This window comes from Halictus rubicundus, chromosome 9 (genome assembly GCF_050948215.1).
Source record: "Halictus rubicundus isolate RS-2024b chromosome 9, iyHalRubi1_principal, whole genome shotgun sequence".
NCBI classification, from domain to species: domain Eukaryota; kingdom Metazoa; phylum Arthropoda; class Insecta; order Hymenoptera; family Halictidae; genus Halictus; species Halictus rubicundus.
In genome coordinates, this window is record NC_135157.1 from 12887499 (window position 1) to 12956476 (window position 68978).

Genomic DNA, 68978 nt, shown 5'->3' on the forward strand with positions numbered 1-68978 from the left:
AATTCTGACGAAGGTTACTTCAACGTCGTGTTTTTATCCTTTCCAAGGACAGCGGCCTGCACGTGTACAATAAATTTACAAATAATTTTGAGACTCGAATACATTTGTAAATATTTTCCTTCTCTAATTTGTTCAGTTTCGATGTACACGAAGGCCACGGAGGATTACAAATTGCGGATTGGAATGGATTGTTTTAAAAAATTTGTCATTGAGAAAGATAACAAAAAATAACGTTCACAGCCGTTTGTCAAATAGAGTTAGAATTCGGCACACGGAAGTACAATCCCGGAAGAAATATTACCCCGCCACTATATTTAGCGGCTTATCGGAATGAGAGTAACGTCGGGGAAGGTGCAAGCCGCGGCACCGCCCCTCGAATCAATGATCCTTAATGATGTTTGAAAATTAAGCTGACGTTAAAGCGTCGGACACCGAGCGAATTAATTTTCCTAAGGAATTGGGTCGCGGCCTTGAAACCGCCTCGTAAAAGCTCGAAGAATGTCCGTTAACTATATTCGGTCGATCGATCCTTCTTTAACGATCAGATAGGCTCCTAGCGATACCGCGAACCGTTTCTACAGGGTGGTTTGTTTGCGCCGAGAAAGCACGAAAAAGCTCGACAAAAATTCGTCGAAAATTCAAATAAGAACGACAATATGAAAAACCAGAAGTAATCGAAATGGAACAATCCCACAAGGATGACAACTCTGTTCTGTCACCAGAAGGCTAACAATACTGTTTGCAGAAACGATAAAGCGTCTCCAAGAATTCTTGACCTTTTCTTGCGATCCAACGTAAATATTATTTAAACGAGTCAATAGAAATAGCGAAGCTGGACGAGTCTTGGCAAATCTGGGTCACGATTGACCCTGCAACGTGGAATTAAGCTCAAGAACGTCTTAGAAAAACATTCCCATTGAACTGCGGATCCCCGCACAATTATTGCAAACGTTGCCCCGTGCAAAGTGCAACAAAATAAAAATCTTGACAAACTCGACCCGATGTTCCTCGAGGCGGGAACATTCGCCAGCGAGAACGTTTACGGTATTCCCGTTTCCATCAATCGGAGCCCGAAAAACAGAAATTTGCATAAAGACCCGCTCATTAGGGCCCGGAGAAAGGGCAACGTGTGCGTGGCTAATGAACGACTGGAACTGTCTGTCGAATCGATTGCCATGTTCAAGGAGCCTATTAGGGGAAATAAGATGCTTCCATGGCGTGTCGCGGGCTCGTAAACTGAAAAATTATGCCGGCGGATCGGTCACCGTGCAGAATCGGGACCAGCTCGAGGACTGCCAGCCGGTTCAACGCGCATGGTTGAACAAATCGAACGTTTCCGCGATGCTAAACATTTTAACACCCTCGGGCAAGCCGCGCATGCGTCCCGCGGGGGCGGATTGCGATTCTTATGTGCGGTACTTTCGGCAAAGCCTTCAGATGTTCCGCCGTTTGCGAGGGCGCCACGAGTTAGGAGACGCAATTTGGCGATACGGGAGATACGTTGCGGAGCCGTCCAATTAAAACGCTGCTAATTCCTCGCCTATTTAGCTTAACCATCCGTTGGCAACCTGGCTCGTTTATGTCCGCCGCGAAATTTCACTCTTGGGAATCTCTCTTTCCAATATTTGTTTCTTACCATTAACACTAGAACTACCGATCCAGTCAAAATGACTGGTTCCTAATTTTTTCTTTCACAATTACAAAAATTATAAAAATGTTTTCATCAGAAATTTTTTAATGAACTTCTTTATTGGAGCACACGTTAGAATAAACATGGTATGAGGTTTGAATAGAGAAGTAGTCTTGTCATTGTTACAAAGCAATATACATCAGTCGTATTTATGACTTGGTAGTTCTAGTGTTAATGCTTTAACATTTAACGGGTCGACGATTAAAATAGGGACTTCCAGAATTTTTTGGAGATTTTTTGAAAGCCCAGAACGGTAATCCTTTGCACTCGAAGATATGAAGGGCTATTTTATTGTTTTCATTAGCCCTTTTTAACATTCCTTGAGTTTATTGCATTTCACAGAATTTTGGCTTCGTCCCTCATTGTCCAATGTTTATCGACTTAGACCATTTTTGCATCAAACATGGTAAACAGTTTAGACTTTGTTACTGTACTGATATGTAATATCGGGGTTGTATAAAATAAATATTATTTTATTTAAGTTTATTATCGCCCTCGTTCGCAATTATTGCACCTCCCTCGTGCAATTAGATTATTAAAAAATTGATTGTAATTTCTGGATTGAGAACAGCAAATTTTGAGTAACGTCATTGTTTCGGCGACCGAGCCACATGTGGACTACTTTTCGTAGCCGGATGCAGTCACCGTTCTCGGAACGGAGGAAGAAGAAGAAAAAGAGACGAAGACAAAGAGAGAAAAGTGAAAGAATAGAGAAAACGAGATGAAAGAAAAAAAACAGAGAGAGAGAGAGAGACAATGAGTCGTTTAAACGCGTTGCATTTGCATTTGCAAATACAATGCAATTATGCAACCGCGCCGCATGCAATTATATGTGTACCCAATAAATCAGTAATGACGAAATAATGATTACCAACCCCCCCTCGAAAATTCGAGACGGGACAATACAGTATATATTTATCAGCAACGACTTTAACATAAATTATACTTTTAAACCGAGCCGTATGCTCATTCATCGATCGCGAAAATTGTAAATCTTTTTCTTCGTTGGTAAACATAATCGCATCGGCGACTCCACGAATGTTTGCTAGAAACTCTGTTTATTACAAATTCTGTCGGCAGAATTTGCTTACCCTGTTTTTGTGTCTAGCGTTTACAGACCCTCAGCGCCTGACCTGCCTAGTACAATCCGACCCTTAACCTTTCCCAGTCATGCACACAATTACTCGCCAGAACCAAAGAATTTGGAAGGTTTAAAGATTAACCAGTTAACGGTGTTTGACGAGTACACTCGTCATGAAGAAATGGCAATATTTTGTGTCATGACGAGTATACTCGTCAAAAAAGCTATAATTCAAACAGCGGTTAATTTTTGCGACGCAACTTAGGTGCACATTTTTCAAAGAGGTCGCAACAGCTACCTGGTTAAATAAAATGCCGCGAGCGCGAGGGCGGTTGCAAAAACGATCGGTGGCGAAAGTTCGCAAAACCCGAATGAAAATGATCGGGTTACGCGGCAGCGCTGCCGAAAATGGCAGTCGGCGGTGTCGCATCGCCGCGCCATTAGGATTGCGACAGGGGGTGAAAGGCGTCGCGAACGCGCAGGGGGATGAAACATTGCAACTGATAAATTGGCCGACGTATCTACACCGGGTGGCGCAGCCTGCTGGGAACGTGGAATAATAATTATTGTTGTTGGCCGGGCTTGGTGTTATTGAGTTATTCCAATGCGAGTTTATCAAAGTGGGTCAAGCGATTCAATAGCGACCGCCGTCGAGGAGAAACGACCCATCGTCTTAGCATGGCGTGGGAGTGCACGTACAAATGGTCGAGCCACGTACACACGACGTCACCGATTCGGTACGGACACACGCATACAAAACTCAGAAAAAAAGAAGGAAACCAAAGAAAGGAAATATAACAAACGCCGCCAACCGTAAAAATTGCTGCTACCGAGCGACCGCGTTTTTTACGGTTACGACGACGTCCCTTTTATTCGTTCTCCTTGCTTCGAAACATAAAGAAAAAATTGTTGCGAATTATGCTACTCTTGCGAGATATTTTTTCCAGTTATCCACCGACTTCTCTTGAAACGATTTCTCCGCAAATTCATTCGGATACTGATTTCGTGATAATGATTTATATGTATTTTTCGAGAATTTTCGAATTTTGCTACTTTAAAAGTGCGTTCTCTTCTGACGAGGTTCGCAAGTTTGGCTTCCGAGAGGATCGAATGAACCAGATCATAGATAACGCGGCTTTTGCGTGTTTGAGTAATATCGAGTTTCGATCCAACAGACGTTAGGCGATTATCAGGGAAGATTTCGGATGGAACAAACCGAGCAATTCAGATTACATTTGACGCTTCTTAATCGCAGAAGCCTGTTTCTCGTCGAGTACCCTCTCGCCGGTGTCGAGTTGGCGTGTTCTCGGAATTCATCCCTTTCGAAGGTAACATCGCATGAAATTGCGTCTACAGCGAGCTATTTTTAAACGGTCACTCTGTTTTAAACATTCTACATCACGCTGAACGCACACCGGGCGTTTAGTTAAACGAAACTTGCAGTAAATAATGTGCCACTCCAGGCTACTCTGCAGAACGAAACCAGTAACAAATATAACAAATTTAACAAACACCTGCATTCCAAAAAATTAATTATCACTAGATTAGAACATATATTTTGGTCACATTAAAATGATTAAGTGAAGAAATAAATTGTCACGTATCTCGTATTTCTAGTGACACAGAAAATTTTTATTTCGCACAGAGATGCGGAATATAATGATCACAGGACGGTCAGATTTCGTATTAACATCGAACTGCGAATTACGCTTGCGACTCGCTGAATGAACGAAGTTAGATGGAACCTTTGAAACTCATCCGGCGGAAAAAAAACCGCATTAATTCATTCGTGCCATAAAATCGAAAAGCAACTCCGGCTCCAAAGTTCCACCGTGCGGTTACGTAACCGTTAATCTCCACTATTTGCATTCGATACACCGAGAAAGATAGCGTTGTCTCGCACAGCGACCGAAGAATCGTCGGAAGCCCCGAATAAACGTGATATCTAATTACATACATAGAATTTCAAAGAAAATAAACGTTCATTCGGAGACTCGAACGCGTCGCTCGCGAAATTAAATATACATATTTCAACAGCTCGGCCGCGCCGCTCTGCGCACCGTCAGGGTCTGCACGTTCCCTCTTTAACACCGTGGCACCGCGAACCCGTTAATTATCATAAATCTGACTGTAACCACGATGCAGAAGAGAACGGTGAGAGCAGCCCGGCACGAAGATGAATTTCCAACGATTCCTGGCCAAACACGAGACGCGGAGAACGCGATACGTGCTGAAAATCCGCTGCAATTAACATGCTACATGCTTGCCGATAATAATTGAATTACTGAACACCCGCGAAACGGCAACGGCTGAAATTTTCCTTTTGCTTTCTTCAGCTTCGCGTCTCTTTGGAAACTGCTTCAACTTTCAACGTTCGCCGCGATGCGCTCGTCTATTTAATTGGGAACATTTTTCTCGACTATTTGTAACCCTTCACGAATCTACTCACATCGAAAAGTTGTGAAAACGCAAATCAGTATTTTCCCCGCAATTCGGACCAATTTTATCAGAATTTCTTTTTCACTTCACGCAGTGAAACTAATTGCTCAAGAAAAATACAAGTCTTTCTAAAACTGTCCGAGTATTTATTACCAAATGACTTGAAGATCGTGCGAAACAATTGAATCACTCTCCCATCGCTAACAGCTAGATTTGCCGGCAGGCACGCGCGGCTTTGTCGCCGGATTTTTCGTAGGTACATAGTCCGAAAGTAATTATCCGGTTCCCATTAGTGCCGGCAACAGGTAGAACGGTTACGCGCGCGCGCGACCAGCCATAAATTCCCGTAGGAAAGCGCGCGACGGACGCCTCTCGTTCCCGGTGAGAGTTGGGACAACAGTGTCAACGGTTGCACAATGCGAACAAACGAAACGGAGAGGCTCGGCGGGCAGCTACCCTCGGCCGAACGACGGATAAACAAGGTGCACGGTTTAAATGAGTCGTCACGGGCGAGGCGAACTGTTGACGAGAAGAACACCGTGAACAGACAGAGAGAGAGAGAGAGAGAGAGAGAGAGAGAGAGAGAGAGAGAGAGAGACCTGAGGAAGAGTGGCTGAGAGAGGAGGGTCGTGTGGCCATTGTTGGACAAACTTGCTCTCCGCCGAAGTCGCCGGCCAACGGAGAAAAAGGAAAGCGAATCTCCTGGAAACGATTTCTGACGGCTTTATGTGTTTCGCGGGACCACGCTTTGCTCAGAATAATTGGAGGATTGTTCGCGGGAATCGCTTGCATCATCCTCTCGCACTTAACTACCGCCGACCATCCGCCGTAATTCGACGCACTTCGAACATTCTGCAGTTTTCAAACCGTTTTTGAAAGAAATGATAAGATTAGAATTTCCACTGCTCTCGAAAGGCTGATTAAGGAAGCCTCGGCTAGATCGCAACACCGACAGAAAGGAAAATAGTAAACGACGAAAAAGCCGGAGAAGACTTTAAATACTAACGAATTAAGTGGAGGCTTTTCAACCGCTTTCGGAAGCGATTCTTCAGCTAATCCAAAGATTTACGATCCATATTTTGTCGAGCGTACGCGATCGAGAGGAGACGCCTTTTGAGGGGACAGCAGCAGTTTCCGAAGGGGAAACGAATTGGAGCCGCGAGAAGAACGCGGGGGGAACAACGCTTTCGTGAAAGTCAATATTTACAGAGTTGCCTAACATCTAATTGTGTACCTTGCCGTGGGGTACGAGCCCGAGGACCTCTCGCTCCCGGGCGCACCTGTGCGTTTGGGTCTCTCGGGAAGGGCCCCGGCGTCGTGCCCCCGTCCGAGCGGATAATCGTGATTTACCGTGCGCAAACTGCTCTCGCCGATCCCCTGGTCGGCAACAAGTGCATTTCGGCGCAGCAGGTAGATGTTGACGAGTCGCCCATTGTCGAGGAGGGGTTGCGCGACAGAGCCCGAAGGGAGACCCGGGGTTTCCTCTGTCCACTCGACACGATGGACTCGAATTCGTGCCGGGCACGCGCCAGCACGCTTACGAGAGGAACGTGGAAAGCTTGTAACTCGGGAAGCTGCCCCCTTTCGCAGACTCCCCCCGGGGCTAAGAAGTAAAAGTCCCGGGCAGCTTTTACCGGGGCTAATATTTTACCGTCCCGGGCGAGGGTGAATTGCGCTGGACGGTAAACGTCGCAATATTTCCCGGGCCGAGGCCAGTCCCGGCACTATCCCCGGTGAAATACTGGCATTATAAACTGCTGGAAATTATGCCGGAGTGTACTCCGACACGATGAACGTGACGGCCATTCTGACGCGGGGGATGATCATCCTCCATCTCGCGAACTCGAAGAATCAGCCGCCGCTTGCATTCCAACGCCGTGTTTCGGAATTATTCCGCCTGTGTGCCCGATGCTATTTTCTGCCATCGTGACCCACTGCCAAGCTCGTATACATAAATAAATGAATTATAATAATAAATATCTTTATATATATATATATATATATATATATATATATATATATATATATGTGTGTGTACTTAAACCTGCCTCGACCCAGTAGGGCAATTAGCAACTGCATTGGATGTGCTATGGGTAGACGTCTTTAAATATTTTTCTGTGTCCATTGCTTGAAATTATAACCCATTTTTGTCACAAATGCATTAAAGTATAGTTATCAGCAACTTCTAAAGGACGAGACACGGACATCGCGCGATAGATCCTACAGTGCGCTAAAGCTGATGCTCCAAGATTGAAAAAGTAACTAACGCGAGCAAACTTCTCAGACATTGTTCCATCGAATTGCTTTGATGTCACCTAATTATCTTGAGTCGGCGGTTCACGTTTCAAGGGGGCGGAACGTCACGCGGAAGTCGCGCGGAGTAATCGTTTATCAGTTTATCAAACAGAATTTCGATCTCCTTCCTCTTCCGATCTTCAGGAATGACACAATCAGCTGTAACCCGACGCACGATAGTGCGAAATTACCGGTGCACCAGATAACATAGGAAACGGCGCGGAATTATCAGCCGGAAGTATCGTTCCGACTCGTTTGCGGTGATTTGATAGCGTAACTTGTCGAATCGCGGCGTTTTTCGCGACCGGCCGCGGAACGATCGCGATCGAGGGGAGTGTGGGACATCGGTCGCTTCTCTCTCTCTCTCTCTCTCTTTCTCTTTGTTTCTCTCGCTCTCTTTGTGCAGGGAAGTAGGAGCGAGTCGCGTGCTCGACTCGGCCTCCTCCCCCGAGTTTATCGAGCCCGATGCGATAATCGGCGCCGTTCGAGAACAGGTTGGCGACGACGGGGGAAAAAATGGGTCTATGTTACGGAGTCGCGAAACAAGCGGTTACATCACCGCGGCTCTCCCGGAGACATCGGCCACGGTGAAAGCACATCCCGGCGTGCCTCGCGACAAGGCTCTGGAAGTGCGTCCTCCTTCCACGCGCAAGTCCGCACGCTCGCAGCCGTGTGTACTTTTACTTTCATCCGGGCGGACGCGAGAGCCGAGCCCGGAGAAAATTTAGAGAACGAATGCTTCGAATAACTCCAGCCTGGCCCGAATAAGAGCAAAGCATGCCGGATTCCACCGAGACTTTTCTCGGGGTCTACCGGCGACTCGGAACGCGTTCATTCGAGGGGCTTTTCATTTTTAACCAATCATATTGCCGGCGGAGGGCTAAGTGTTGTAGAATGTGTGCGTTTGGGATTTCTTTGAATCTGTGAAGTTAAAATAGTTATAATTCCTTTGAAGAACGCAACTCCAAACGTGTTTCTCTCGAAACCATTTCTTGGTAAAAGGATTGCCATGATAGGTGTAATCGACCTAAGCTCGAATATAAGAAAATAGCCTTTTAAAAAGAAATAATATAAGCAGTCTTTTCTGGCCATGCACCGAGTAGCTTCGAACGCGTTCGAATATACACGTACGTCCATGAAAATGACGTTTCAATTTTCTTTTTCGTTCTTAATTATCAGGTACTGTGAAAACTTATTGCAAAGAAATACAATCACTTCGTTTGGAGTTTGAAATAATATTTTTACGCGGCACTTTACGGTCACCGATGGGAAACGAAACTCATTTCGAGGCCAGACAATTTCTCCCTGTACAAACACAGAGCGACGCCGCGTGTTTTAACTTCTTCTTTAAATGGAGAAATTTCGAAAATTGGACAAACCTTCGAGCGCGAAGTGGCTCGTCGACGGTTACGCACATATTGAGAATTACATTGTACGCGTTCGAGTGAAATGAGACATATGTCTCGATTAATAGATTGCTTTTTAAAGACGGCTGCACTTCCTGGCATTCTGTAGTCACGGAAATGACTTGCACATGTCCACATAATTTAGCATCTTGAATAGCAATTTAATTCCCACCAAAATTGTACATACCGGAAGCCTTCTCTTCGGAAGATACATTAATTTATGCACATCGAATTACAAATTCCAGAATCTAGAACGCGAACGGAAAAGCTACTTTCACGCGACCAGGCAGCGTAAAGCTCTGCGAGGTCTAGGATAAATCGGATAAACACAGACGTGAGAATTAATTTCATGCACACATGTTGCATAAAGCTATCAACAATGTATTCTAAAGAAATGATTAACGATCCCGACAGGAATGCAACGTTCGATCTGGTCTGCGCGCTTAATAAAACCCTAGTTGAAACGCTGTTTATCATTCAGCGTTTTCGTATTATTCGTTCCAAAATTCGGTTGAAATTAATGCATAATTGTTTTGAAATTCTTCAACACGTTGAATGCCACGTCACCCATATGTGGGTGTCGGAATTATTTGTGTATATCGTACCAAACTTGATTAGGATCTGTAATAGGCAAGAAAGTTGGAGGGCTACTCAGTACCATACATTTAATTTTTTTCGCAATTTTTATTTCATTAACACTAGATTTACGGAACCCGTCAAAATGACGGATTCTAATATTTTTAATTTAAAATTATTAAGATTCCAACGACGCATACGTGAGAAATTATTTAGCAAATCTATTTCTTTGGGTATAGATTATTGTAAAAATATTGCTAAAAATGTGGGTAGCTGGTTCTTGTTATTTTTACACAGTAATGCAAGATAGTCACTTTTAGTGCTCCGTAAACCTAGTGTTAAATAACTTACTCTGATTTTATGGAATTTTGGGGGTTTCTAGTTTGGCATTTGGCATTCCGTTTAGCATTGGATCATTGGGGAATGCAAGGGAATATAACTGACTTGTATCATTTCGTAGCAAGTTCTGCAGCGAAAGAAAGGGAACACAAAGGGTTAAAGGATCGCGAAGGGTTAAAGGGTCGAAGAAACTGGTCGCTCGGCCACGAAACCGACGAAGGCTCGAAAGCATCGCGAGTGTCCCCGTCGCCGAAAGAATCTGAACGGGGGAGAGGGTGTTCCAGTGTCTCTGCTATTCTTTCCATTCTTTTGAGCCGCGGGTCCGCTTGGTCAGAGCCCGAGCGTGTTGCGTACGAATCGCCACGCTCGAGCGGATTCGACGCCAGCTGCGAGCGAACGGGCTCGAGGAGGAGTGGCTAATTATCAGCGCGGAGGAGCGAGAGGAAACGAAAAAGTGTATTAACGTCGCTACCTAATCGCGGATCGGAGAAAATGGAGTGTGAACCGCCCTTGGGTCTCGCCGGAGAAGCGCTATCTTGTAACGAGCCCGCGTAATCGCGCAATGCCAAGCCGCGGCTAATTATCCATGGTTAATGCTGGCGAGAGCCATGAATATTCATACTTGACATCTTTATCGCGGATGGAACGGGACTGGCGGGAGGGGAGGGGGAGGAGAAATTGGAGCTCTCACACACGAGGGTTCCTTTTCGACCCGCCCGAATCGATTGCCACGTCACGGTTAAGGAAATTAAACCGCAAGCCGCTCGCTGACACACGCCCGTCTGCTCGTGAGTATCGTTTGAATAATAGATCAGTTGTCTCCGGATGCTCGTACAATCTCCCATTCTTCGCGGCTAATCTCCGCGAATCAACATTAACAAGCCGATAGCATCTACGGGAGCAAACGTCGCGAAGACAACAGTAAAATCGACGTCTATTCGATAATTAAATGTCTAATTGATGGGTTTCCCCTGAATCCGGAGGAGTCAACATTTTTAACGCAAATAGAAAATTCGTGTTTGTTCTGCATATTATTGTCATCAAACAATTTCGTTAAAGTCGTTCCAGATAAAACCAGCATGGTAACTGATAATGTAATAGGTAGGCAATATCAGTGCAATTATCTGTCGCTTACGTTATTGTGCACTAGCCGGTCAGTTCGAGCTTAGTCGCTTCTAACAGTGCACGTAGTTTTTCCACGGTGTTATTCACAACAGCCGACTTTTTACAACCATTATTCTTTCCCGGAAAGCATTCAAAAGCGATTACAAGAAGTACGTATCCGCTTTTCGCTGTGAAGCGTTTCAATTATAATGTGTGTACCTGTATTGTCGTATTGTTAAAGTGCCGAAATCAACGTTTCAATCGAAGAGCTGAGTGGGATGAACATGTTGAGTGAAATTTTTGCAAAAATTCAAATTTCCGGGTGGTAGAACATGTTTTGAATTCTGATAAATTTAAACTTGGTTTTCTCAAATTCGCTAAATTGTTACTTAACACGTTCGTCCACTGAGTTCTTAGATTGCAAAGACGAGCCGAACGCTATAAAACGAGTAATGACGCTAGAAATCATACAATTGACTGAATTTCCATGTACGTACTGACTAGAATAGAACGTGATAGTCATTGACGACAGGTCCCGTCACCAGAGCTCGTTCGCTCCAAAAAAATTTTATTTCGTTTTGACACGTCGCTCCTCTGTTCAGATCCCCTCCTAACTGGCACGGGACCAACAGCAAAGGAGAAACAAAACTATTTCTGAAGGGAACGTTACGAGCGCTTCTACCAGCTGAATGAAATTATATGCACAAAGAACATTTTCCTGCAAGAGGAACAGAAATATCATCAAACGAAGCACCTTGGACGTTTCGAAGTGTAAGTTCGTCGTCCAAGTTTAAGTGAATCCGTCTTCTTAATTATTTTATGGTTTACAACAATGATTGGACGGTGATACCCGGGTCCGTTTTGGCCCAGTAAAGCATCGCCTATTCCCGGTAAACAATTTAAATAATTCATCGATAAGAGCTGCAGTAGATTCGACACCACGGGTCACCATTGACCCAGATCGTATCGTAACATAGGGGGGAAAGAAAGACGTCGGCCACAAATAACTATGTTTCATTTCAAATTTCTTCCCACTGCCTAGGAACATCGTTGGTCTGGACAGACGTATTTCGTACGAAGTGACAGAAATAATTTTAACCAACTGGATCGGTAGATCCCAGTGCTCTTCAACCTCGCAACGAGCGATACGGAGCAACCACCGGGGACGCGCTAAGTCGTTTGCGAACCAGACAGCTGGTCCCGCGGGGCGAAAGCTACTTGTTTACCGAGTAATTAGATATTCTTATCGGGCAGAGCACTTTGACACGGATTCGTGTTCCAACCTGGGCCAGGGGATGAAGCGGGTAAGTTACCCGGCCGACGAATATTTGTTTACGAGGCGAAACCTTCGTTCGACCGGGCAACCGTTAGAAACGGGACGAAATAAAAAAGAAAGAAAGAAAAACAGCAGGTGAGGAAAGAGCTCGCGAAAAGGCAATAACCGGGCATTGTTTTAAAAGAAACCCAGAAGATAATGCAGAACAAGGCAAGGGGGCGAAGAAGTTAGGGGAACGGAGCGTCGACGACGCAAATAAAAGCAACCGTGGCTCGTTCCATCGAATCGCTATATTTTGTCCACGAAGGGTCGGTGCAACGTTCATAAAGAAACGCTCGAAGGCTATCTGTTCTAAATCTGAGGCTGCTAGCCCGTTCGCCTCTTCGCTTTGGAATTTGCGCCGAAACGCCTGTTGCGCATACCGCGTGGCGCGGCGGCGCGAACATTTGAATGGCCGCGCGGCGCTTCGCAGTCGGTCTCGATCGTCAACGAACGAATATGTATATCTCTTCGACGTAACTTATGGCTGCCGTATTCTCAGCCTTCGTGGCGATCGGCAGCGAATTTGTAGAAAAATCCCTGCGGAAATAGGGACTTAGCACGTTTATACTCGCCGTTAAAGCGTACGATCGATAGATCAGTATTACCAGCAATATTCTGTACATCTTCTTCCTAGCAGCCGCTATAAATGCCTAAACGTTTCATAATACTGCTCCGAATTCGTGCGCTATGACCCGCACGCGTGCTCCGCATTCCCGTCTTCGGTTTTTGAGGTTAGCTTTAAGGTACGCTCGACGGCGGAAGACGTCAGCATGAGACGCAGAATTCCAAGTGCCCGCTGGCGGACCATCGCCGACAATCGGAAATTCATTGCTGAAAGTTTCATCGCGAACGCTCGTGTATACGAGCTGCCACGTTAAACGTGTGTCCCATTGTTGCTGGTTGCGCGCGACCAGAGAAGATGGTACGGCTGTCATGGAGACTACGCGGTAGTCCGAATCGTTTAAAAACATCGTGCTCACACGTTGCGGCAATCAGGAAGAATGAGAGACCGCGTGTACCTGTAACTTCGGAAGTGGACCGAGGCGAAAGAGCGAGCGAGATCGGTGCCGGAGCGGCGAACGATCAAGAGAGAGGGAGAGAGAAAGAGATAGCTCGGGCTCGAGCAGGAAAGAGATGACGGGGCGAGCGTGAGAGACAGAGAGAGAGAGAGAGGGGGGTGGGGAAGAGGGGAGAGCGGTGGGGCAACGTGTAACATCAGGCGAGAGAAGGATGCGAAGAAAGGACGAAAGATTGCGGACGGGAAAAGAGAGGGAGACGGTTGAAAGCGAAAGCGAGAAAGAGAAAACGGCGAAGAGTGAGAGTGAAGCAGACAGAGCGAAGCAGAAGAAAGGAGTTTGGCAAGCGGTACGGCTACGGCAACAAAGAACTCCGGGGCATAGAAATGAGTCGTTGAGGTTACCTGCAGCATCGTTCGCTGGTGGCAGATCGGTGACCAGGCTGGCCCGTGGCCGCGGGTGCGATTGCTGCTGTTGTTGCGCCTGTTGCTGTTGATGCTGCTGCTGCTGCTGTACCTGGTGAAGACCCGGCTGTTGAGGTCCCGTCAGAGGCAGATTGGCCGGGGTCGTGTTTTCAGTCAGGATCGTCGGTACCGAGGAGGAGGAAGATGACGATGATTCCGTAAGGGCCGTCGCGGTGGTGTTCTCGAGGGCCGTGTGGCCCCCACCTTCCCCTGTCCCTGTAGCCATTCGGCCCTCGTGCATTCCAGCAGACAGACAGACGGGGGTCCCTCCTCCTGCACGTCGTTCCCGAGCGCACGCACTTCTCTCGAGGAACACCTACACTCTCTTACGTGTCCTCGGTCTCTTTCTCACCCCCGTCTATCTATCTGTCTGTCTCGTTTCCTTTCTCTCTGTCTAGCCGAGAGAAGCGCGCGGGCTCGGTCTCGGTCTTGTTCCTTCTTTCTCTTTCTCTCTCGCACCCTCTCTCCCTCTATCCCGCGGTCTCTCCCCCTCCGTCCCGCTCACTGTCGCCAATCTCGCTCTCTCTCTTTCTCTCTCTTTCCTTCTCTCCTCGTGTGCGCAAGCTCTTGCTGTCCTCCTCTCTTTTTACTACTACGCTCCCCGCGCCGGCCAGCGCCGTCTGAGCGTACCGAAACTACACCGTCTCTTTCAACGAAACATCGGTATATCACACAACAGCGACATCACACACGCCCGCGGAAAAATGAGCCCCGCGCGGATTATTAACCTCCTGTCCGGCGGCCCGAAAAAAATCGAACGTTAGACAAATGTAGGTCTGTAGGCCACTTCACTTACACTTTGCATCGGGACGGGCACTCCCTTAGTCAAGCGAGCGTCCGGCGCACCGTTGCGCTCTGACAGCACGAGTTCCAGGACCGTACTCTCGCCGGAAGGACCCGAGCGGATCGTCTTCTCTATCACTGACACGGCCCGAAATCACTTTTCTCGGTGATCGGCTTTCGATCGATGCCATCGTTCCGCCACATCTATGCGGCTGCCGATTCCACGGCCTTGCGTTCGATTGTTCGGTGCGATCCAACAGAGTTCTCCGACCGTATTGTGTGCTCTTACGCGTTATCGATGCTGTGTGCGCCGCGTTTTTGGAAAATTCGAGTCTGGTTACGGGACAGAAGCTCGAAGATTTTTCGAATTTATTTATTGCGCGACCGTTCTTCCGTCGGTCCTTACACTTGGATTGTTCACAAGTGCGAATTCATGTGAACGTAAAAATATAATCTTTCTCATTCATTGAAACTATTTCTTTGAAAATCGTATAATTAGCTTTGTAGATGTGTTAATTGTACGGCCCTCCGCATGTGATCGTAATTTTCGGTAAAAATATTACTCTCGTTGTTTCGCACGTGTATCGTGCGAATCTGTTAAAATGTGTATAGATAAAATCTTGATTCGTTAGAAATATAATGTGTAATCCACAGATCTTCTCTTTGTGGTAGTTCAAATACGTTCAATGTATAATAGATTCTACAAGATGTATGTATGTAGTTTGCACCCGTTTTAAGAGTTACAGGCACGGCAGTGGATATCGAAAGGGAAAATACTGAACGACTGTCGTAAGTGCCGCTTATCAAGGGAAAGTTTTCAAATGTATTTTATCGTTTTAAATACAGAGTCTCGAGCACTCGGAGAGCATCGTGATTGTTCGATCTTAATTATTCGATATCGTGTAAGAGAAAAAGGGAAAGTTATTTGAGAGAAGGAACGTATCGACCATAGCTTCGTATGGGTACCAGGGTCTACTAGACACGGCACTGTCTTCCAATAATGTATTACGGAAAGACGCAATTTCCGAAGGATTTCTCTGCTCTCTCGTGTTTGCAAGCATTTAGAATCTGCAAATTGAAAGGCTGTCAAATGCGTTTTTCGCGTTATAAATGTTGTCAATTTACCACTGTCTTAAATACGACGATACTGTCTAAGTAGGTCAGGTGTCACAATATCTGGACGTCCTATTATGGGGCGCTTTTACACCGAATGTTGCATAACTCGTCACGCACGACTTCACCAAATATAACCATGTAAAAACTATGGCCTGACGGACATAATGCGATGTAATCCCTTTTCATTGTACAATACACTTGACTAACGCTTTCGGACAACGTTTGCAGCGCTACCTGGCATCGAAAACCGCGAAATATGAAACATTGAACAATATCAAACGTACAACAATATTTCTGTGCAACTTTATTCAACCGTAGAAAAAGACATCATACAGAAATAATACTACTTTAAAGAGTTGTATAACATTTACTCTTAATAGAGAATGACAAATTGGTATAAAAATATATGCTGATATATTACAACAATGATAAAATACTCTCACAATGATTAACGCTTTTGAAGCCATAACCTCACAATTCTGTTATGTATACATTTTTTTAGTTACAAAATTCATTAAAAAATAAATGTTAACATCTGTTATGTAATATGTTGTAACACTTTAACAAATGTTATGTAATCCGATCGTTTAACCAGACTTTTGCTTAGCCTCGGCTAAGAGACCACGCGAAATAATCAGTCTTTGAATTTGAGCCGTACCCTCGTATATTTGATAAATCTTTGCATCTCGCATCAACTTTTCCACCGGGTATTCGGTGTTAAAACCGGCACCGCCGAAAATCTGTAAAATAGTTCATTTCAATTAAGCTAATAAATAGGAACATATTCTGTTGCACTTAATTACGTACTTGAACGGCGTCCGTCGCACATTTATTGGCTACATCGCCACCATAACATTTTGCAATGCTAGCCAGTTGCGTTGCGCTTGGAAGGCCATTATCAGCTGCCCAGGCAGCTTTCATCCAGGCAAGCCTAGCTGTTTCAACGCCGATCAACATATCTGCTAACATAAATGATACTGCTTGATGTTCTGCTATTGGTTTATTGAAGGTTTTACGTTCCAATGAATATTTCGTGGCCTCGTCTAGCGCTCTTTGAGCCAAACCGACAGACGCAGCTGCTACCTAGAAAAATGGTAACGTACGATAGAAAAGCTATTACTTAAACGCTTTACTGTTACGTATTATTTTAAAAATCATCATTTTTACTATACCACAGGTCTAGTCTTGTCAAAGGTTCGCATAGCAATTTTAAAACCTTCTCCTTCTTTGCCCAAAACATTTTCATTTGGAACACGGACGTCCTCGAAAGTTATCATTCGCGTATCAGAAGCTCTTTGACCCATGTTTATTTCCTTCACGTACCAAAATAACATTATCTCACAATAAGAGATGCTATCATTTTGAAACAAATAACTTTTAGATAATGAGCAAATTTACCTTGCGACCGGGCGTTAAACCTTCGCTTTCACGCTCGACAATGAAAGCTGTAAAAGCTTTGTTAGGTGGCACTTTTGGATCAGGATTTGATCTAGCTAATACAAAGTACCTGAAACATTGGATATATATTATATACACATCATATACAATTTATATTGTATTTTGCAAGAAATTGATTTACCAGTTGGCAACACCACCGTTTGTAATCCACATCTTGGTACCATTGAGGATCCATTCATCTCCTTTCTTTTCAGCCTTTAATTTAATACCTGCTACATCTGATCCAGCACCTGGCTCGGTAACACAGTAGGCCTGTAATTTTGTACAGTATAAAAATAAAAGACTGTGTCTCTCTTATAGTTTATATTCAATTATCTTACAGCTACAAGTGGTTCTTCGAGAAGTCTTCCTAGATACTTCTTTTGTTGCTCTTTCGTACCAGATGCGATTACTGGAGCTTGCTAAAACATATATAAAATATACAATGTGTGTGTTTTACAAATTTAGGGCAATTATCATTATGTAAGCGGTCTTACACCTAACCCTGATCCTTCTAATGCTGTCGAAATTCCTGTACAGCCATAAGCAAATGCTTCTCCAACTAAACATGAGCCAAAAATGCCAATTTCCATTCCTCCTATAACAACAACATTTCGTAAATCAATAGTTTTTGTGTGTTTTGACCGTAATTTTTGAGAAGTTAATGAATTTATAACCATACCACAGTTTTGAGGAATTTCTCTATTCAAAAGCCCCAGACTCCATGCTTTTTTAACAATTTCCCAAGGATATTTTCCACTCCTATCGTATTCAGCAGCTACTGGAATAATTTCTTCTTTTGTAAACTTGCGTGCTAATTCTTGCATCTCCCTTTGAGTATCTGTCACTTCTAATATAGAAATAGAATACATAAAATATATTTGTAAGTAAAGTAATAAAAACCATAAAGCTGTATATAAAAGTTTAATTCAATATAATTATATGTATTGCACTAACCAAAATTATAGCCCATAGCATTTTCCGAGTTTGACGAGAAAGCTCGCATAAACTTTTGGTATGTTACACCTTTCAGCACCTAGGAAACATATGTTCTCATAATTCATGACTAAAGTAACTTAATATGTAACCAGGTTCTTAATCTTTTACTGTAATAAGTTTTTACGCACAGTGGTGAAAATTACATTTTCGTTCCTTTTAACTTTTTCTACTAATTTAGCGTTCCTTTTTTGTTTTGAAGTGGATTACTTACCGATCGTTGAAACATTTTTGCCGTTTTTTGTTTACACTGTACTCGCGAAAATACTTTATTGTATCACGAAAGTTCTTATGTGCCAGATATCGGTTAGCGCCTGAATGACTCGAAGACTTGTTCTACAATGTTCACTTATTTTATCGAGTTTCACTGCAATTAAAAAAAGTAGTCATCGTAGGCACTTGAAAAACACGAAACAACATATAGGAGATATCAAAGTCCAGATTAAAGATCCGGTGATCAAAGTTCGGGAACGCGCTGCCAAATTGTGTTCACCTTATATATATACGCTGTATATGTATAGCTAACTTTGAGCCCTAAGTAGTATGCAAATATTTAGATGTCCTTGTGGCATTTATCGCTAACGAATCGTCAGCATGACAGTGAATAAGAAATCGTGTAAACAAATTGCTGATTGGTTGCTGTTGTGACACAATTCCGCAAATTAAATCATAATTGCAAGTTAACTTGCATTGAAATTTCAACATCGAAACATTTCAATTGAAATTAAACTTTTTATTTAACAATAAAAGAAACATGGAACAATTCAATTTTTTACTGCAATTGTATTGTATTTGCGACATGAATAATTAACGTATATATACGAGTATGCTATAAATATGTAAATACTCTGTTCGAGGTCTTCAAAAATTACAATTATTTTTCAACGCGTACAATTATTTACTAGTTTGTGCTAGCGCAATCGTGATTTTACATGTGAACGAATATTGCTTAATCATAATCCTGTTGTAAATCCACGAAATTAGGCGCGAAATTTTGATGATATCTCCGGTATTTCAATGTTAAACGAAATAGATTATTGCTCTAAGATCTGAAAGATTAGAAAGAATATTACAAGTATATTGAACAATAAATAGTGTAACATGTAACAATATTATGAAACAAAAATCAATCGTTTGAGTTATAATAAGGAAGTAAATAAATGACGGTAACCCAACCTAAAGTTGTCATTGATGACACAATCATCAATTGTTGTCGGTAAAATGTACTTAAAAAATGAAGTGAGTTTAATACGTTTATAAAATTGATCGAGTGCAATGCTCATCAATGTAAACTTGTCACTAAAATAACAATTGCAATTGACAATTGCATATCGTACTCGTCTCAGCATGAAGATAGAGATACATCCACTGACTGACAATCCAACAGAAGCCTGGCTTGAACTGTCAAAGGAGCAAAAAGTTATTAAAATAAATGCTAAGCTTCCAACTACCGAAGCTCCAAATGACAAGGTTCAATTTTAACATTATTCTTTATTATCGTAACTCGTCCACCTAAAGCTAACCTAAAAATGTCAGCGTGTTTATTGACATAGTTACAATCGTATCTGCAATAGTAGGAAATTATAACAATTCTATTACTTATGGTTTGTTTAATCTTATATTTCAGCTTCGTGTTGTGTGTATGAGTGATACTCATTCTTTAACACCATTTATAAAATTCGATATACCTATGGGAGATGTCTTTATTCATGCAGGGGACTTTACAAAATGTGGTAGTTTACAAGAAGTTATAGAGTTCAATAATTGGATCGGTGAATAATTCAGAATACAAATTTTTACATTTAAAAACGTATTTTATTAATGTATACTGAAACATCTTTTCCGTAGGTAATTTGCCACATAAAAATAAAATTGTTATTGCTGGCAATCATGAGCTTAGTTTCGATTCTACGTTTACTCATCCATTTACGATGCACAGTAGTGGAGAACGTCAGAAACATACAGGGACCAGCATTTTGGATAACATACCTACATTGGGAATGTCCAAAGATACTTTGGAGGAAGCCATACAAACTAGGAATGTTAAAGACTACTTAACAAATTGTACTTATTTAGAAGATTCTGAAATTACGATACATGGAATAAAAATCTATGGCACACCGTGGTAAGTATGTCAAGGTACACGAAAGTATACCAGAATATGTAGACATTTTAGTGTCTACTATTTACTATTACAAAATTATATTTGTGTAATAGCCGTCTCTATCTTTATATAAATATTCACTTCTTCTCAGGCAACCAGAATTTTGTAAATGGGCATTTAATGTACCACGAGGAGAAGCCTGCCTTTCCAAGTGGGAGATGATTCCAACAGATACAGATATTCTTATAACTCATACTCCTCCTGTTGGACATGGAGACTTGTGTTGCAGTGGAGTACGAGCTGGATGTGTAGAATTATTGTCTACAGTGCAGAATCGAGTTAAACCAAAATATCATGTGTTTGGTCACATTCATGAAGGTATGTTTGATCTTCTTCTCTCATGTAACATGAAACTATATACTTCCTTTTTTAACAGGATATGGTATCTCATCTGATGGAAAAATAATATATATAAATGCATCAACATGTGATTTAAATTACTTGCCAAGTAATCTACCGGTGGTCTTTGATATAACACTACCATCTGGTTTTCATAAATCATAAAGATTGAGAAGCATAGTCATGAATTTCGTAATTGCATTTTCTACGTGAATAGGATGTTTAACTTAATAGAGAGTAGGTTTTTTAATTTATTGACCAGTATATTTTTACGATCTTTTCTACAAATTTTGTTCCTTTTCGATAATAGATATTGTTTAAAAAAAAAATGAAGATTACAAAGCGAATTTAATAAATTATAATTTTGTGATAGTACTAGTTACATTGTGATATTAAGAAAGTATTGAAATTCAATTTGTCATATACATTTTTTTTATGAATATAAAAATATGATTATTATAGTATTCTTATTTACATAAGGTAGTATGTAAATATAATATTTTTACTACTTAAATAGAATTTCAATTTGTATTAATTTAGAATATTGTTGACAATGTGTGTTCAAAGGAATTATAGGAATCTTATATGATTTCATCTATAAGATTCTTATAATATTTTATGAAGTCGTTGCACATAATACCATAGAATCTAATTGTTTATGTTACACAATCTTGCCGATTTGAGAACTTATATATAAGAATCTTAATTATACTATTAATCGCACAAAATATTTTATAATGCAATCACGAAACATATTGGTTTATTTTATAGTTTTTACAATTGACCATATTTCACCATTTTTCATTATGTATAATCAATTAAAAAACTATGATACAATTCAATAAAATATTGTAAAATTTGAGTATTATAGTGCAACATGTAGACCATAAACAATATATACATATATATTTATATATATATATATATAAATAAATATTTAATAGCGGAAGTGGAGCTAGTCTATTAATTTGATAAATAACTAATGAAATTATTCTACTTGAGGAGCACTTACTTCAATTACATTTCATACGAAATTATAACTTCTAATGCAATAAAGTATTTCTAAATACTTAAAACATGGTAAAAGATCAGAGTAATGGCATTCGTTTAAATTAACTTTATACTAAAAGCAATATAATAATTGTGTATATAACTTTTCCAATACATTAATAAAAAATTATAATTGCATTTTTTAAAAGAAATATTTATTATAATACCAAGATCAATAACAGATGGCATGTTCTGTCGAATTAAGAAAAGTTTGCACATAAACAATGTTGCATTTATATTGACTTATATTTTCATATTATATTGGTCCAAAGCTAACCGAGTACACGACTGTAAAGTCAGATTTCTCTCTGTTAAACGATAACAGAGTATATTCTGCAATAGAAATGCGTTTGTATAAATAGCACATTTTTGTTTTTCGTTTTAAAAAAGTTGTTGTAGTAAAAGATAGTAAAAAAAAATACAACGTCTTCCAACGTTATTTTTTTCTATTGCATATGATGTATTCAAACGTAATACCACATCATATTGGAATCGTAAAAAGCTAGCTTCCTTTTGATGCTTTATATGACCATATGTGAAAAATTTAACATGAATATTGCAAACTTTTTACACATGTTTGTAAAAATGAGATATGCCTCTAATGGCGTAATTACTTTGCACGAGTGTCTAAACCCACTCATTACAATACTTTCTATCCTGAATAACACAATCAGGATAAACATAACGTCAGTTCACATCATGACAACAGATGTACTGCAGCTTCAACGTCCTGAATACCGTTTAAATTGTACCCTAAACGAGACAAGGTGTTCTGCGTTTTTAAGTAGCAGCCTAGTAAAAATTTAATTATCTTTAAACAATTTCATTCTGAGGATTCTTGTTTGTATCTACAAATTGCAAGCTTATTTCTGATCAAACCAGACATTACACTTTATCTATCTAACGTGTCACTTTCCCACACATGTCTATATCAAAAACAAAAAATAAAGAAAGAGGAGCACACGTAGTTTACAATTTAAAGAAAAAAAAGAATATTAGCAGTTAATTCATGATTTTTCCTGTAGGCAAATTAGTTTAAACTAAACTATGGATAACAGTAAACAAATGTAAAAGACATACTCTTCTTGCATGGTTTCATAGAGTACATTATCAGGAAGATTTGGATCTAATACGGTACATTCGAAAACAGGTACGATACGGATTCACCATTGTGAGTCCTTCTTACAGCTTCAGCGAACATCATAGATACATCAATGCACTAAAACATAAATTACAAAAATATATGTAAAATTTTGTTATTATTAGATAATAAATTAGGTTATTGCATATGAAATGTCCGACTTTAGAATGCAAATGTTACTAAGTGACAATAAGAATTTGTACAAAAAATGTTAAATACTACATTTTTTACATTATCTTCTTACTTGTATTTTCGGGCAGTCCTTCATATGACCATCTTGAGGAATGGTATTTGTTACTACAACAGCTTCAAAGCATGCATTATTGATTCGGCTGATTGCTGGACCACTGAAAATACCGTGCGTTAAAATTGCGTAGACTTTTGTAGCGCCAGCTTCTAAAAGCTTCTCTGCTGCATGGCAAATAGTGCCACAAGTATCAGCCATATCGTCTACTAGAATGGCAACTCTATCCTTTACGTCTCCGACCAGTACCATACTGGCAACCTCGTTTGCTTTTTTCCTTTCTTTATGTATAAGCGCAAACTCAACGTTCAATCGGTCAGCGATAGACGTTACCCTGGTCAAACGAAATTGATATGTAAAATATAAACCGGAGATTTATTAGAAAATAGTGGATTTTGGTATTACCTCTTAGCACCACCCGCATCTGGGGAAACAATGATGCTGTTTCGCCATTCAACAATGTTTTCCTTAATCCATTTTAAGACGGCTGGCTCAGCGAATAAATTGTCAACTGGAATGTCGAAAAAACCTTGAATTTGACTAGCATGCAAATCCATTGTAATGATGTGATCAGCTCCTGCTACCGACAACATGTTTGCTACCAATTTTGCCGAAATAGGTGCACGACTCTGGAAAATAAATATTTATCGTTTTTTAATTCCATAAATTTATGCGAGTCTCTCAAGTCCATTTGCAACTGGAAATATCCTGCAATTTGAAAAAAATTGCTATTAAAAAGGTCTTTGTAACATTGCCAAAAGTTGTAAATCAAGAAATAAAGTACGGTAAAACCCAATACGTTGTCCATTGCAAAAAAAGACATGTCAAAGAACAAAAGTTGAAGAATTAATTTCTTAGAGGGGACAAAATATGAATACAATGGCCATATTTTGAACTATTTGTTATAAAAATACAATGTACACGTGTGTACATGAAAAAAAAATTAAAAGAAAAACGATATGTTGCAAATGCACCCCAGTTAGACTCAACAAAAAGTATAAGTAAAGCGGAATTCAAACTTATAGGTGGAAAACGGAACACAGTGCATTTTGATTCATGAATTTTTATACGGGGAAATTTTAGGACGGTGAAGATGTACAACAAACATGTCTAGTAAGTTTGAAATTATAACAAAAAGACATGAGAAACATATTGATAAATCGTTACAGTTAAAACAATATAACAAAATGAAATTCGAAAAATAATAATAAATGCATTGTGCTCGGGGGAATGATTATAATTGGACCATCTTAATAAACTTGTTTGTTGAGAGCATAAATTTCACAAAAGCTGAATAATGTTAACACCTTAACAAAAAATTGTATTCGCAAATCATTTAATTTTAAATTAAGGCTTCGCATACTATTAATGAGGCAACACAATCACAGTTTCGTTTTGCCAAAGCACTATTCTGTTAATTAGATAGGCATGTTTTTTCTTATTAGTATATTCGGACAATAACATGTTTAGCAACATAATAATTAGTACCCATATAACATACAGTTGTGTACCCCGTTATACGTACATAAATTATTAAAAATATATGTATAATGCTATTATATTAATATTTTGCCCTCTCATTCAAATATCAATATGCTTTGACCAAATATTTCATTCATTCATTCATTCATGGGGGTACCATTGTGCCATATAGCAACAATTATAAGTTTTGTTAGTCCTACAAAGAAAATTCTGTAAGAAACTAAAAAGTGATATTACAAATCGAATTGTTCATCGAGTTATAGTTACAAACGCTTCACTCGACAATCTAATTGCTCTTATACTCACTGTAGAGAGGTCGGGCACAAAATCCTGAAAATACCCAACTATTCAGAATCTTAATAGCATGTGTCATAAATCTTTTAACAAGAAGACTTATCCTTAACAGTCTTACAATACAATTCATTAAAAGCCTACAAAATACTTAAGAATTTATTTAAAAATTGTTTATCTATAATGAAGTTCATATTATTTTATTTATGAATGTTTAATATATATATGTATATATATATTTAAAATACCATTATATTATTTTGGTGGTATTGCATGCTCTATTAAATCTTCGTAAAATAAATCATTTTTCCTACATTTACATTTGTAAAATGATTACATCATGCAATTAATAATATTTGAAACGAATCGTAAGAATAATTTCTTTAATTGAGAAATTTAATAGAACAAAGCAGATTCGGTATGCAATGATGTAGGTCTTACAGTATCGATGCACGAAAGGCCCCCCTCGATGAATACTGGTTTTGCAATATTCAGACGGGTTATCAAACATTTGATAACCCTAGATTATTTGCCAAACGCAATGCTTCAGCTTATAATGTATTTGTTGTTTACTGCCTCGACAATTTGGTTTTGAATACTGGACATCAATATTATTCCTCGGAGGAATCAACAAATATTATCTGTGTACTTAGGACATTCTGTATGGTTCATAGTACTTTTTTTATACGAAATATAAAATGAAGCACTGCAATAATATTGGATGTATGAATTAATTGATGTTAATGTCCTCCAATTATTAATTCATGCAAACATGTATATGATTGAAATGTTTTTATCATTTTTTGTTCAGAATTGAAACGTATATCAAATTTTAGAGTTGCCTCCTAAAATTTTTGAAATAAATAAAATCGTGGTGTTGTATGATAAACCCTCAATTTTCTAAATTCATGCTATGCTATACCATTATGTGTAGGTGTGTAACACAAATTGTTCCCAATATGTTTTTAGAACTGCATGTTACTTTTCATGTAATTTCACTTATAATCTGATTCTCATCTGTTAGTTAGATTTTATGGAAATAATACATATTACATTGAACGAAATGAATATTTGATAGTACAAATCGTACAACTTGATATATCCCAATGAAACAAGCAAAAAAGTTGCAAGCACGTTTCATGTAACGATGAGAAATCATGTTTTGCGTTCCAAAAATGATATTGCTCCATTGATCTGTTGCAAAGCTATAAAACCGTAAATAGAGCATAAAAAGACCGCTACAAGTTACCCTGAATTTCCACTCGTTTGACTTCATGACAATTTGTTTCTTAGAATTTGAGTTGTCACCTCCATCACCACCCTGTGAAGATATCATAGAAAAATTTTACTTCTTCTCAAACAAGATACCCATCTATATTCAGTGATACCCTCGTTTTAATTACATATGTTTACAAAAAATGTAAACAGTCTGATCGCATTGTAATCTATTTTCATGAAATGTCTGCACTATGATTATGTCAAAGATACTTGTTTAAGGGGATAAACACATGAAAGTACATTTAATTACAAAAGAACTTGGGCATATGACATAAATATGTATCAGACACCTAAATAATGTACTAGTTTATGTAAATATTATTACTCTTCCCTACAGGAACAGCTAGTTTATTTACATATGCGAAGCAGTTTAATCGTGTTAATTAATGGCATACGTCAACTAGGTGATTGTTATATACCTAAAATATTAAAATCACTGAAGCATAGTTTCTTTCTATAAGCTGTTTAATTATATAAGTTTTTTTTTATGTTCACACAGTTCATTGGCTATAATGATGTTACGGAGTACTACTGCACACAATATATTTCCATTCTTTCCTGTACTAATAAATAGTATGAAATTCTAATATTAAGGGAGTATTCTAATCAAGCACTTTCAGATTCTTTTACTATAAAATTACAAAGACCTTCACTATAAAACAATGTCTATACTTTCGTCTATATTTTAATAAAGTTTTTTCATTTTTCTAAATCAGAATACTCCCTTAAGCTAAATAGAGGAATTAATATATTTTTTTCAATGGCAAAATATTAATCAATAAAAGAGAATATATACAAGTTTATGAATATGTAAATCTGTAAATCTGTTTACAGATATAGATATTATATATTAAGACAGATATCGCACACAAGTTACATCAATCAAAATGCTATATGATATATGATATATGCAAGTATCATATCCACTTGCATCAGTAAAAATGATTAATTACTGAATAAATTTTATATAAAGAACTGATTTGAGATAATATAAGTTCTTAGGTACAACACTGAACAAGAACTTCATATGTTATATAGTGAAAGTACATACGTGTATGTGCTAAAAGATAAGGACAGAACTGTAAGATCATTACTAATATAATTATATTAATTTTACAGAATTATTCTGTTAAGTTTCGTGATTATGCTATACTAGATCACAAAAATATGGTAATTATATTATCGAATTACTTTTTTTAATCAAACAGCTTACCTTATCCTTCTTGTCTTGTCTCGCATATGGGAAACAAGGGATTACTGCTGTTACACGCGACGCTGAAGCAATTTTGCAAGCATTGATCATGATCAATAGTTCCATCAAATTGTCATTTACTTCTCCGCTTCCACTTTGTACAATGTACACATCTTCTCCTCGAACGGATTCTCCTATCTCCACACTATAGTACAATTCAGCCATGATTATAATAGAAAATATTCATAATGAAATTATTACATAATCAACATAAACGAAAACCAGCATAAAATATCGAATGAAAACTTAATTGATTCGACAGCAACCGAGTATAAATCAATTAAAAAATTTATATATTCAATAGACACGACTATTTACGTTCGATCGATAATTTTATTTTACACTAATATATCGTGTGCTCGATAATACGCGTTATGTATTAATCAATTGACGAGCCGTGAATCGTTCTCTGTATTCTTGATATTCCCAATGAAAGAATGTTGTACTACATAATAGAAACAAACAAAGGAACGAACAATGGGGCGGCAGTTGAATACTAATTTTTCTTTTTTAACAATTACATAGAAGGATCTGATTTCTCGGCATTGTGTAGCAATACTCGCAGAGATTCATTGACGTGAGAATTCATTACGATGGTGTATTAATAATTGTACTAGTTGACCTTCAACTTAAACATCGCGGTTTAGTCGGCGCACGGGGAAACCGGCCTTGCGCGACAGGGTTGTTTGTACACCGACGAGGTTGATAAATTAACGAAAAAATGATTAATGCAACACGAAGGCGCTCGAAATTCTCTATCCGTAACAGAAAAATACAGCGGAAAGGAAGAACGTGAATAAAATATCGTGTGACACGTGGTCGAAGACTCTGTTTAAGGGAATGACAATAACGTGGTTATAGCGGTGATTGCGACCATTACCATGTTTCGAGGTTGCTAAATTTCTTGGTGACAACCTTCCCAATGTCTATACCGAGCCTGTCGACGATACGCTGAGCCAAATCCGGGTGCGACGTGCCACTGAAGACTTTGATGTTTGGCATTCTGCTTTGCAAAAGTCGTCCGCGAGAATTTTCTAAGTTTGCGCGTAACAAACTCTTGGCACGCACTGGCTGGGACACAGGCATCACTAAAACAGAAACCACGGATAGGCTATCCAATCAGGGAACATTTTCAAAACCGGACGTGACGTAACTGCTACGCTCCGCCCACCGAATGTCGGGTATAACCGCGTAAATGCTATTTCTTATCACGTGTTTCTATTTGTTACTGGCTAAACAGCGCATACCGAAATCAACAAGCTTATTTAGTAATGCGAGCGAAATTTATAATACCTTCAGTAGCGTCATCGACTACGTCTGCCATTTTTACTGCGATACTAAACCTCGAGTTTACTGTTAACTGTCACTATTAGAACGAAGCGTTTCAAATTGCGATTGAAATCGTGGTATTTCAAGTACGCGTACTCGTTAAAGTTAATTGCCCATATGTTATCTCGTTGCATTTCTTGAAAAAATTCGAAAATAGTCCGATAGTATACAATACGCATACACACACGCTATGCGATGATTAAAACCCGATTAAAGTTTCCCTTAACATTCTGGGGACTTTTGCGTGGTTTTAAATGAATAGTTAGTATCAAAATGATACATTTCAAGTTTTTACTGTAAATCATATTTCTGTGAGCACACGTGGCCGTTAAACTTTAGCGATAGGTTAACTGATTGCATTTCTTGCGAAATGGGAACGTCAGTAAATGTATGTATACACAGAGTTTGCAATTCTGTTATCATACGGTACGTAACGATTAAAGCGCAACTAAAGTTTTCCTTAACATACTGGGGATTTTTGTGCGATATTTCTCGGATAACTAATTTGATAGAATTTCTTTTTTAAGGTCTGCGAATAATTGAAATTCTATGGAATTTCAGTCTTCGCTATTCGCAATTTGGCGCCGTAATAAACAATGACGTGAACGTAGACGAAATTCACAAGGGTGACACGAGCGGGTGACAGTCAACTTGTTCCATCAATGTGGCGCCGGCGGCGATTGAATGATAAATTGGATGTGTCCGTGAGCGGAGATTTTGGCATAGAGCACGAGTTAGAACGATCGTTTTTCTGAATAGAAAGAGACAGCGAATTCGAGTACGATTACCTGAAAAGTTCGCGCACGTTGACGCTCTCAGAGAACTTCGTTAATCTATTTGAATGACGATGACAGTGTGCTGACCGTCTCATCGATACGGGAGCTATGGCGAACATTGCGGCACAGAGAATCAAACGCGAATTTAAAGAGGTTATAAAAAGCGAAGAGGTGAGTGAATAAATGGCATCGCATGATTTTATGGTATACTCGGCCCCCGTACGATTATTCTTTGAACGAATGAAAGTATTGAATACGCCTAACAATATCGTATGATTATTTGACATTGTTCCGAAGATATTTCGTGTCTAGCGTGACGAAAATGTACCGCGATTCATTGGCTTATAGAATCACCCGCGGACAAAGCGTACGCACCTGTTGTATAGTACTTTTGACTGTCACCTAATTCCGAAATTGTTATTTGAATTGCGATGAAAGGACGCATACATTGTATTACGTTAAACGAATTTTTCTATTCATTATTTTCAGTTAAGAAGAAATATGACTGTACATACATAGCTTGCCTGCATGTTACAGAGATACTCCAATGAATTAAAAAGATAATTTGATCGTGCGTATCGGCGTAAATTTGGATTTTTTTCTTTCGTTTTTTTTTTTTTTGGTCGATTAAGTTCGACCTTTACTAGTTTTTCGTAAACGTTTGTTTCGAATAGTACGTACCATGATCATTCAATTTCTGAGAGCACTGGCATTCTTGTTTGGTTTTATGTTGGTCTACAAGATCCATTTTGTATGCACAGTTACTTACATGTGTTTTGATGCAAACGTTTTCACATGTTTGTACATGAGCATGTTGCGTCAATGTATCACAATCTGTGTATCGTAACCATTTTCTTGATTATCACTACAGAACAGTAGGTCATTTTCTTATCAAATGTTGATGTCAATAGGTCATTGGTTATATACTCTAGACAATTTGAAAAATTCCATGCTTTACAATTTACAATAGAAGCTTTTAAATTGGTATTTAGAACATCAAACATCTCAATGAAACATTTATTATATATGAAATGTGTGCAATGAAGTGTGCAATCATTAAATCTTGCATACTCTTAGTTTCAATTGTTTATGATATAAGATGAATTTTATGTTATGCATACTATTGATATATTCAGTCATGTAAGTTGCCATTAAAAAGTTTCAAGTCGAACCGACTGTAATCGCCCCCCTTAGAAAACATTTTTTCTGCTTATGATTTCTGTAAACTATGTTGCAGGTTGCAAAATGCGCGATAAAGGTTGAATTAGTAAATGATAGTTATACTGAATTAAAAGGTGAGATCGCTGGTCCACCGGACACACCATATGAAGGAGGTAATTTTGTACTCGAGATTAAAGTTCCCGAGACATATCCCTTCAATCCTCCTAAAGTAAGCACTTTGTAAGTCAATATGATTAATATATGTTAATGATAAAAAATCAATCCTGTGCTGTTTAAGATTAAGCCAGATTAATATAACCTAAAACATGACAAAGCAATTTCTAAGTTATCTTTTCTCGAGTGGAGTTACATGATTGAATTCGTTCTTAGTGTTAAATAATTGTAATTTTCTCCATTAATATTTGTCACAGTACTAAAATAACGGTGAACATTTCATATACATTGAATTCTTGTTAATGTTTTTCTTTCATTTTTCATCATTTAGGTTGTGAAGTATACAAGTTACTCATAATATTGATATCATCATTTATTAAATATTTCTTTTTTCTTGTAGGTGCGATTTATAACAAAAATATGGCACCCTAATATATCTTCAGTGACAGGTGCTATTTGTTTGGATATATTGAAAGATCAATGGTGAGTAAGAATACATTGTGCAAACTGTAATGTGATAACTCAGTACTATGTATAATGTGTATCTAATATTTTAAATATGATTTCGCAGGGCTGCTGCCATGACTTTACGTACAGTATTGTTGTCATTGCAAGCTTTGTTAGCTGCAGCAGAACCAGATGATCCACAAGATGCAGTAGTAGCCAAACAGTATAAGGAACATCCAGAAATGTTTCGTCAAACTGCTAAACATTGGACATTTGTGTATGCAGGTGGTAAGTATACCAGTTCTTTCATTGTCGATGTATTTGAATTTCATTAAAGAATTATTTATAGGACCAGCGAAGATGCCTGATTTAGATGACAAAATAAGGCGACTAACAGATATGGGAATTGAGGAACACAATGCAAGGGTTGCTTTATCATCTTATAATTGGGATTTGGAACGTGCCACTGAGCAGCTCTTCAGTTAGTGATAACTGTATAGTTAATCTGTCATATAAAAGCACTGCTCATTTTGTCATTACAAAAAACTTCTGTAATACCACACTCAAGTATTGATACCATAGCAGTTTCATAATCAAATTCAGCACTTGTAACGACAATATTTCAATGGTAAAAAACATTCACAGGAAATTGGTTTAATATCCTTGAAATAATAGTCATTTATTTAACTTGTAAGATAGGCATGAAGAACAGTAACTAATAAAATCTGTTAAGTTCAACTTGATAGCCACGTTTTGAAAAGGAATCTCGCCAAGAAAAATTTCATCTTATGTTTATTGAAATTTTAATAATGTTATTTAAGCAACGAAATTTTTTATTGTTACAAGGAGGAAACAATGCATTTATCAAGTTTCTTTTAAAGAAAAAAAAATAGAGGATAGATTTACGTGTTGAGCATTCATTAAATCTCTTTGTATAAATAATTATATTTTTAAATCATTGGCCTTTCCTTTTATTCTACGAAATTATGTTTTATGAATTGGGTCGTTTATTTTCTTTCAGACTTGGTAAAAAATACAAGTTAACTTTTGCATAGCGCAGTATCGAATATCTTCTTGTTTGTAGATAAATATCTGTGCATTATTAATACAAAGATAATAATTAGTTCACAAACCATTATCGATTTTTTTTATAAATTTCTTTACAACGTATAGAAGTTAATCTTAATTAGACCTGATTGTACATTACTGAAATAGATAACAACTTGTTAGCGTTACATGAACTTTGTAAAAAGAATCGTAAACATAAATGCTGTATTATTAATATTTAAATTTGTACATCTTCGGTGATGGTTTATGTTTTAGTGCTCTATAGTTTGCTACATCAATTATATATACATTACTGCATATGCATAGATTTCCGTATCTGGAACTGGAGATGTACATTCCACATTTGAAAAGCAAATTACACACACGAAAAGTACTACTAATATCTACTAATTTGACTTGCAAGTAACTATATTAAACACAGTAACGAAGGAAACATTCTATTGCAAGTCACGTTGAACTTCCAGTTTGAAAATTTCCAAAAATACAGTTTTATATATATATAGCATATGTAATAGTATTTATAAAATTGAATGATTTGTGAAAAATTGCCGGTTTATAAATAATTTAAAAAGAAAATACAATGACCTATAAACTGAATAATAAAGTATCAGCACATGTAGAATACATTTCGAACTTGTTTAAAATACTATTTGTACAGCATTATGTGTATTAATCCCGTACATGTTACATAGATTTTGTTTAAATATAATTAAACAATATCATATCCCTGGCAGTGTTAAAGACGGAGTTTTACTACTTTCTTTTTTACATCTTTTTATAATTTATATGGAGGCTGTGTTAGAGGTGTGTTAATTAGATTATGAATTTTGATCAGATTTGAGTTTTAGAATTACTCATTTTTAAAATAATAAGTATACACGGGTTAATTTGTGAAAATGATTCGTTACAATATTTTTCGAACGTTCTAAATGTAATTTAATATTTCGAAAATATTAATAAATAACATTTTCAGTACTAGCATTGAAAGTACTTACACAAGTTCCCTTTTATCATACGATTTGCTTCTGCAGGTATAACAATTATCTATTAAAAAATATATGTATGTACACAGTAATCTTAAGTTCAATACACTGTTTAAACTACTATCAATCACATACTTCAGTATATATAAATATACTTTTATTCTAGTAAATATTCTCCTATCTTCTATTATCTTATTTCTATTATCTCATTTTTAAATACTTTTTGCAGCAATCACCAAAAATGTTTACTGAACCAATATTTCATTATAGAATGGTAACTTACGAATATTATTTTAGCTATTCTTAGTTAAGATTGTGCGCGCACAGAGAACTTCTGTACAGTCAACGACTAAAAACTTGTACTTGTAGACCTTCGTTTTCAATTATTTAGATTAGCTTATATCACATGATCTTATGCATAGAAGCAGTATTCAGACTTTCAAGTAGGAAATGCAGTGAGGAATTGAATATTGGCAATCATATTGTTACTTAAATTACGAATGTACGAGAAAACTTTGGATATGAATCATGGTGTATAAAATATTGTATTAGACTTTTTGTTATTTTCATGACAGTGACGCTTATCCGTGACTATAAATTCTAACTTTTCTCGCAGAGAGTGTTGCTAAGAATAAATTACTATTAACGTCGACTGCACACATATCAACAACAGGGTCAGACACTGGTAGAGTGTTCACTTGTTTTCCGGTAGACATGCTCCACAAAGATATACAACTTGTGGATTCTTGATGTGCAGCTACTAATGTATCATTCTCAGTATTTATGTAACATGGTCGAGACAATAACTGCTGAGAGTTGCCAGCATGAAACGTGTGTACAACATTACAGATAGTCGATTCGTCGTTACCTTTTTCTATGGTACACACTATGTGTCTAGCATGTGGTTGCCTTGCATTTGGACGAGAAGATATTAGAGCATGATTGTTCTTCTCATCGTAACACACAGATACAAATGGCCCTTCAAGAAATATTTGCTTCGGTACATATTTTGAATCTTTCTGTTCATATGCATAACACGTATTTAAACGACATGCAATAAAACCTCCTCGACTAATGCCGCTACCAGGATTAGAGGGTACTGTTGCTAAAGAGACTACCGGTGATCTGTCGCCAGGGCTGTCCAAAGTTTCTACAGCTCCATAAGTTTGCCTAATATCGAATTGTGTGATAGATCCATTTTGGGCACCAGCAAAAAATATATTTGGATTATCGCCTGACCAGCAGCAACTCCACAGTGGAAAATCCGTTTGAAAAGTGTGCATAACGATATGATTTTGAATGTCCATCAGTTTCGCGCATTTATCAAAACCAACACTCAGCAATATCGAGTGTTGGGTCGCATTAAACGTAAGGTCTCTTATGACTTGCGAGTGTAGAAAAATAAATTGGCGCGGTTGAAACTTATCCGAATCGATCTTTTTAATACCGTAACCCGAGAATAATGAATTTGTTGATTTCTGAGAAACAACTAGGAATCCGTACCATGGATTATAGTCTAGTACACGGCAACCACCATCCTTGCATATCTCTATGGATCGCTCTAAATGGAATTTCTTAATTACATGTTTAGAAATATTTTGGCTGGAGTGCAGACTTATTTCTGACTGTTGACTTTCTAACTCGGATATACGATTCTTCATACTAGTTATTTGTTGCTCAAACAATTTCTGCCTAAGAGCAAACTTTGACAATTCCATTTCCACACGATTCTTTTCAGCCGTGGCATTGTTTAATTGTGTTTTTAACGTATCTAATTCGGCAGTGTCTATCGATGTCAATTTCTTGGCATACAACATTCTAATGTCTTTAACAGCAGCTTTTCTATTACATTGGGGACAACGGCGGTTTGCGCTGTTACAAGAAATTTGTAACCATTTTAAGATGCAACTATGTCCAAATAAATGTCCACAACGTAAACAACACAAACGATGCTCTCCTGAGCTAGTCCATAGGTCCATACATATAGGGCAAGACTGATCAGAATCTACATCAGATTCATCTAAAGTTTCTTCTTTTGGTTTCTTTGCCTTTGATTCATCGTCATCTTCTGTAGTACCAGATATAGACATTACATACACAATACATAACATATTGTACGAAACAGGTATTATGTATATTAAATGTTAAATAACTTACTCGTATCCTCCTCTTGCTCTTCAGTCTGTACTTCAGTGTCAGCATTGTCATTGTCATTACTATCGGATTCTTCAGAATGATTTTCTTCTGTACCTTCCATTTCTGGATTATTGTCACCTACAGTTTTCAATAAAAAATGTCACTTATTAGTATAATTACATTAGTAAGGATGTTTCCAAAATCCTGAGAATTTGTTTCTTATACATTCCAATTCCTTCAAAATTAATATATCATTTTTCGACGTAATCCTAATTTATTGATGTTTGGAAACATCCCATTATAATCTACAGACACGCACAAAATTGTGCCTACATTTGCCTCGAACTATATAATATATGAAAAGAAGTATAGAAGCAGTTGATAAATATAAATCTTTATTTCCTTAATTGGTTCTTCAAAGAACATAACTTGTTTTGTATATTACAGAAAGTAACTTACAAAATACAATTCTTTATGACATAAAAGTATATGAAAGTGTTCCAATAATTTCCGAGTACATCTATAGACACGTGTAGATTTAAGAATAATAAAATCACAACATTTTGTCATAAATACTACCTATATATAACTGATTTATTGTGAACACTTACTGTAGTCCATAACCTCCATTTTATAAGAATGTAATAGAAAATACGTATGTGTAAATTTGTACGAAATTAAAGTAAATTAAATTAGTAGAGCAAATTAGATTAGATTTCTTCTTCATGGAAGACGGAATAACATCTCTTTTATCTTGTAATCGAAGTGGTACGTCGTTGACAACAAGGATGTTTACATACATACATATGTACAATGGAATTTTCACATGACCTTTCCAAACGAAAGTATTGCAATAATTCCATTAAAAACTTGCTTTCACATTGTACACAACAAATGTACTACTTACGCTATTATTTAGCTCCGATATTAATTTATTTCAATAAACTTTACACGTCCTAACGTGATGTGTTTGTTTTACAGCTACATAAGCTTGTGAAGCGTATAAGATCGTGAATTATATTACAACTAACTAAATAAAACGATGTGTTTATTTACGACGTGATGTGTTTATTTCACATCGAAATACTTTATGTAATACAATACTTTATTTCCTATTACAAAGAATTGTAAATATGTTAAACAATAAGCAGTCGTACACAAACACTCGTAGCGTAGACGCAATTTTTTCGATTTTACCACAGAACGTTACACTTTCAGTCACTGTTTTTTATATAATTAGTGTTAATTAAATTAACGCTTTCAAATGATATGTTATCACATATAAGTAAATAAAAATAATATCCTTGTTAAATTAACTTTACTATCAAATCGAGTTCACGTTGTATAACGTGATACATACTGATCGATGATAAATTAATTGAATTATAATTCATTTACATATGATCATTCTTTCTTTTTAGAATTTATGAATTTTCTGCTTCTAGAAATCTTATTTTGTCTTTAGGAACATTATTAATAAAGAAAATAATATCGAAATGTATATATACGTTCAAAAAAATTCGATAGGATCAAATATGAAAATAAATGAAACATACTTCACTCGCTTATTTGAAACGTTTGGTTTCCCAAAGTGAGTGACACATCCGTTGAAACATTAATTAATTAATTCAACGCTTTTCTCGATACTTAATCTGATTCTATGTTGCAGTATAAAAATTACACAAAAATATAATTTCGAATAAGGAAACTGAGAAATCGTTCGACGCTATTTGATATCGACACCGAGACTTCACTGAATAGACGAGGAAAAGATTATCGTTTCCTAATTTGGGCTAGTACCTGAAGAGTTATCGTTGTTGAGTGAATTAACGGTGTTGTTTCGAAGGTAAAAATGAAGGTAAAATGCCGGTTATTATTATCACAACATTGTAACTGTATAGTATACTCTATCTTACAAAAGTATTCTTCAAAGATGTCTTCATGTATTTTTAAAACAGAAGTAAAACAATATTTACAAATCTTTAATTAAAGACATTTAATACATTAACAATGCTTCTACGATTCAAGTAGAAGTACAAGGAACAATTTATAAGTGCACTGAAACATATGTCCATCGAAAGAAGAAACTTGAGGTTCACCGAAAGTCATAATAGTTGTCCACCCTACTCCTGCAGCCTACATGCTGTGAATATGGAGTGGGGTGGACAGCTATTATGACTATTGGTTTCTTTTCTCGAAAAATGCATTTTTATTATTTCTTACAAATGACAAAGAAGCCGAAACTGCCGAGATTGTTAGAGGATGATGTAAAACAGTTTCTCAACTATTTTTGCCTCATGGCCCCCTTTCCAAAGTCGCTTCTTCACTTATGAAAATGTACTTCTTCATTTGATGTACTTCAAAATTTGATGATTTTAGAAGCGGCGACCGTGTACATTGAACACGTCCAGATCTGCAGCAAGTTCGCCGACGTCCTTTCTTCAGGGTTCTTCTGTTAAAACGAAAAGCTCTCACGACATCAATCGTCGCCGCTTAAAACGGAGCAGTCCGAAGTTAAAAGCCAAGGGTGCGGAATACAGCGGCCAGTCGGTTTTAAGCAGGGATGCATTCGGTTCATTGGAATCATTGTTCGATATAAAAAAGCCTTTGAACTTGCCGGAAGCACAGTCTTTGGCGATCGAATGCTACCAAGTGGGCCAGATTCCTCCGTTTGAGTCGGGCAAACTAAACAATACCAAAAACTTGGTGGAACTTTTACTTTCGCAACAACAATCGGATTTCGGACCACACATTCTTGAGCAGGTGCGATTTTGTTCGTTACTTGCAAAAACGAGGAACTTTTAACACGATATTCTAATGTGAATTGACATTCAAATAATTGATATTGAATATTTGATAGACGCATGACGATTACAAAGACAAACCAGAGGCGATCAAAGAAGAAGAGCCAGGCGTCGAATCGGCAAAATTATCAGAAGTTATAAGTCCAAGTCTTGTTAAGGAGAAATCGTCAATGTGAGTTATTTAGTAGAGATTTCTTCGTGTTAAGTTACGCATTGCCAAATCGATCCAATTTTAGCATGGCTGAGAATGAGGAAGAGGTTAACGTGGAAGAGGAACTTGAAGGTGAACCCGAACCTGATGCTGAACCTGATGCTGCGCCTGCTGCTGAACCCGAAGCCGAAGCAGAAGATGAAAAACAAGATGTTACAGAAAAAGAGAGCGAATCAAAGACTGAGACAGATGATGACAGACTTCCGGGGCAGCCCCCGGCTCATCCAATGCCTTCTGGCATTGGCGAAGGTATAGCAATCTCCAGAAACAACGAGATTAAATTCAATCAAATTTATTGAGTGTGTTTTTTTACCTAGGCGCTCCCATGAAACCTGGCGGTCGGCAAGAATCTATCTTGAGCTCGTCTCCTTTGACCGATCCTGAGCTATTAGAAGAAATGAAAAACGCTGACGAACGTTGCACCGTCATTATGAAAGAGATCGAAGAGTTAAAGCAGGAGATCCTCGAGCTTATGGAGGTGACTGACGAAACTTCAAATTGATGGGCATTTTGGAGTTCCTAGAAATGTCCTTTATCGGCTTGTCGATCTGATTTTCAGAAAAAAGAGCTATCGGAAGAGGATACGCAGTTGCTTCAGTCCAAGCAGGATGAACTCATGGCGAAGATGGCAGAAGTTGAACAAATAACGCGAAAATTGCAGAGTATGTTGGGTCTGACTGATTTATCGAGCCTCACGTTCAGCAAAATGTTCGAGATGCTTCCTTATCCGCACACGAGACCTAGCATGATAATGGAAGAAGAAGAACTATTTGGCGAAAAGAAACCAAGGCCTGAAGATCTCTTCGACTTGCCCCAGATCGAGTATCCGGAAGACAAGTGCGTCGTAAAATTGTTATAGTAGGTGCTCGGTCGTTGCAGGAAAACGGGACCGGAATTTCAAGCAAGATCCAAGGTTTTTGCAATGAACGAGGTTGTCCAATCAATCGCAAAAGATTCCCTACCTGTAACTCCCCCCACCTCCACTAAGTTATACATTTTCCATCTTATGCAAACAAAGTGCAACGTATGAGGTTCGCGTAAAGAACGGTAATTTGCTCGGGAATGCAATGAGCGAGAACCTACTACACCTCAATAGGTTGCAGTTCTCAGATAACTGTATTTCTTTTTATTCATAGGCTTCCCAGAGTGATCGTTTGCGGTCACACAGAGGACGAGATTCCAAAGATCGTCGTTGCGGACAGCAAGAAGAGGGGGAAAGATAGGTCTCTCAAAAATCTAACTGGAAAATTAACAGAGTCGCTGACCATGCAGGAGAAACTAGTATTAGAGAACGCTCAGCTCGAAGGCGGCAAGTGAGTTTCATTTTGGCCACCCAATACATAATGAAAAATAGTAGAGAGTCGGGGGAGAAATGCGTGACAATCGTATCAGTTCACCCTGACAACGAACGCGGAGACTTCAACAAAATTCAGTCAAGTGATCATAATGCATGGTTGATGCACTTTCCACTCAGATACAAATTAGAGGAGGCACTATTGGAGAAGGACAGTGCTGTCGAGAGCCTCCAGAGGAAGGTATGCGGGCTGCAGGCTGAAATGCGCATAGTCGTGAAGGAGAACACAGAATTGTCCCGTCAATTAGCTTGCTTGAATCAACGAATTACCAGTCCTTGCTGTTACCCTTGTCCAGGTGGAAATCAGTCGCCAGGGTCAAGTCCGTCCCCTTTCCGGTCGTTCTCGTACACCACAACAGTGCAACAGGACGACGACTATTGTCAATGCAAGTGCTGCATGCAACTGCAGTTTCCCGACACTCCATCCCCACGTGGCAATTCCTTGTGCAGTATGTGGATATTAAGTTTAATCACTGTATACCACTGTAGACAGTTTTCTCAATATAATATTTTGCTTTCAGTGACAAGAAATAGTGAATCGTACCTAAATAGCGGAGGTGAGTCACGTTTATTGACACATGAAAGTTATAATTGTTCAAATATGTCTCCTTTGGAACCATTAACACTGAACCCATTGCAGTAATAATAACTATTTTTTCTTCCTTTCTTCTCGGTATACAATTTTTTAACGTCCACAGATTCACCAAGACTCGCGGGTGGAGCATCAAGATCAGGAGTCTTAATTCCCAGTGGTGCTTCTTCACAAGTCGAAGAAATGTGTTGCCGAAGTCCAGCCGTTACTAAACCACCATGTCCGCCACCCCCGCCAAGAGGAACATGTCCCGAGGAGTTGGAACATCAGCTTGCGTCTTACAGCAACAACAGCAAACAACTGGTACATCGGAAAGACAGAGTAGGACTGTCCTCGAACCTGACGGGTTCATACCTTTGTAATTTCAGGAACAACAATTGGGCAGTATAGAGTGCGAAATACGTAACATGCAGATAGAGCTTGCCAACGTACAAAGGGAGCGACAGCAACTAGAACAGCAACGCAAGTTGCTCAAGTGCACAGGACCTTGTGCACCTTGCGGTTGCTGTCCACCTCCACCGTCCATGGGCCATCAACCTACCAGTTCACCACCTTACGTACCGCCTGCTCCGGTTCTACCACCACCTTCCATACCTCTACCTAAGGTATCCGTACAATGTCTTGATCAACTCGATTGCGCGAGCCTACGGAACAAGCTAACTTGGCACGCTGGCACACATACATATTGTCACACCGTCGTTGGTTCGGGTCGATAACGGTTACTGATCTTTTACTGAAGTAATGTTATGAAAGATTTTGTATGAAATAAACATATTGTAGAAAAATTTCAGATCGTTCTTTCTCTAAAACTATACAACAATGCGACATTATCCTGTGCGTAATTTGAGATCAAAATTTTACATGCTGTGTCACGATTCAAATATGATTATTTCATATAAGATTTTGGTTGTTGGTAACTCGGCGCACCCTTTTAAATTATGTGCAGTATAATGTACAGATATTTGGTAAAATGTTTCTTTGAGTTTTTGGCTTCACTTAGTCTCTATGAAATTATGTGTTCAATCAGACACCGATGCCACCTGCACCTTCCTCGACTTGCACCGGTCCTTGCGTGAACGCGCCTATGGTAAGACAGAACCTCCGTGGAACGTTTGACACATATTAAAGAGCATGTTTAATGCAAGGGTGCTAGCACGTGTCCTCAGCAACAGTTGCGTGACCTGCGCGAGCAATACGCTCGCCTTCAGGACGATTACAAAAACAAATTGTGCGAGGTTTCGTGTTTAAGAACAGATGCCGAGAAGCTGAAGCAGCAAACGCGCGAAGCGATCGAAGAGAGAGAAAAGTTGGACATCAAACTGATCGACGCCCAAGAGCGTTTGAAAGCGATCGAGGCTGAGAAAGGAAAATACGAAGGTGATCTAGACTCTCGTCACAATCCAGATTTGCAATAGCTAGTTGCATAAACGGTGGTATTCATAAAAACAGGTTTTAAGGAGCAAATGATCGAACACGAACAGCAGCTGATAGTAGTCAAGCAACGTTTCCGGGAGTCGCAAGATGAACTGGAAGAATTGCGATCACTGATTCAAGATCAAGCCGCCCAGCTCGAGGACTATCGTAATAAATATTTACAGGTCCCCCTTGTTGATATGTGGTTGTGCAATCATTTGCTACTGGCGTGTATGAAAATGATAACTGAAATAATAGGCGCAACAACAAGTCGAGGAGCAACGCCGGCAGCTTGACCTCATGGAAATGGACAACGCACGGATGAATGAAAACGTGACTCTAGAAATTGGCCGAGTTAAGGTGCATAATCTTGTTATTACATAAATGAAGTTACCGTATGTTAGGAACTAGATCAGGCATTATTAGCACGATTTTTTCATAAAGTATTGTTCTTTTTATAGAATCAATTCCAAGAGAAACTGGCCGAGCTAGCACCGCTACCAGATCTTTTGAAGCAGACACAAGTAAAGCTGCAGGAAGCGCAACAAATGCGTTTAGTCGCGGAGCGGAACTGCGAGGACCTTTCACGGGAGATTGTAGGCTGCAAGGATAAGGCCCAGACCTTACAGAATCAGCTGGATGTTCTGCGCAGCGAGTATCAAGCCATTCAGGTCACTATCTTCGAATATTGCGGCAAACCATACAGGGTGTTCACGCTATTACTAGTCAGCTCTGAAAAAATCGAAGGACACCTTTACATTTCTCTTTCATTTTTTTCTAATATTTATTATTTGCAAGAAAAACGCTGGCTAGTAATAGCGCGAACAACCTGTATAAAGTACTGCGTCTTTGTACAAGTTACTTGTAAAATTAGCAAGAACATGAAATTGCAATTGTACACAGTTTATAATTGACGAGGCATACTTAACAGGAGGAGAGAGGAACCGGTTCAGGACGGTTTGAGGAACTCGAGAAAAAGAATTCCGAATTGCGGCACGACAATGAACGTATGAAGAATACGCTTGCCAGATTCGAAGAACATGAAGCGCAGTTGCAGAAACGCATCGACGAGAAGATGCACGAAATTACTCAGTTGACGGCGATGCTTGATCAAGTATAACATCCTCTTCTCATCTTCCTGAGATGCAAAGTGATTATTTTCTTCACTTTCTCGTTAAAGGTTCGTGAAGACTCGGCAAGACAGGTGGCAAGAACGAAGGAGAGATGCGAGACTGCAAGAAGGACGATGCAAGGTCAAATAGCGGACATGGAGAGACAGCTGGCACAGTGCAGGGCCACCGCGAGAGCTGCACAGAAAGATAGAGATGAAGTAATTACTTTAAAAATTAATAAGCTGTTTGATAAGTGAAACTTACTTTCTCGGTTACTAACACATTTTTGCCACTTGTAGATCAGACAAAAGATGCAGGGTCAGATAAACAACCTGAACGAGGCGTTCGAACAAGCTCAAGGCCGTATAAGATCACTGCAAGGTCACGTGAATTATTTGAAAACGTCTTACAGTAACATCTTCAAGGGTCAAGGGGAAGCCCCGCCTGGTATATTGCCTGGAGAGGCCGGCGCTGGATTTGATTCCTGCGACTGCAATTACTAGTAGGAAATTGAACAGTGTTTTATTGAAATTCAGTTGGAATCTTATGAATTTGAAATTCATCTTATTAGGTAGTCAGATAAATAGTAATATGTCAAACAAGGTTCGCCTAAAGCGTAACATAAAATTGTCTAGTCTTCGTAGATACGACTACATCGCTACAGCTACATTTTGTCGTCGTCTAAAAACATGATACATATTATGAATTGTAACGTGATATAAAAATGTTGTGTGAAATTTGACCGGATGCGATCGGACGTTACACGAAAATTCCTGTTATACAAAACGATGTATATGGTACAATGTAGTGGTTTTTCCCATTTTATCATTTAGACGTGAATGTGTTTTATTCAATAAATCGGTCACGTATTTATAAGCAATGAAGGAAAAGAAGTAAATAAGAAAGAGTTTTGATGACAGTGCGTACACCATGACTTAACGAAATTAAGGCATAAAAGAAACAGTGATCTGTACAAGGAAAAAGCGATTAGTTTGGAAAGTGATAGTAGTTTCATTAGTTCATATCAACAGAGTGAAGCATATTGAGCATGTCGAGAATTGCATCCGAACGTGATCGCACTCTCTCCATTTCCGTGCGGAATTCTTCGAGTTGGGATTCGATTCGTCTTGCGTAAGCATGGCAGCATCTACAAATTAATTATTTTTTTTAATGCAATAATACTCCGTTGATGCATTTCTAACGATTGAAAGAAAAATGAATTACCTTTCATTACATTGTGTGGAACTTGAATGTGATGGCTCAGGTGTGGGGCATGAAGAAATCTTAATTTGGGGAGGACCGTTCTTCATATAAACTGACTCTTTCAATTGCAAACCACCTTTGTTGACAGTGTTACCATTAGTGTTACGGCAATCTCCGCAACCTTTTAACAGATCCATAAGTATTCCCCGTACTCGTTTGCCACTTAGTCGCCGCTGCCTTGTCTGCGTACAAAAAGCAATAGTTCAGTATACAAAACATCAATATTTAAACTTGAAATGATCGAAAAATTTTCTGTATTTTCGACTGACAAAGAAAGATTTACCAACCCAGAAACTGCAGAAATGATGAAACTTTGGGTACAATTTACGCGCCCCCAAAGGTTCATAATTTCCTGAATTTTTTTGTTAGTCTTTCACGTAAAGTCAGCGTGTACCACTATGTTTGATACATCCTGCAAATTTTACTTAAATATTGGCTGTTAATTGTGTAGCGGTCACTTACTTCGAGTGTCTCATTAGATCGTTTTGGTGGAATAAGAGGCTCTTCCTCCCCATCGTGCGAAGAACTATGACTACACGATTGTTTCTCGAAGCAGTCATGATTGTGCACGTTACTCGAAGACGATTTACATGTGCAAGCAACGTCCCTGATGCCGTTGCAACACTTTGTCGAATGTGAGCAACTGTTCGAGACATTCTGCATGGAGTGTCGACACGACTTATTGTACTTGCAGACTACCTCGCCGATCTCAGGGTTCGAGATATTTTCACGTAAATGTTTACTCGTCTCTGAGGTAAATGCGTTTTTGTAGGAACTCCTTCGGATCCCTTTAACATGGAACTTATCTTTACTATGGTTAGGACTATCATCGCACATTTGTCTTTCATGATATGAACCGCAGTTACAATCTTTATCCACGAACTCCGCATGATGCGTACAACAGGAATGTGGTTTTTCTTGCGAACTCGAACTGGCTTTAAACGATAGCCACTCTCTTCGGTGTTTCATGGAGTCGCTGTTTCCGAAAGGTGGCGAACAGTTGCTTGCGTTAGTATGATTACTTTCGAATCGCTTATCGTTCGCTTCATCGAGCAAGCACGGAGACTTTACTATATTCGACGACATAGAGTGGCAACATGGAGTATCATTGGATTTATTCAGCCTTAACGGAAGCTTAAGCTTCTTTTGAGTCGAACAAACAAGTGGACTGCCATTAAATCTGATCTGCGGTGACTTTTGCGAGTAAAGACTTGTCCTCTTGTTAATGGATTTTACGGATACCTCAATGTCGTCCTCGTTATCACTGGTTGACTCCTCGTTGATCTCCTTACCCCAAACGCTAATTGTACCATTTATCTCGGACATCCTTACTTCGAGATTACCCAACAAATATGGACCACACTCTTGGATACGATTTTTTTCGTTCTCTAACATGTCTTTCGTTGGTTCCTCTGCTTGAATTAAGAAACTTTTATTTTTACTATTCTCATTGTCCCTATATACGAAAAACTTTACATCACCATCATCCTGGTTAGCTGCTTCCTCTATTTCAATATCCATGGATGAAGGATCCTCCCTGTCTTTATTCATCGATTGTTGCTCTGGTTTTACGTTCGACTGTTCCTCTGAGTATTTCAAGTCAGCGTTTGACGTGTTAGCACTTTTCTTTTCAGATTCCGGGGCTGTGTGAGGTATCTTAAACGGTTGAATAAAAGTGGAAGTACCAAGCATCTCTGTCGCTTTACGTTTCTTGGAGGTCGAAACGTTCGTTGAATAACGATTGTACTCGAGATTCAATAATTGGTCCATGGAACTTTCGTTTACTCGTTTCTTATTATTCCTGACCAAAGGGCTTTCCATCTTTGATGTTTTACCTTGTGTTATGTTGGAAAGAGTCTGCAAGATTCGAGACGAAGTAATGAATGTTCGCGATAATGGATGCGGTAATTTTCTCGGTGTACCGTCAGTGAGCACCAGACTATCGTCAGAATTAAGAATCGGTGTCAAATCGGGCGGTTTAATGGATATAGCTGGGCTAGCAGCACTGTCTGCCCACTGGTCGAGAGAACTTACTGTAGACGCAACACTACTTGTGGATACTTTATTGTTTGTATCCCCCGCGGTCACAGTTACCTTTGGAACGGATACAGGTTCCGCGACAGATTCAGTTTGCACAGATGCAATTTTTGTTTCGCATGCTATACTTTCACTTTCATATTTCGCTAAAGACTTTCTTAACGTATCCAGCTCTTGTTTCATTTTCACATTTTCGGCTAATGTTTTCTGATAGGCGTTTCGTAAACTATTGAACTGAGCATCTTTCTGATTAAGCTGAGCTTTCAACTGGATAACTTCCACGGTCTCTGCTAAATTCGTTTTTGTGAAATTTTCCTGTTCTTCTTGTATTATCCTGATACTTTTGACATTCGCAATTTTCAGCGGACAACCGGTGTTGCTGTTCTCCATGTCTTGCACATTCACCATCTCTGTGTCATTATAGGTCTCAGGTTCAATAATCTTTTCTTGAGTCTTGTGTCTTTGCTCGATTGTTTCTTCCTTTTGCTCAAATTCTGCAATAGCAGAATATTCTTCATGGCTTAATGAACGCAGACCGGAAAGTGTAAGTGCTTGCTGATGACCATTAACTAAAGAAGGTTGATCCATGTTATTAAATTTTACATTCCTATCTAATGTATTTTGATATTCAATATGATGTGCATTAACATCTACAGAACCATTTCGTTTCTCTAATTTATCATTGCAGTTTTGTGCACGTTTTTCATTTTGAATATCACCGAATGCGTTCATGTCACTGTTCCTTCGAATATGCTTAAGTTGATTTTCAGTTACTTTGATATCAAGTTTGTTATTACCACCATTCTCTAATATTTGTGCGGAATTATAAATTGAATTACCATGTTCATTATTTTCTTCGCGTTGCAAATCCTTAATAGCCTTCTCTGCATAATCTTTTATAACTTTGTTCGTTACCGTTGGCTTTAATGGGTCAGTTTCATCTGTAAACGAAAACAATTATAATTAGGCAATACTTTAACATAATATTGTAATCCAACAATGCAAAGGTCTTCCTTACTTTCATTCTCCTCGTGATTTTTATTCGCTATATATTCTTGCTCTTTAATGCGCTTTTCCATCGACTTCCTTGACTGTTCCTTTATATCCCTAATGTATCTCTTCACTTTACTTTCCACATGTTGATATTTAAGTGGTAACGATTGTCTTTTGTGTGCAACATTGTATGCAATAGAATTCTGTTGTAGGCCTAGATAGTTCTGTCCAAAGAGATTTATACTATGCCTCTTTTTATTGTTGTACGGAGAATGAATATTATTTTTAGTAAAACTTAAATCTTGCAATGATAAACTTCTTTCTTTATGGTGTTGTTTTAGTCTGGAATTCAAGATAAAGTCATCTGATGCTCTGTCGTAACAATCTTGGTCATATTCTGTCTCAATGTCCTCGTCATCGTCAGGATGATGCAATCTTAAATGATTCTCGTCGTCATCATCTTCCTCATCCTCGTCTTCTTCGTCCTCTAACATTAAATTATCATGATAATTTTCAGGATCTGTTTCATCCATGTCTATAGGAAACGATATCAACGCATAAAAACAAAACAAAATTTCTAGAACTTAAGAAAGCACTCTTTGTACTTACCTTCGCTGTCAGCATAATCGTCTTCTTCTTCGTCATTGTAAGGATGATTGCTCTCTTCCCCGGAAGATACCACGTACACGCTGCCTCCTCCTTGATCGTCGCTAGGATATGCACTTCGACTATGATCCTCTTCCAATGGTATCCTGTCTTGTTGTTTTGTATTATTGACATCCCAATCTTCGCGCCTCGACGGGGTCGATACGCTGATATACGTCGGCATTTCTTCGTCTTCTAACAGAGGCTGCCCTGTCTCATTGTTCAGCATACTATTATCACTCTTCGATTGTTCACCACTATGATTTCCCCCATTCATTTCTGCTTCGTTCTCTTCCGAAGTGTGTTCGTTTTCCTCCGACATCGCGGATATTTATGCTAAATATGTCATATATTGTAACTATAATGCAATCATATGTGTCTTACGATTATGAGAGTCCTTAATTACAGCGCACACGTATCGACGGCACGATGATAGGTTTAATATGCATTTATCGCGTGCGAGCATACGTTCCCGACGACCGCCATTACAGCTGCCGCCGATAGCACCTGCATTTCACTGCGTTCGCGTATTCTACATTTTCATCGAGCCACTTTTTATCGTATATTCACTTAAATGCAACCAAGTTTTTTTATATTACGATTAAAGGACCAACCTAATTTTCAAACAAATTTTTATTAACCCAGTCAACGCGATCGGTACGTCGCAATTAAATACATAATTATTGCAAGATTAATGACCCGCGAATGTACAGGGGTGTACTCGTGTTGTATACAAGGGGCACTTGTTCTACATTTCATTCGATTTCTTTTTCTTTATGTGTTAATTTAATAATAATTTTAAATACCGTTCATTACCGTCTTTGATTGTTCTAATGTGCTTACAATAAATTTTATATTAGTTAACAAAAAAATTTCTCATTTTCTTTTTAAACTACTGCGAGGATCGTATGCGCATGCTCCTATGTAATGGGGCAAAAATAAAAAAAAAAGGAACACTGAGATTTTTAGAACATAATTCCTTTTTCCATGATTGTTGAAAGTTGATATACAGTATTTTGCCGCGTTAGGATTGTACACTACTGACTGTTTGAACGGAAGGAACGAGGAATCGAATCGCTATGTCACTCACGTTGTTTCTATGCGCGGTGAACAATTGGTTTTTGTAATTATATGCAAGTAATTTGTAACGTACGATAAAGTAGCATAGTTTAGATAAAATTAAGAGAATGTCTACCAAAAATAGTGAAACACACGTGGCCATTGAATTCGGGTAACGCTGAAACCATATCTAACCCAACTTTTCTTACGGCGGTGTCGGTGTCTAATAAATTACCCGCTAAATTTCAGGGGTGGGGCAGAACTGCTTTTCGATAAAAAGAAAAAATATGAGGTGAACTTACCTGGAGATGAATGTAAGTTTTCAAAGTACTTTATGATCGGATCTTTTAACCAGCTCCTTGCAAATATTACAGGGACCATACAGAGGCTGCTCTTTTGGATGAAAGATAACCTCCTGAAAGAACGACCGGAACTGTTTTTACAAGGGGACACTGTGTAAGTTGTTAATACATTGAATAGCTGCACACCGGTGGCATTAAATGTTTAACGCAACAATCTCACATGTTACATGAAAAGATGTTTCATTGGGCGCGCGTAAAGCTTATGTACAATGACACACGTATAGCACCACAAACACAATACGGTATATTGTGCTAATTCGCACTTGCTATTCGACCGATATATGTTGTTAAGATGGCGACCGGCTACGAAGTTCCGCCATAGTAGTCGAGATGGCAGCACGATTCGGTTTCGGTGCTGAGTACAAAGATATTCAAATCCTGTTAGCTAGTTTAAAAATCTGTATATGATTGTGGTTCAAGTTAATTGTTAAATTGACACTTTTTGATTTGTTTTGTACACACAGACGGCCCGGCATCTTGGTTCTTGTAAATGACACGGATTGGGAACTGCTGGTAAGAAAAACAATTCTTTCTAACATTCACATTTTGAAAAATATCTATTGCTATTACAAGGAATATTTGCTTATCTCCAGTAGAAGAAAATGTTCAAGGAAACAATTATATTGTTCGGGAAGATAGACATAATTATACAGGGCGTCCCAAAATGTTGTATTGCCTTGAAAGGGGCGATGCCTGAGGTCGTTTGAAGGGAGTTTGCAAGATAATAGGAATGGATGGATTGCAAGCAAGTGAAATTCGACTTTGAAACATATTAGAGCAAAAATTGCGTGCCATTAGGAGCCGGTTCTGCGAGAGTCGATGCGAGCCGGCTGAATCTATCATAACACAATCTCCCGCGATATTACACCGTCCGTGATGATGCAAAAGCGATCTCAGGTGACGCAAGTCACCCGAATTTACCCTGGGGGACCCGGAAGGGACCCCGCGGCCCGTTTCACCACGCCGGAATGGCAATAACGCGTTCAGCGTAATCGCGGGACACATCTGCGCGCGACATCTGACAAACGTCCGGCAAAAGTATCTATACGCCAGGTTTTTTGGCGAGTCGCATAATCGAGCCCACGGTGTAGTTGGCCGGGAGCACCCTGCCACCCCAGGCCAGGCTACAGGGGTGCTGGCGAAATAAGAGAACTCGGCCCTGGACGTGAAAGGGCGCAAATGACCCGGAGGCACGCCACACCCACGGCAAAATTATCATTTTAAATTTGTAAATGTACAAAACGCGAGTGCTATTAGGATGTGGTTCCTGGTGCACCCTCGAGGAGAGAGGGGAGGGCACGGCAGGGAGTAGCTAGGTGTAGAGAGCAGACGCGGGAAAGATGATGGCTTTAGCCATTATTATGATAATACCAACGTTTCCCGAAGCTTCTCTCGTATTCCTCGACCGCCGCGAACTCGACTGCTTGTCCTTTCTTCGCTTTTTCCAACCCCCGTACCACACTTCTCGCCGCGTTGTCCTCTTCTCTGCCCGCGTTCGCGATCCCGCTTCCTCCGGCAGCGTTTTTCGCCATTTTCGCCTCGTAAATTAAAAGGGAAAGCACCGTTCCATCACCCCTCTTCGCTTTTTCGTGATTCGACAAATTTGTTCGCACGCCGCTCCAATTCAAGCGGATGGTCCAGTTGTTCGTTGAATCTCCAACGATTTCGTGCGACCCACATGGCTCGAACGGAAGCTAATCGGAAATTGGTCCCGCGCGGTATGCGTTGATCAAACCATGCCTCGAGGAAAGAATATAAAACCAAAATGAGGATTTGAGTGGATCAAAAAATATTATAGAAACAACAGAAGCCCAATGAACGCAGCACAGTTACAGAAAATCTGTTCTAGATAGTTTCACAGGTGCTCGAACATGATTTTCCAAGAGGCTCAACGTCGGATCGATTGCTTCCAAATAATTAATTACACCTGAAGAACAGTTTTATTAAAATTTCCAGGGCGAGGGGGATTACAAATTGAGCTCCGGCGACACGATACTGTTCATATCCACGTTGCACGGTGGATAAAGCGACGGCGATGGTCAACGAACAGCAGGATCCAGCCCGATCTCTTCCGGGAGTGTCCCGTACGCTTTTGTATCCAGGCGAAGCGCGTGCGAGCGTGCACAATGTCAGAGAATAAAATGCTCATTCACACGATGTACGTTTCTTCAGGTTGTTCCACGTAACTGCTGTAATATTACGGCTGACACTTTGGCCGTTTTCCAGGGATCCCTGCGTTATTGCTCTCCACTCTTCTTGGCGTCCCTGTCTTTTCCCTGTGTATGGCCAATGGGCCATATCCTGTCCCCTCGTTTCGAGCTCTCCGTCCTCTTTCCCGCGGCGAGCTCCCTCGGTTTTCAGGGTCGTACGCAGCTTTGCATGCATTACTTCGGCAATTAACATTCGTAGATAAAGGAAACGGAACGTGGAACGGTGTAAGTTTAAGAAGCCGTTGCGCGGCGGCCGGTTGTAATTCAATCGGCTGATGGGCGGCTGTAAATTTCGAGATTCGCGGAACTTTGGCTCCTCGTTGCCCCGATAAAAACGAAATTAAGTTCGCGTAGTTGCGCCCGGGAAATTAGTTTCAATGCGGCTGGGATTGCGGATCGGACTCGTCGAAATTTAGCTGTTGCCCCGGCGTAAGTCTATTAAAGTAACGACCGAGGTTGCCTCCCAAGTTCACCCGGGGAAAAATCTTTTCGAGGGAACGAGTGAAAGAAAGCGAAGGGGAGAGAGGGAGAGAGAGAGAGGAAAAAATGGGAAAACTTCCTGTGGAATTCTGTATAATTAATTACCGGCGGTGGTTCTTCACGGTACACGATAAAGATCGCATCGAAGGTCTCCCGGCTTCCGCGAAGTTAATCAACCCCTGTTCCATGATGTCTGCGATTCGCCTTTTCCTCATCGATCGCTCGCCGAGCTTTCAACGCCGGACTCACACCCCGATTAATATGATCCGCAGGCTACGACGCTGGCGTCCCGGGAATCTGATTTCGCGATACCGAAGCCAATCGGCCATTAGGAGATCGATCGAGCCTCCGCTTCCGTCCTATTACTATATACCGACGATAAACAGTGCCACCAATTAATCAAGCGTGTCGAACGCCGGCAAAATCGATGAAAACTGGCTGATTAGTATCGACTTTGCGCGGGAAACGATCCCCCTGCTTAACGTTCATTTTTCACTTCCCACCCTCGGCCATCTGCCAGCATTTGCATTAAACCTCGAAACTTTTCCGTCAAGTAATAACCTAATTTCATTCAAATTGCTCCTAACTCGCAACAGCGTTAGCAGTGTCATACCTGAAACTCTTCTCCTTGTGTATTTCACTTGTGAAAGGCTTTTTGCCGAGTTGTTTAACGAGGAATAGAAATAAAGCTTGAACTTAGGTGAAACGAATTGGTTGAGGCTCGATTCTAAATCCCGTCCAGCAAACTATAATTTTAACAAGGTGTCCACTGCATCAGCAAGCTTCAAATTATCTCCTAAACCGAAAAGTTTCGTTGATAATTTGTTCGAGATCGAGTAATTCACAGCTCTTTATATCTGCGAAATTTATAGCAACACCGGATACTCGTTTTTCGCCGGGAATATATGGGGGTTGGATAAAATAATGGAAACATTACTTACCGATGCACGATAATAAATACACTCGATATTGTATTAGATAACTTATTTTAACTTTGAACAACTTGATTACAACAATCCACTTGACCACGTTAAACAGAGTCTACGAAAAACGAGTGTTACGTAAGGGCGAATTTGATTTGCAGACAGAGCAGTGTGACCTGCAACAGGGCGAATTTTCAGAAACCTGTATTATAAAGCAATCGATCGCGTTTAGCGCTCGACAGTTCTGGCGTCAAAAAGGAAATGAATGTGGTGCGACGTTTTTCCATTTTCCGGTCCAACCTCGGCGGACGTAACATTTGTCTATCAGTCGATCCGGCAATTATACATTTTCGGTGCTTGTATTTCGTTGCACGGAGCACTATGTATTTTCCGTGGAAACGCATGGAGATGCGAAACGCATCCCCCCGTGAACCCGGAGTGTCTCGATCGCTAATGGTTCGGCGGGGTTGGATGGTCCAGTGATTAATTGTGTCAGCCATGATTACATTACAGAGTACGCAGATCCACTATATTATATGCGAGCGTGCACGCGTGTATCTCGCGGATGGTCTGTTACACGCGCGTCGAACGCACTCGCGCGTGTCAGGTGGACGTCGCGACGCCGTGCGTCGAGATAGCCGAACCGTGCTTGCACCGACGCAACCAGGGCTGCAACTAACGCGTCCCCCTAAACGGAGGAACGCCGAACAGCCCAGAAAACGTTTGACGACGGCTTCGCATTGCAAAGTGTGCATGCATATTACAGGAGGCCGCGGCGCGGTCCGCCATTCCCGATGGCTGATCTCGATTTTCCGACGGCGCCTTCAAGGTTGCATGGCCCGCGCACTCCCGTTCGAATAACTGAAGCACGTTCAATTACCGAGGGGGAGGGGGGCCCATACGAATTTCTAATTAACTGCTTCCCGATGAAAGCGTTGTAAATACCAGGGGCCGAAGAGGGGGCGACTCTTGTCTCAATGGAAATCGAATGGGAATGGAGTGCCGCGATTAGGGCAGTGATTCTGGAAGGTGGTAGGGACTAGGGTAAGGCAGCGTGAAGGGTATCGGGACCGAGGACTAGAGATTTGGGATTAGGAACTGCGAAGTAGGAGTAGGGACTAGAGATTAGGAACAAGGGACTTGGCACTACGGAGTAGGGTCTGCACGAGGCAAGGGGGCTAGGAAATGGACTAGGGATTGGGAAAGACAGAAGGGAGGTGCTAGGGACTAGGGGTCATGGAAAGGCTGGGCCTAGGGACTGAAAACTGGGGACTCGAAGATAGGGACTACGGGCCATAGAAAGGGTAGAACTAGGGGTTAGGAAAGACAGAAGGGAGGTGCTAGGGACTAGGGGCTATGGAAAGGCTGGGCCTAGGGACTGAAAACTAGGGACTCGGGGATAGGGATTATGAGTTATAGAAAGAGTGGGGCTAGGAATTAGAAAAGACAGAAGGGAGGTGCTAGGGACTAGGGGCTATGGAAAGGCTGGGCCTAGGGACTGAAAACTAGGGACTCGGGGATAGGGATTATGAGTTATAGAAAGAGTGGGGCTAGGAATTAGGAAAGACAGAAGGGAGAGGTGCTAGGGACTAGGGGCTATGGAAGGGCTGGGACTAGGGACTGAGAACTAGGGACTCGGGGATAGGGACTATGGGCCATAGAAAGAGTGGGGCTAGGAATTAGGAAAGACAGAAGGGAGAGGTGCTAGGGACTAGGGGCTATGGAAAGGCTGGGCCTAGGGACTGAAAACTGGGGACTCGAAGATAGGGACTATGGGCCATAGAAAGAGTGGGGCTAGGGAAAGGATTAGGGACTACGAAAAGGGTGGGACTAGGCTTAACCTATCCCTATAGGTTTAGAGAACTGAGAAAGAGAAAGTGGGAGAGTACGTGGAGGGGGTTGGAGAGGTAGAAAGAAAGCGGAAAGGAAGAAGGAAAAGAGGGGCGGAGGATAAAATCAGAGGAGAAGGAACATGGGGGAAAACAACCGTATCTAAGAGCGCAACGATGAAGTAACAACGAGTGTTTGTTAGACTCGCGAACTATAGTTCGCTGGTACTGTCGCCAGGTTCTCCACGCTCCGTAATTCGTAGCGTTACAACGAAGGGGCGAAGAAGCAATTAGAAACGAAACGAAGATTCGGCGCCGATCCGACCGCGACTTCCCTCGTTAGCTGTTTAATTTCGCCGTGGGTGACGGTCGAAGGTTCCACGAAATTTTCCAAATTTCCCGATAGGTTGGTCCGGGACGGGGGCGGTATCTGTCGATTCGGTCGCCGAAATTAGGGAGCAGAGAGCCGGGTCCCATTGAAATTAGGCGGGCCACCGGGAGCACGGATATTCGCGAAGATGAAATCGGACGAGCGCGCGCGCGGTATCGTGGGGGAATTAAAGTTTCGCGTCGCGCCGGTAACGGTTGTTTCACTTTGAAACGTGGGTATAATTTCTGTTATCTTCGGGCGGGCCGGGTGGCCGCCGCGAAATATAAAATAATAAAGGCCACGCCGGAACCGGACCAGAACCGGGAACTTTGGCTATTACCAGTGAAACAGTTCCGCGCAAACGCGTCTTCAACTTTTAACGGCTCACCCTTACTCCTCCGCTACGCTCCTCATTTCCCTTCGCCGTCGCGAATTTATGTCTCCCCGACGATGGTTTTCAATTGTGTTCGGAAAAGTGAATTGGCAATTCGACCTGGGGAAAAAACCGATTGCCCGAAAGGAGGGGAAATGTTGCCGATGTCGTGCCACTTGGAACGGTCTTTCTAGATCAACGCTCTGATTGCAAAGCAATTTTCCGAATTTTTTAAGAGAAGCACATTTAGCATCGCAATCTCGAACTTGGTGTGCACGTTAACCAACGTCCGAAGAGCGCACTCGAATTTTTTGGAGCTGGGATAACCATTTTCTCCAGACCTACATTAAAATTTATCTGACAACGTTCAATAGCACCAAGAGTAATTCCGGCATTTTGAGAAATGATATCGTTTATTACCTTTACCTTTTTAACTCAATCTGGAGAGCATGGGACATCATACTATGGAAACCGTAAATATTGCTAGATGTTACGTATAATAAGAAATGATATCGGTGCGATTTAGGTGATCAGCCCCCATTATCGGTTTGCGACGAGCATCGCGATACCGGCTAACTTTTCGCCAGTTTCTCCTGGCCGTTCTGCTAGCCGCCATTCCCCTTGTTTTCGTTGGAAATTACTAAGTGCTTAGTCGCATAATTACATTCACCTTCCTCTCCCCCGCGAGCACCACATTCATTTCGGTTTACCGTCGTCTCGCAATTAGGGTACTAATCCACTTAATTCCTTCCCGTGGCCGGCTGGGGGCGCGCGGACTATTTCATTGTTTCTCCCACTTTTTTCTTTTGTATTTTGACACCACCGCGCGGGTATGTTGCAATTAACTCGCCGAGTAGACCGGCGAAGTCCTATTTCTTTCCGTCCACGTAACAACGTGTCCGCTTAAGCGTTCCGGGAGAGCGGCGAGATGACCGGGCAGTTTTGCGAGGGACTTTTTAAACGGTTCTGGTGCCCCGCGCAAGTGATTAATGTCATTCGGCGATTACGTCGTCCGGGAAGAAACGTGCGACTTCGCGCTGACGGATGGCCGTTTAATATCGGCCCCGTTCCACGGCCGGTTCGCCGACAGCTCGATAATGAGACAATAAAATACTGTCTTCGAAGCAGCATCGTGCCGGTTAAACGGGGCTCCCGACTGCGAGCGTTCACCGCTAATTAAAACTATAACAAACTTCCGTTTCTGCGCTGAATTTGACAAGTCTTTCCATTGACCAAAAGATTCTAAAATCTTTCGCGATCTCTTCGAAGAAGGGGTTGCAAAATTATGGAATGTTGGTTGCCATAATTTGCCGGCAGCGGCGAATCCGTTACCGATCTGGCTCGGATGGGGTGGCCTAAGTGGTTCGTGCCGTGCATGGCTGGCCTCCGGAGGATTTCGGGAGGACGGTTTAAAATTGCGAGCTGGTTGCCAGCTAAACGACGGTATCCAATGGCACGTACGGTCATATTTCCCTGCCGATCCAGTCCGGGCACAATCGAGCGGGAAAAGATCGAACGAGATTCATTCGTGAAAACGAACAATCTCGCCGCGGATAACACCTGCCGTTTGCATTTGGCACCGACGCCAAGATCATCTCAAGAGGAACGACGACTCCTCTCGCCGGCCTACGTCGTTCTTTCACTTGGCCGCTTCTCTTTTCCTCTCTCTCTCTCTCTCCTGCTCTTTGTACCACAGCTTTTTGCGAACGTGTACTCTCTCTCTCTCTCTCTCCGTCCGTGCTCGTTCCCCTTACCTTTCCTCTCTTTCTCCTTTCTTTTCCTCTCCTTTTCTTCGGCGGCAATGTCCCCAAGACGTGGCCCATCAGCATAAAACGTGCTGTTTTATGAGCCGTAGCGAGTAGACGGTTTCGTGTTACATCTTCCTCAAATGATCCCTCTTGTTGCCTCCACTCCGCAACCAGTCCTCCTTATGCTCGCTGACTCCATCGAGAGTTTTCGGCGATGGCGTTGTTACCGTTGCCCCCCCCACCTATTATGCGATTCCCCTTTTCACCAGGGTCCTCCGGTTTGCCCACCGCTCACGGGAGTCCCATTCCGGCCATGTTTTGTCGCTTATCTTTAGTCACTGGTAAATTGTAGGTAACCGGTCTCCGGCGTGGGGTGTACCGTAATGCACGAGCCTCGCGAGCCGAGAATGTTTCCTCCTGATGGGGCCGTATCATGGTGTTCGCAGCCCGTACGCATCCGTCTAAACTGTCTTGCCAACCTTTCTCTCTATTTTCCCGTGGCCCCCGTTGACCCCGGCCAACAGATAGCACGCGCGCGCGCGCGCGCTATCATTCCACGCTCGGGGACAGCCTCGGAATTGTCCAACTTCCAGGAAACCGACGTATCAGCATTGTTTTCTAATAACGTAGTACTTCATTCCGCGAGTTAGAATTTATCGCGCGTTTGCCTCTCCCACGAATTTATTCGGGCTAGGTGTCAAAATTGGTATTACTTGTGCTCTTTTATGAAGGTATGGCTTCTTGCACAGCCTGCGGAGAACGAGAGAAAGAGCTGTCTCTGTTATCTTCTATTCCATAATTTCTGTAGATTTATTAGAAGATTTTTAATAACAGATTATCTAGCAGCGACTGTTTCAGGATTTCTGGAAGCCTGAGCTCCCCGGCGGAGGACTTTTTAGTCGATCCTTCGACAGCAATAGCAACTTCGTAAACCAAAAAGTCGCCCTCGGTAATTCCGTTTGGTATTTTTATGCGAAAGAAGATTTTTGAACTTCCTCTTAGTGAAATTGTTGGAAGTCCTATGGGGACACCGCGGAAATGGCGAAACCACGGTCAAAGTAACAGTGCGTAAATTAGCGTAACGCGTCAGCCAGCATTTTCCAAGGAGAATTTTCGTATTCAGGTGGCGTTATTAAGGCGAACGGCGTTGTAAAGGTTTATGAAGGAGGCCGCCAAGGACTTCTTTTTCCCTTCTTCTGTCACGAACCACGAGTCCTGGCGAGCAAGACAACAAGGTCACTGACTGGGCCCGACGTAAACGCTTTCCTTTATGGGTCAAATTAAGCCGAGTTTACGCGCGATGTGTCAGGATCCCTTTATACGACATCCCCCTCCTCCCACCCCCGCAAACCCTCCGGTCAAATAATTTCCCACGATATTGTCCTCGTAACCCTATGGAACCACGATTTATACTGCGAGAGGAGTACGCGCGTCACAGTGGTCTCATTATTGTATGCATAATTTTTTATATTGCCGCGCGAGCATTATCCTTTAAACCCCTCGAACCGTGATGTAGAACCTCGCGATAACGACCTTCGTTTTATGAGTACACCCGGGTTTCTCCTCGTCGGACCATAATGGCCATTTTCATAGTAGAATTCAGGTCGATGGGTATTACGATCTAGCCTTCAAAGGAGCCGGCCGTGTATCCAAACAGAGGGACAAAGACCGTCTCTCGAATGAAACCCAGAAATTCTCTGCCAGGCATTTCCGGTGTCCATTTTGACCAAAAGTTACCAACGTTCCATCCGAAATTTTTAACACTAAAACTACCGAGCCCTAAACGCGACTTAGACTTATCACTTTATAATAACAGCAAGATTAACCCTTTGCACTCGGCACTATTTTCAATGTAAAATTAAATTTCTCTTCCGTCTTACAATATTTTCAATTTATTCAAACGAAACTGATCCGATTTCTACATATAGTATTTGAATGTTTAGTAATCTATTAAATACAAATATTGTAATGTAACAAATATTTTGTAGTATTTTTTGTAATTTCTTTGAAATAATGCCACAACAATTTCTGGTGGTGCTTCAGAGTCACCATTCGAGTGCTAAGGGTTAAATTTGCTCAGGTTTCAAACGATTTTTATGGTAACATGTACTCCAAAGAAGAGATATATGAAAAAATGTCTCGTGAAAACGTTTTCATAGTTTCACTAATCGCGAAAGAAAAAGTCATCCACCAGTCATTTTGACTGGTTCGGTAGTTCTAGTGTTGATCGTACACGGAAATAGGGACCTCCAATTAACCTCTTCCATTACAGGATTTTGAACAGAGTTCAAGAAATATGTATGTCATTAATTTCGTCGTTGTAAGTGTACCAGCTGAACACACAGGCGTACAATAGACCTACATTTTCTTCTTCTTCTAGGAAATGATGACACTCGTTCGCCATGGATAAAAGGAGGGCACAAGGCGAGTCTTACTTGTTCCATCGCCATCCGTTGAATACGAAGCTTCCCAGGCGACCTAGAAATTAAGAGGATCAGCTTATTAGGAGCATTGTGTTCCCCGAAGGCTGGTTCGCAGAGAGCGGAATGATCTCGCCGCTGGAAGTATAACGATTCACCTGTAACGCGCTGCCTACGAAGAGCCGCGCCGCCGGTTTGTTCATTGGCGTGGAAGGTAGCGTAGAATAGGCGGGGCGAGAGGAGGACGAGGAAAAGAGAGACGAAGAGGAAGAGGAAGAAGAAGAAGAAGAGGAAAAAGAGATGGCGAAGAGAGAGAAAAAAAGAAAGGAAAATTTCTTCTTCCCCCAATATCTTTCGATCTCCCGTCGAATGCACAACCCTGGCAAATTGGAAGGAATATACTCTTCCCCTCTGAAACCGCTTGGAATGAGAGGGAAGGTAGAGTGAAGAGGGATGGACAGGGGTGGCCAGAGAGGAGCCTGGATTGCACAATGCACGAGATTTCGTCCAGTCCATCGGGAGTCCCATCGCGTCCCCATAGGCAGCTATTAGGGCGTGGGGGTTCTCGGAGAGGGATTCCCACAGGATGGCTGGATAGATGGATGGTTTGGAAAGCTGAGAAGGGATGAGGTAGGTGGATAATTTGTCCTGCATCCATCCCCGTCACCCGCTCTCGCCGGGTCCTCGTCCGTTCCTCTTCCGCTTCAGCCCGTGGACCACGGTGCTTCTCGCTCTCTCTGGATTCACCGGGAGGACAGGGCACAGGACAGTCCTGCGCCGCTGACCCGAATCTCAACTAGGTGTCCATGTCTATTTTACTTATTCACTCGGTACAGTACACAAAGCTCGGACAATGTACACCCGTCGCGACACTTGTCCGGATTACGGGGACAAATTTTCGCGACTAGACACGCCCGGAACGGAGATTGACTGTTCCGAGGATATTACGCGAGCGTGCACGCCCGTTCGCGAGTATTAACGCGATACCACGATACGTCGATGTACGTGCTGATCTTCCGCACCGATATAGTTGCTTACATCGTGCACAGACGTCGCTTTCCAAGCTCTTACCGCTGGCGTTGAACGCAATCAATGACGAAACTTCTTTAGGTTTCAATGATCCCTTCGGAACACCGTTCACCAACATGCTCGTCACCCTTTTCCGATTAAAATGATACCAAACACGACCCGGTTTGGATCGTATTTGCTCGTTTAATCCACGGTAAAGTGGAACCTCTGTTATCCGAACTAATCGGGTGGACATACAGGGTAAACGAACAGGGGAACAGGGTTTCCGAAGTAATTTGAAGCAACTTTTTCGAAAAATATGGACCAATGGGAGCGCAGTTACGACGGACGTTGGCATTGGCCGAGCCGAAACTCGTTCGCTGTAGCCGCGCTCTGATTGGCCCGTGTTTTTCGCGAATGACAACTCAACAAAGCCGGGGACAGAACCTTTTGGCAAAGGAAAAAGTTACTTTAAATCGCCTCGTGTAAATTCAGTGACACATTTTCCCGACTACAGTGTTTACTCGATATATGTCCAAAACACGGGTCTAGCCAGGGACATATATCGGCCAGGAGATACTATTCCTTGATCCACGCCGAACTTAGAAAAGGACAGCGGAGCTCTAAAGATAGTTTTGGGACTTTCATCAGCTAGGCATTTCGGACATATACAGAGTAACATTGTATCTCGAATACTTACAGCGAAATACAGTTACAAACTCGAAGTTTGCGCGAGCAAAAACCGATTGGCGTTCCCGCTTGTCTTCGTCCGAATTTTTGTTCAATATGCGGTTGCACGTGTCGCGGCATTAATTTATCACTGGCCTGTGCGGCTGATAAATCTTCGGTTCATGATTCAGCTGATTCTCGGCCGACCTCCTCGAACAGCACAGAAGTTCGACGGAATCGATGGGACTGACTATGTCATATTAGGTTCGTCGAAGTCTGAGTTTGGTCCAATTATGTCTGATAGGGTTTGTTCGGGTGTTATAACAGATTACGATGTCTGATACGCGCACCATAACGAAAGCGATCTACTTGATTAGTTTGTATAACTACTCTGACCCCGATCCGCCGCAAATTATCAATACATATCGCGTTGCTACCAGACTGCGGAATTTTATGCAAAATAAACATTGTTTGCATCGATTACACGGACCGAACAGAAATTTCTTTCTTTCCGTAAATCGCTTTGACGCTCTTAGACTTTTCTATTCTATCTTCTGCTTGGAATTGCACCCCGACCCACTTTTGCCATAAATGCACACAGAATCTCGTTAATCGACAGGTCCATGCACTTGCAGCATTATCGCGAAATTTTCTGAGCCAATGTAACCATAAATTTAAGAAACATTTCGACACCAACAGACGGGTTTGTCGGGTAGTTACATGTCCATGTATTTCCTTAGTTAAAAGCGAATCCTGGCGGGCATTTTCTAATGGCTGTCGTCCTCCGCATAAAAATTGGTCGCTTTAAGTAACCTAACTTGTTGTTGTAAAGCGGAGCGCCGCGCCGGTAAGGACCGGCTACAAAGGTTTATGGAGAACAGAATTAGGAGAAGAGGAATGGGAGCGAAAAACCAAGTTACGGCCGAAGCTATCAAGCTGACTTCTTACTTCGGTAATACCACTCTAGTGTCTGCTTTCATATAGCCTGGCGTCTCCCGCGATATTTCTGCTACGGGGTTGCTCGGTGCCGTGCCTTTGCCCGGTGCCGTTCGCTGCACGGGGGTTGGTAAATGGCGTCGAAGAAAGACCGAGGGAGAAAGACCGCCGCGAGACAAACGCGCGAGAACGGGACAGCCCAGCCCGGCAATTTGTATGTACAGTAAGCCTCTGTAATTGCCAGACCACCTATCTACCCGTGAACGCGTTGCGACCCCTCGATACTTCTACTCTCTCGCGATTTACATATTATAATTTATAGGTCAAAGATATCGAGTCAGGAGGGATGCTGTCGACATTGCTCCGCTCCCCGGAGAGACGCTCCAACGGCAACACGATTATCAATGATAATTCCATTTTAATAACCGCTCGACGCCGCAAAAATTTGCCGGAATTCACGCCGGGGTGTAACATCTCAATTTAGGCTGCGATTACTCGACAAGTATCGGTTATCAACCCTCCGTATGCTATACGACGCTTTTTATTTCGAGATAAGAAAATCGCTATCGCTTCTTCTTCTTCGTCCGAAATACGACGTGAGCCGGTCCTCTGGAATCGCCTTATATCGAAGGAAAACTGTGAAATATCGGCGTGGGTTAGAAACGACTTAGAACTCGCAGGAGTCCGGGGGATAATGAAATATGGCGACTCAACGCGACGAAAATTTGAGCCAGTTCCAATCTTTGCAACTTGCGACAGTGAATTATGAACGACAGGGAGGTTCTAATGACCGTGGCCGCGAAATACGAGGCATGGTGTTAATGCGAATCGAATTCGGAGAGGAGCGAAGGGTCAGCGAAGCCCGGCGACGTTTTCATCTCGAAACCGGTTAATGCAATTTTTTTAATTAAATCGCCCCGGCGCGGGATAATTCCACGGAAGTGGAACGTCACGGGTCGTCCATTAATAATGAAGCTAGATGTTCCACGGGGCTGATGTAAGACCCGGGGCCGTTCCACGAATGATGCCCCGACAGCGGAACACGTTGCGCACGGTGATAAAATCTAAGTGTTTAAGAAACGACGGAGCGAATGAAGATGTACGAGCTGAGGGTATTAGGATATGGAGACGGAGAAGGGTAGCTTTCACCGAGGGGTAACTAAAACGTACTTAGCTGCGGGGTTAAAAGGTGGAGAGTCATCGCGTGATCGTGGAACGTTATCCTAAAGCACATAACCCAGCCACCGGAGAAACAATCCGAGGGTAGGAAGGGTCGATTCTCTTTCTCTTGCTCTCTCTCTCCCTCTCTCTCTCTCTCTCTCTCTCTCTCTCTCTCTCTCTCTTTCGCTTTCTCCGTGACGATGGAAGCACCGGCGAAGGATCAAGGCACCCCTCTTACCGTTACAGGGATCTCCGATGATTCTCCATTTAGATATAGTTACATTTAATTTTCCAATGTCTCATAGACACGCGACGGCAAATTAATTGGTCATCGCTCTAAGTACCATCGATGACTGCGACCTCGCTTATCTGAAATTGAACCGATTGCTGCAGAGCAAGCAACACCGCTTTTTATAACACTGTTTGTCATACTTTTCATGGAAAAAAAAATATGATTTTTCGGTTGGCGTACGAAATTTTCACCTACATTTTCACAAACCGGGGCAAAATAGAAATTTATTTCCTTTTTTAGTGGATTCAACAGGTTGGAAATTGTGCAAAATAAAACTAGTCTCCGTTAATGGCAAAGCATAACAGCCTCCCTTTTTAATCTCTTCACTAAAGGAGCATTTAGAAGCAATAATATTCGAATTTTAACATTTTATTGAGACATCCTAGATCGTTAATCAACGATTTTGTAAAGGTCAATTAGTTAACCGTTGATAGGTAAAATGTTAAACAATATCTCCGCAGAGTTCGATACAAGAGCCGTCAATCTATATCAAAATATTTACATTATCATAATCTCCGAACTCGCGCGTACATATAGACCTTAATCGCCAATAATGAGGCGAGTTTGACATTAATTAACTGTCTACCTGTTTACGGTGTGTTGCGGCTAGGATAATCCCCTGCCTTCAAAATCACCGAACAAAGATTCCGAAAATAATCGAGCGCACGCATGAGGCCGGCAAAGCTATGTCTCTCATGGGCTCGTACAGTGTTCCCCGACTATGAAACCTGTGCGCGAACGACGATGAAACGTTAAATTCGCGTCCCAGTTGATTACAAACGTCCCCGGTTTCGCGAATCGTTTAATTCCTTTCGCTCAAATGAAATTGCTCGGGCGCGAAAGAAGTCGCAGAGTGTCGAGGTAGAAACTGGAGATAAAGGGCCAGGTGTTTCTTCGCAGTTGAACAGAAAAGAAGCACGAAGTGTTTAATTCAGAAATATTCTCGGGCGGTCGCCGACAGGGGTATCTCGTAATGGCGGGGCCGCGCTGATGGTCTTAGCAATCTTGCCGGGACAATCTTTGTTAATTAACACCTAATGGAGGCCGCATCTCCTCCGTCGGGGTATTAGATATTAATAACCCTATTGGACGTGGCACAATAGTTGCCGGGGCGAACTTTTGGCACAAGTTACAGCTTAACGGCGCAAGTACCACGGGGCTAACGGCCCCGCGCGCCGCCATTACGGATCTTAAATTGCGAATTCTTATTTATCTTTCCGCGAGATTTGTAGTCGGAGCCGGCGGCGCTGAATCGTGTGCGCCGGCGAAATTGCACGCGCAGATGAACGTATCTCGAGTGCCCTCGATCGGGATGCAGAAATATGTTGATATTATGCATCGCCGGGAAATGTAAACTAACGATGACGCGCACGAAACATTTCCACCGTACAATCGACGCAGAACAAAAAGACCGGAAAACACTGAACCGACCGATCCGAGCGAAAACAAGCTAATTATTCGCATTGCCGACTCGTCGTCGATCTTTGCGGGCTCGAAATGCATCCCGTGCACGCGGCTGGGCCCTCATTCATATTATTTTCAATTTAAAAGTATTTATAATGCCACTTAGTCAGAACACACGTTTTCATATACACTTCATTGTTAATCAAACTAATACTAGAGGTCACTTTGCGTCTCTGTGGAATGTATAGTACATAAAAATTCACTGATGCGTGCTTTTTGTTACCTTCAATTTTGAACTTTTTTCTCCTAATTCATCGATTACTGTGCGGCGTGCTCTGGGCAATTCCACAGAACAACCGCGGAATAGAAACTTATTATTCCTTTGAATTGAGTCCGCGTGAAATTCATACAACGTGCCGCGAAAGTGCCGAGAAATATTAAGGAGGCTGCTGTGTATAAGCAGCCGGCCATTGTGGGTGTGTGTACGCGTACGTGTGAAAGAATATGCGCCGAGAAAAGGTTTTATCCAGCTCGGGGGAATCGATCATCCGGCGCATGGACGTAATACTATTCAAAAAATTGCGATGGAGTCTTTTGTGCGATCGCGTGAGTGTTTGAGGAATTGTAAATGGAATAATAAAATATATATATATACAGTCGGCCACAAAAGTCTACCGACGACCGTCGAACTTTCGGCTCCAACGACCGGGACTGTTTGCTTTTGAATGGATGTGTGTGTGTGTGTGTGTGTGTTTGTGTGGTCTACATGAATTTTCATCGCGCGTAACAAACCTTTGGGAACCTATTTAAATAAAAGCGTCACCTCCGCAAGGAATTCCCATGAATCATAGACGTCGGATAAATAGTTACCCCATGGTTTTATTCCCGACTGCGCTCTGTTTATAATTAGTGGTCAATTTGGTAACAAAGAATGAGCTGAGTAATAAGCAAAAAATAAGCTTAGTGCAATTGTGGCAGTCTATGGATACTTCGTTGTGTGATTAGTCGTTCAATGGTGAGGTAAAACAACGGTTATTGCGATACCGAGTAGGATGGGTGACCGTCCGGATTTTTCTTGGCAATTGATTCAGAATTGTACGGTCATTCTGTGGGTTCTTGCACATTTGTAGGGTGAAGGGACAATAAACTCCATCTTTAAGATTCTTGAGAACATATCCTCTAAGGTCATTGGGAATACAAAGGGGGAGCTATTTATCAATCCAAGGGTTTTAGAAATACATCCAAAGGGTGTAAGAAATACTGCAATGATTATTGAGGACAATGAATATCGACGGTTTTTAAGGGAATAGAAAAAGGGCAATGTTAAAGTTCACGGAAGGTTAAAGAGTCACAATTGCAAGGGCAATTCTCATGGAATTGCAAAGGACATCGTGGTGGACTCTCTAAAGGTCATATGAATGCAAAAGATCGTCACGTGTTACCAAAAGGTTCAGGATTTTAAGATTTGCATGGGACTACGATTTCAAGGATCATGGACTTGCCAAGGTGGTGCCGTTATTGTAAGGATCGTGTGAAATTCAAGATGGCCAAATAGTTCTCATAAATATTCTTAAGAATACACAAACGTGGTCCACAATTCCCTAAAGGTCCGGTAGGTTTGGAAAGATCGAATTCTCTTGAATAATTTAGGAATCTAAAGGGTCACAATGTCCGTATAGATCCACGTTACTGGAAGTGAAAACTTCTTGAACGTCTCACGACCGTCGAAGAGCTAATACCCAACGATCTTTACAATGCAAAGGGCCAGTATTCCCGAGGATCTGAAAAAGATTTTCTATTTACGACGAGAACGTTCGCTTTGCGAGTACCTTGAGCACGCGCTCGCTATTCCATTGTCCGATTTAATCCCGTTCCGAACGATATGTTCTTCGAGCGCCGGATCGTTCTCGTATTAGCTCTCCGAAATATTGTAGATATCGTCGAATTCGAAAAGTCATCCCGTAAAGAAGAACGAAGCGGGGCAAAGTCTCCGCGGAAGGAGCCAAGACGTCGTTCGCCGGGATATTCCGGGCATGGATGTAACATTGAATATGCATTAGCGTCAGTACGTCGATGGTTCCTAGCGACGAAGGAGGGATGAACGGAGTCGACGGTGACTCACATTGTGACCGGAATAAGCAAACTACCCTTTAAGGTCCTCTCTTCTCCACGGGCAGGGTCTGCAACGGTTGGCCCCGTTGCCGATGCGACAGCACGACGAAGATCCTCGATTGAATTATCGTAATCACGCGTTTCCTTGGGCCGGCCCTTTTCTTCCTTCCAATCTCATTTACGCTTCACCGGGATGTGGGGGAGGGGGGAAGGGAGTTCTTCGTGAGGTGACTGCTTGAGAATCGCACGAAATCAGGCTCTTCGGCTGGAGGCCTGACCCGGAGACAACCGAGTAATTGCTGAAACACAAATTCCTTTGTTAAACCGAAACTTCTGCGATCGAATGGCTTCGCTGCTTAAGGAGGCACTACGTTCGCCCAAGTAAAGCGGCTGTTCTGCTTAAAGGGGTTATTATTTGTAAATACTTGAGTAATCGTATTCTTCGTAATTTTTTGGGAAAAAGACGGAATCATATATTTATTTCCGAGGCTTAACGTACGAAAGATTTGCGGTATGTTTAGTAATCTTTTTAGAGAAAAATATCGATAAATATCTACTTAGTTAACTTAATCACCAGAAACTGAGTAATTAAATAACGATTCTAGAAAATGCACTCGGGCCCCGTCGTCGGAGGGTTAATTATTTCTACAGATCAAAAATATTGCGCACACGAAGGGAATTCCACTTGGATTTTTTTGGCGAATCCTTTTGTTATAATCTGTAGATGATACACTGTTTAATTACGAGGTTTCGTAACTGTGTTTGCAGATTGAGAGGTATACTAACGTATTTACTTGCGCGTTTGTGTACACCTGCAGATATCATAGGTCCAAATAATCCGCTTACCTACATGTTTGCATGCGTAATTAGCGATTCCGTTAATCGTGCACAGGAAATTTGTTTATAAATGTTTGCAGTACATTTTCGGACGCTTAATGCATTCAATCGTGCGCCCGTTCGCTTAAACATTTGCGTGGAAATGGTTTCGAATTGTATATCGAAGTATAAAAGAAATAAACGTCCAGCTTCCGCAAAGGGTTAAAGGGAAGCTTAAAACTCTTCTTCCGAGGGAAAAATGGTAGAAAACGGTTGCAAATCTGCTGCGTTTTTCCAACAGTATTTCAAACGGGCAGCTCGACCGAGGACCGCAACAACAGAGTCGACCAACTACCGCTAAAACGTTAATAAACTGTGCGAGCACATTCTCGTTAGATTTTATTGTTCGCGTCGCGTTTCGACATTTTCATCGTAAAAATCTGTCTATCTACCGGCTAATAGGGCGGCTAGAGAAACAAACTATCGCAGCGCGACGGTGTCCATCATTAATATCGCGTCATCAATAGCGCATAATTAGGATTGTGCGTTGACGGAGGACCAGGGCGGAAGGGTGGCGTCAAAGGGCGAGAAAGAGAGAGGGAGAGACGATGCTAGATAGTTAGGCGAATAGACGGAGATAGACAGAGGGTGGTGGAGCTCGGGGTAGCATAAAGGAGTTAAGCCACAACGCATCAGGCTCACACGTGGGCGTGCGTGATAACGAAGCTTACCATCGCGATCGACGCGCCCGTGTGGCGTCTGCATGTGCATAACACGGGCGCGCGTTGCGTGCGTGCATGTGCATAACACGTGGACGGACGTCGGGGCCGCGTGGGTGGCTCGTGGGGTGGAGCCTCGAAGTTTGATATTACCCTGGCAAGTGTCCATGGCAATCTTATAACTCAAGTGCTCACTGCCTATAATGCGTGAAGCGTATCCTGGCGCACGTACACACGTCTACACGGACACCGAGGAGAACCAGGCCGCGGATACGTGTCCGTCTCCGC

At 41.1% G+C, this 68978-nt stretch overlaps 8 protein-coding genes across 19 annotated transcripts; 4 read left to right on the top strand and 4 right to left on the bottom strand.

Annotated features, from left to right (window-relative positions):
• Positions 1 to 15908: 15908 nt before the first annotated feature.
• Mcad (Medium-chain acyl-CoA dehydrogenase) lies at positions 15909 to 18557 on the bottom strand. Its single transcript, XM_076792972.1, has 10 exons — positions 18275 to 18557; positions 18022 to 18100; positions 17747 to 17914; positions 17562 to 17662; positions 17406 to 17486; positions 17207 to 17337; positions 17026 to 17134; positions 16800 to 16940; positions 16435 to 16710; positions 15909 to 16367 (listed from the first exon to the last, which is right to left on the bottom strand). The coding sequence occupies exons 1-10, from the start codon at positions 18287 to 18289 to the stop codon at positions 16215 to 16217; spliced, it is 1254 nt and encodes a 417-aa protein (XP_076649087.1). The 5' UTR covers positions 18290 to 18557; the 3' UTR covers positions 15909 to 16214.
• A 560-nt stretch (positions 18558 to 19117) lies between these two features.
• LOC143356921 (metallophosphoesterase domain-containing protein 1) lies at positions 19118 to 22017 on the top strand. Its single transcript, XM_076792979.1, has 5 exons — positions 19118 to 19530; positions 19688 to 19832; positions 19909 to 20185; positions 20316 to 20542; positions 20601 to 22017. Exons 1-5 carry the CDS (start codon positions 19408 to 19410, stop codon positions 20726 to 20728), a joined length of 900 nt encoding a protein of 299 aa, XP_076649094.1. The 5' UTR covers positions 19118 to 19407; the 3' UTR covers positions 20729 to 22017.
• Positions 20514 to 30604, bottom strand: Prps (phosphoribosyl pyrophosphate synthetase). 5 transcript variants are annotated; one of them, XM_076792975.1, is made up of 8 exons: positions 30088 to 30604; positions 28182 to 28389; positions 27263 to 27446; positions 26021 to 26092; positions 23404 to 23627; positions 22999 to 23332; positions 22694 to 22832; positions 20514 to 20615 (listed from the first exon to the last, which is right to left on the bottom strand). In XM_076792975.1, exons 1-7 carry the CDS (start codon positions 30152 to 30154, stop codon positions 22740 to 22742), a joined length of 1182 nt encoding a protein of 393 aa, XP_076649090.1. In that variant the 5' UTR covers positions 30155 to 30604; the 3' UTR covers positions 20514 to 20615; positions 22694 to 22739. The 5 variants fall into 5 exon arrangements, with proteins under 5 accessions (XP_076649090.1, XP_076649092.1, XP_076649089.1 ...); XM_076792977.1 differs by lacking the exons at positions 20514 to 20615; positions 26021 to 26092 and adding an exon at positions 24787 to 24810 and having other exon boundaries at positions 21761 to 22832; XM_076792974.1 differs by lacking the exon at positions 20514 to 20615 and having other exon boundaries at positions 21761 to 22832; positions 30088 to 30603.
• Ubc4 (ubiquitin conjugating enzyme 4) lies at positions 29440 to 33234 on the top strand. Its single transcript, XM_076792980.1, has 5 exons — positions 29440 to 29577; positions 30644 to 30796; positions 31142 to 31224; positions 31313 to 31476; positions 31538 to 33234. The coding sequence occupies exons 1-5, from the start codon at positions 29515 to 29517 to the stop codon at positions 31672 to 31674; spliced, it is 600 nt and encodes a 199-aa protein (XP_076649095.1). The 5' UTR covers positions 29440 to 29514; the 3' UTR covers positions 31675 to 33234.
• On the bottom strand, positions 31959 to 36418 carry Rfwd3 (ring finger and WD repeat domain 3). Of its 2 annotated transcripts, none has more exons than XM_076792971.1 (3): positions 36283 to 36418; positions 35397 to 35513; positions 31959 to 35307 (listed from the first exon to the last, which is right to left on the bottom strand). In XM_076792971.1, exons 2-3 carry the CDS (start codon positions 35494 to 35496, stop codon positions 33821 to 33823), a joined length of 1587 nt encoding a protein of 528 aa, XP_076649086.1. In that variant the 5' UTR covers positions 35497 to 35513; positions 36283 to 36418; the 3' UTR covers positions 31959 to 33820. The 2 variants fall into 2 exon arrangements, with proteins under 2 accessions (XP_076649086.1, XP_076649085.1); XM_076792970.1 differs by having other exon boundaries at positions 35987 to 36418.
• Positions 36419 to 36781: 363 nt separating this feature from the next.
• Positions 36782 to 43550, top strand: LOC143356927 (uncharacterized). Its single transcript, XM_076792991.1, has 20 exons — positions 36782 to 36966; positions 37045 to 37233; positions 37755 to 38138; positions 38236 to 38351; positions 38416 to 38639; positions 38708 to 38868; positions 38950 to 39227; positions 39527 to 39703; positions 39865 to 40193; positions 40266 to 40301; positions 40443 to 40639; positions 40705 to 40947; positions 41364 to 41423; positions 41482 to 41713; positions 41786 to 41934; positions 42008 to 42109; positions 42211 to 42420; positions 42681 to 42863; positions 42930 to 43079; positions 43161 to 43550. Exons 2-20 carry the CDS (start codon positions 37228 to 37230, stop codon positions 43362 to 43364), a joined length of 3441 nt encoding a protein of 1146 aa, XP_076649106.1. The 5' UTR covers positions 36782 to 36966; positions 37045 to 37227; the 3' UTR covers positions 43365 to 43550.
• A 145-nt stretch (positions 43551 to 43695) lies between these two features.
• LOC143356924 (uncharacterized) lies at positions 43696 to 49299 on the bottom strand. Of its 5 annotated transcripts, none has more exons than XM_076792983.1 (6): positions 49161 to 49299; positions 47764 to 48135; positions 47180 to 47689; positions 44587 to 47102; positions 44086 to 44306; positions 43696 to 44008 (listed from the first exon to the last, which is right to left on the bottom strand). In XM_076792983.1, exons 2-6 carry the CDS (start codon positions 48119 to 48121, stop codon positions 43876 to 43878), a joined length of 3738 nt encoding a protein of 1245 aa, XP_076649098.1. In that variant the 5' UTR covers positions 48122 to 48135; positions 49161 to 49299; the 3' UTR covers positions 43696 to 43875. The 5 variants fall into 5 exon arrangements, with proteins under 5 accessions (XP_076649098.1, XP_076649100.1, XP_076649101.1 ...); XM_076792985.1 differs by lacking the exon at positions 49161 to 49299 and having other exon boundaries at positions 44587 to 45536; positions 45606 to 47102; positions 47764 to 48521; XM_076792986.1 differs by lacking the exon at positions 49161 to 49299 and having other exon boundaries at positions 44587 to 46730; positions 47001 to 47102; positions 47764 to 48520.
• Urm1 (Ubiquitin-related modifier 1) lies at positions 48778 to 59806 on the top strand. 3 transcript variants are annotated; one of them, XM_076792989.1, is made up of 5 exons: positions 48778 to 49030; positions 49108 to 49172; positions 49233 to 49314; positions 49685 to 49733; positions 49794 to 50919. In XM_076792989.1, the coding sequence occupies exons 1-5, from the start codon at positions 48987 to 48989 to the stop codon at positions 49857 to 49859; spliced, it is 306 nt and encodes a 101-aa protein (XP_076649104.1). In that variant the 5' UTR covers positions 48778 to 48986; the 3' UTR covers positions 49860 to 50919. The 3 variants fall into 3 exon arrangements, with proteins under 3 accessions (XP_076649104.1, XP_076649105.1, XP_076649103.1); XM_076792990.1 differs by lacking the exon at positions 49794 to 50919 and adding an exon at positions 59534 to 59806 and having other exon boundaries at positions 48794 to 49030; XM_076792988.1 differs by lacking the exon at positions 49794 to 50919 and adding an exon at positions 51177 to 51377 and having other exon boundaries at positions 48801 to 49030.
• Positions 59807 to 68978: the final 9172 nt, after the last annotated feature.

What these genes read in the sequence shown, in the direction of transcription:
- Prps (XM_076792975.1), bottom strand. Translation starts at nt 30,154, where the DNA reads ATGGATCTTGTAGACCAACATAAAACCAAACAAGAATGCCAGTGCTCT. An exon ending in TTTAGCAACCTCGAAACATG is followed by an intron (nt 27,447 to 28,181) that starts GTAATGGTCGCA and finishes ATTGTACTATAG; the next exon opens with TGTGGAGATAGGAGAATCCG. An exon ending in GACAAGACAAGAAGGATAAG is followed by an intron (nt 26,093 to 27,262) that starts GTAAGCTGTTTG and finishes ATATCTTCACAG; the next exon opens with GGTGGTGATGGAGGTGACAA.
- LOC143356927 (XM_076792991.1), top strand. An exon ending in GACCACACATTCTTGAGCAG is followed by an intron (nt 38,139 to 38,235) that starts GTGCGATTTTGT and finishes AATATTTGATAG; the next exon opens with ACGCATGACGATTACAAAGA. An exon ending in ATCGAGTATCCGGAAGACAA is followed by an intron (nt 39,228 to 39,526) that starts GTGCGTCGTAAA and finishes TTTTATTCATAG; the next exon opens with GCTTCCCAGAGTGATCGTTT.
- LOC143356924 (XM_076792983.1), bottom strand. Translation starts at nt 48,121, where the DNA reads ATGTCGGAGGAAAACGAACACACTTCGGAAGAGAACGAAGCAGAAATG. An exon ending in AAATCACGAGGAGAATGAAA is followed by an intron (nt 47,103 to 47,179) that starts GTAAGGAAGACC and finishes TTTCGTTTACAG; the next exon opens with ATGAAACTGACCCATTAAAG. An exon ending in GATCTAATGAGACACTCGAA is followed by an intron (nt 44,307 to 44,586) that starts GTAAGTGACCGC and finishes TTTTGTACGCAG; the next exon opens with ACAAGGCAGCGGCGACTAAG.
- Urm1 (XM_076792988.1), top strand. Translation starts at nt 48,987, where the DNA reads ATGTCTACCAAAAATAGTGAAACACACGTGGCCATTGAATTCGG. An exon ending in CACGTGGCCATTGAATTCGG is followed by an intron (nt 49,031 to 49,107) that starts GTAACGCTGAAA and finishes GCTAAATTTCAG; the next exon opens with GGGTGGGGCAGAACTGCTTT. An exon ending in ACACGGATTGGGAACTGCTG is followed by an intron (nt 49,734 to 51,176) that starts GTAAGAAAAACA and finishes TAAAATTTCCAG; the next exon opens with GGCGAGGGGGATTACAAATT.
- LOC143356921 (XM_076792979.1), top strand. Translation starts at nt 19,408, where the DNA reads ATGAAGATAGAGATACATCCACTGACTGACAATCCAACAGAAGCCTGG. An exon ending in CCGAAGCTCCAAATGACAAG is followed by an intron (nt 19,531 to 19,687) that starts GTTCAATTTTAA and finishes CTTATATTTCAG; the next exon opens with CTTCGTGTTGTGTGTATGAG. An exon ending in AAAATCTATGGCACACCGTG is followed by an intron (nt 20,186 to 20,315) that starts GTAAGTATGTCA and finishes ACTTCTTCTCAG; the next exon opens with GCAACCAGAATTTTGTAAAT.
- Ubc4 (XM_076792980.1), top strand. Translation starts at nt 29,515, where the DNA reads ATGGCGAACATTGCGGCACAGAGAATCAAACGCGAATTTAAAGAGGTT. An exon ending in AGGTTATAAAAAGCGAAGAG is followed by an intron (nt 29,578 to 30,643) that starts GTGAGTGAATAA and finishes ACTATGTTGCAG; the next exon opens with GTTGCAAAATGCGCGATAAA. An exon ending in ATCCCTTCAATCCTCCTAAA is followed by an intron (nt 30,797 to 31,141) that starts GTAAGCACTTTG and finishes TTTTTCTTGTAG; the next exon opens with GTGCGATTTATAACAAAAAT.
- Rfwd3 (XM_076792970.1), bottom strand. An exon ending in AGAGCAAGAGGAGGATACGA is followed by an intron (nt 35,308 to 35,396) that starts GTAAGTTATTTA and finishes CTGGTACTACAG; the next exon opens with AAGATGACGATGAATCAAAG.
- Mcad (XM_076792972.1), bottom strand. An exon ending in AACGGTGGTGTTGCCAACTG is followed by an intron (nt 17,135 to 17,206) that starts GTAAATCAATTT and finishes CCAATGTTTCAG; the next exon opens with GTACTTTGTATTAGCTAGAT. An exon ending in TTGACAAGACTAGACCTGTG is followed by an intron (nt 16,711 to 16,799) that starts GTATAGTAAAAA and finishes CCATTTTTCTAG; the next exon opens with GTAGCAGCTGCGTCTGTCGG.